The following is a 60948-nucleotide window of genomic DNA, read 5'->3' as shown; positions in this document are numbered from 1 at the left end:
GCTGGATTGTCTGGTCCAGATCCGATTATTTACAGACCGCTGCCATATAGCTGGAAAATTGCTGAGTGCAGCGTCAAACAACAAACAAACGTCAAGGGCATCTGTAATTGCTTTCAAACATATCGGTACGATTCATTTTTGGGGCTTTGGAACAAACCATGCCGTTATCAGTAAACCATTGACCGACATTTTGGACGAATCTATTTTAAAAAGGCAGGATACACTGTTGGTTAATATGGCTGTTCCTAACGTTTAGAAAATAATATTTCTCGGATCCGGAATAGCTCTCACTAAAACACATCATTAATATCGAATTTACCTACAAATAATACTACCGCGTGCATCACAGCTTAATACATTCCAGGCTTCATACGCTGAAACTTAGCCCTATCGTCTATTTATAAGCATGCTGTTTGTAAGTGAGATCTGTTTTTTCTAAACATGTCTTTCCGATATGAGGAAGCCTCCTCTTTCAACCAACACTGATAAGGCACCTTAAAATGTTCATCTTACCTTATGCAAGAGCGCTCGACATTGCGTGCGCTTCTCCAGGAATGACGAGGGGTAATCTAAACATCATGCCTGCCAAATTTATTGAAATACGTACTACATTGTATAATCCTTCTCTTTCTGAGGTCATTTCAAGTATGTCGGACATTATTGTGAAAATATAACTTAATAGGTCGATCTATATCGATGTCATTTGCGGATTTTGTTACTTCGTTTGAAAGAATTATTTCGACTGGTAGCTGACCCATCCTTCTAGAGCCTCATTTTGCATTAGCACATCTCGGTTCTCTCGTTCTGGTAGGAAGGAGAGCAACGAGATGCGATAGTTTAAGCCAGGTTCAGATACTCGTGCGGTCACTGGGTGTGTCAGTCGAGAGTCGCAAGCAGACGACAACGAGCAGACGACACAAGGTACACAGGGCGGGAAGGACAGTCGTGCGTGATGACAGTCACTCTGATGTGTCGTCAGCTAAATTTAGCACGAGACCGAAGGAAGGGGGATTTCCTCGCGCACCGTGACGACAGCCAGGCTTGTATATTAAATAAGTCTCTCGCTAGGAGCGACATTGTTTAGGAGTGCTGGCTAGCTAGCCTATGACAGACGACAAAACAAGGTGCTCGGAGCACGATTAAAATGGTGCTAGAAGCAAGGAACGAGAAAAGGATTAAATGTGTTGTTGTTGGAGATGATTCCATTGGAAAGACGAGTATGTTATTGGGATATGCGACAAACCGCTACCCCACGCAACACGTTCCGTCCGTCTTCGACAACCACGCGGGTAAGTCGCACGTGCTAATGTTTTCATATATCCTTTGTTCCTCTCTTCATGTTTGTTATTGTTATGGACGGTGGTGTTTTAATGTCATTTTTGAGAAATGCTTGCGTCATATCACATCTTCTTCCCAGTTTAGGATCATGAATATATCATTGCTCTAAATAATCTGAGGCAACACAGGGAAGGCATTCATCAATGAAAACGTTTTATTTTCAAATTCAGCATTTTTGGTGTATTCATAACCAGGCTTGTCTCGTGACGACATTTAATCGGAATTTTGAATATGGTCCAAAATTATGCGTTTTATCGGAATTGACATGTCTGGGATTTCATATAAGATATTGTTTTCTCAATATATGGTTACATTAAATGTCTTATAACATGACAATATATCATATTGAAAACATAATTATGATGTGTATAAGTAAACTAAATATAAAAACGAACATAACGATTGTTATGATCACTGCCATTATTCATGATGGTTACTCGTCATAATTATCATCATCATCATCATCAACAACCTTTAGCGAAGACGTGCGATGATTCAACTGACTTAAATTTGAATACCAGAGGTCACTCCTCAAACGAAACAGGTTAACGCTCCTAGCTTAAAAATTCTTTAAATTTTAAACTTGACACTTCTTTTAACTCCTTTAACTGTTTCAATCCCTATATACACCCGTAATGTGTAAACTTGCTCCACTTCTAGTCTTGGTTAAGGTAAGCATAAACTATGGGAAACAAAACACATTGTTATATTGTTTTCTTAAACATTCGCTTATCATCATTACGTCCTCAAGACGGTTTTGAATTCGTGATTCAATGGACTACTACGTTTGGAGTGGTGGGTCTCGGCGTGACGTCACTAACCCGGTTATTTTTGACTACCCTGATATACTGGTACACGATCTACCCGTTTGAACATTTGAACTGCGTCGAAACCCGGAGGAACATACATCCTCTTTCGTGATATTAGAACACGATTCATATTTCACAGCTGATTAATGTTTTCTGAGATTCATTAGGCAAAACTGTTTCAGACGTTTATATCATGACGTCATGGTGTAAACACTTACCTTAATCGTGAAAATACAAACATTTTCTACACCTTCGCTGGGACTACACACCTGTAATAATTACCACAAACGTATAAATGCTTATCATCATCGACACACCCACCAAAGCATCGGTTAGCGGAATGTCTGACATACTTAAAGGACTACGGTGTCTATGCACCGTGAATAACTAACACTCGAACAGTGGGTCGTGATACTCATGGCTATCTCAACTATCAGTTGGTGATGCTACCGTAACATTGACCCAGCAATAGACCAACATTTCTTGTGCTGCCCGTATCAGTTAATGCCCCTGTGCAACTGTGTAGCTCCGAAAACCACAATCCACAGCAAGATATGGCTGTTACCTGAGATAGAGTGTGAGTGAGTTAAGTTTTACGCCGCACTCAGCAATATTCCAGCTATATATGGCGGCGGTCTGTAAATAATCGAGTCTGGACTAGACAGTCCAGTGATCAACATCATGAGCATCGATCTGCGCAATTGGGAACCGATGACATATGATATGTCAACCAAGCCTGACCACCCGATCCCGTTAGTCGCATCTTACAAGCATGGGTTACTGAAGGTCCATTCTAACCCGGACCTTCACGGGTCCCCTGAGATAGAACGTGGCTTAATACACTCAACAATCTCAACTTCTCTCAGTAGAGTTTTTCAGTTAAGGAATCTGTTAAAGCCCTTCTCGGCGTCCGGGGTAGAGCTTGTTCCTAGGACACTTTACAGGTTGTAAGAGGTGATTGAATGAATGAGGCTTTTCAGGTTCGGTCAACCCGTGGAGATCTGGTTTAGAAATGATCTTCAGCAACCCATGCTTGTCGTAATAAGCGACTTACGGGATCGGGTGGTCAGGCTCGCTGACTTGTTGACATGTCATCGTATCCCAATTACGTAGATCGATTCTCATTGTGTTGATCACTGGATTGTCTGGTCCGGACTCGATTATTCACTTACCGCCGCCATATAGCTGGAATATTGCCGATATAAACCAACAAACAATAGGCTCGGTCACTGTTTTAATGCTTGTACATCGACTGTGTGAATCTTTGCTCTTAATATCAACCACAGGATGGTCTGGTCGCTGTTAAGATATTGGTGAGTTCCGTTTTGAAATCAAACAAACAAAATACGTCGAAATGCTTTAGTTGAACCTGGATGCATGGTTGTGGATATATCTGTGAAGTCGTGGTCTTCCTTTGAAACCTTCCCCTTGGTTATTACCAAAAATATCGTTGTTTTTAAGATGTATTATTTACCTGACAATGCTCGGGAACCAGGGAATTAGTTATTTAAAAACGCATGACCTTGACAATCTCCCGTGAGCAAGTTTTCAGTCTCCTCTCATAGAGATCACGTTGGTACACGCTCAGGTGTCTAACATATTGCTCGCCTTTGATGGATATAATGCTCAAGCTCGTGGCATCAAGGTCTCCTCGCACACTTCCACATTCCTCAGCTCATGCGATTGTAAATTAGATTAAGACGAATGTAAGTCTACAAGTTGCAACTGGGTCACGTCTCCCGTTTCCCTCGCTGCAGCGTACAGTATGACATACGCAGGGAGCGCAGTGGTTAACACCAGGAAACCAGTCTAGCACACATTGGTTTATAGTGCCATTTTCCGGCTCTGACTGTAATTCAGGGGATAGTCTGTTATCAAGTTAGTGAGGTCACGACACGATACGGATCTACTTCTATACAAAAGCACATATCTAGAGAGCGAGGCTGAGATCAATCCCATTAAATCATTTTACACCGATACGTGTTGAGATTTAAGGACAAATGTCCAGAGGCCATGTCAGCTGAGGTTTCTAATCGCTGCTTGTAAAGTCTCGGTACGAGTGAACGGAGCATTCAAACTGGTGTTTGATTGCTGTATTTTGAGAAAAAGTACAGGCGGTTGTTTGATTTCTGTATTTTCAAAAAGTATCACTGGATTAAAAAAATACAGAACTGCAAAAATTTATATCTGTGCCATCATACTGTGGATATTTCATATAGCCTGTCGTTTCTGAGCGCCATCTTTTTAGACCCACAAGGAAGCACTATCGAATGATGGACAGTATGTGTAGCTTTACATTTGGCTTAATATGCCCATATGGAGGTAAAACCATGAAGCCGCTTCGTTTTAGGCAGCTAAAAGCTGATTGGCTCAAAAACGCACGGGGCCTTATTTTGGGTGCGGTCAATGCTCGCTCAGAGTACATCTGATGCAATATTTTTTGGAGGTGCCCTCAGATCATAGCCCTGCGAGAACCGCACCGGAGTACATCATCTGGGCCCCGTTGCGTAAAGTAATCATAGCGCTACGGCTAGACTAACATCTAGTCTCTGAAATGAACATATTTTACAGAAAAAAAATGTTCATAGCAAATAATTATAAAACATAATGATAAGGAACCCAGAGACTTTCTTCCATTTCAGAAATCTAGATTTGCCACATATTCTACACTTGCATGGGCTTTCTTGGATATATTTGTTTCAGGGTCTGTATGAGGTGAGGTGAGGTGAGGTGAGGTGAAATTGGGTTTAACGTCGTGCTTGAGAATATTTCGCTCATATGACGACGTGCATGCGTGTGTGTATGTGTATGTGCGGCTGCTTGTACTAGCCCAGACTTAAACTGATTTTATAGTGCTAGCCCACTGAGATACCACGCCGCAGAGAAGCATGAATATCCCACTCAGACACATTATACTGACTCCGAGCCGACCAGTCCTTGTTGTACCCATTAATGTCGAATGCTCTCCGGGCGGACGCTCTAACCACTACACCACGGAGGCGGTTCAGGGTCTGTATGAGAGACTATGCTGCGGATATAGAAGTCTGTGATAAGGTGTACGGGTTACGGTTACCTTAGCACTAAGATAGCTTTGTGCTGCTGCAACCGGGCCACAACTTGAGTGAAGATGGGCTGTAATAAGATACATGATATGATATGTATCATGTTCTTAAGCATTAGCATTAAAGATGTAAGACCTCGATATGATGAATAACCAGATAAGTATCTGAACATTTTGACCGCGATAAACTAGATGATAATTTCGTATGCGCTTGGTAATGGAGTGACATTAAACACTGAATTTCTCTCTAAATATATATGACGGGGAATCTTTTATTTCATTTGAGGCCATTAATCTAAAAATCGAAGTAATTTCAGTTGAAGTATTAATCTTCACAACTTTTGGTGGGGCGGTGGGGTAGCCTAGTGGTTAAAGCGTTCGCTCGTCACGCCTAAGACCCGGGTCCGATGTCCCAGGCACAATGTGTGAAGCCCATGTCTGGTGTCCCCCGCCGTGATATTGCTGAAATATTGCTAAAAGCGACATAAAAAAACTAAACTCAATCACTCGCTGTTATTTTGGTACATATCTCATTTTGTATCAATAGATATAATCTCAGAACATAAGGTCGAAGAACTATCTATCCCAATGCATCTTTCTTGTGGGAATCACCCGTTAAGTTCCCTGTCAGAATGGGTCTTGTCGTAAGAGGCGACTGACATTAATTTATGAATCAATGTACTTTGCTTTAAAGGAAACTATCACGTTTAAATGTGGTGTAGCATTAATATTCGTTTGCAACATTGACAGATTGCCTATCGGGCGGTTTCCAACTGAAGAGTATGTTCTTCAAGTATTTGTGTTGACTTCAAGGATTTATCTTTTACTGACAAATCCTTTACGTGGAACCATGAAACGTGGAGGGTGTGGGTGGCCTTCATCAACCCATGCTTGTCGTGAGAGGCGACTAACGGGATCGGGTGGTCAGGCTCAATGATTTGGTTGAGGCATGTCATCGTATCCTAATTGCGTAGATCGATGCTCATGGTGTTGATCACTGGATTGTCTGGTCCAGATTAAATTATTTACAGGCTGTGGCCATATAGCTGGAATATTGCCGAGTGCAACAAATCTTATGGGAATCATGCTTTTGTAGACTGGATCATTGTGTTTCCATGTCTTGGTTTGATCATCTCAGAGACCACAGCGTAAAGCAACTTCCTCTAACTTACCAAAGTCCTATCAATAAACAATAAACGGCGGTTTTAACGAATCCAAGATGGACCACTTACCTCAGGTCGTTTTAACCGTAGCTAGTTATATGCGTATGCATTTCGACTATAAATATACAGCCAGTGGGCTGGACCAAAGGAATAGTTCGTTACATCCGTCACTTCGTTACATCCGTCACTTCGTTACATCCGTCACTTCGTTATATCCGTCACTTCGTTATAAGCGTGTACTTAACTGTACTCTTCTTCCTTGAAGAGGTGAATATTATTTTACTTCGCAATCAGGAATATTCCAAGTATGTCGCGATGGCTAATAAACAATGCGGGAGACTAGATCAGGCACACCGTGTGTGTGTGTGCGCGCACGTGCGTGCGTGTATATGTGTGCCGTGGAGCTATAAGCTAACTCGGAATCTCTGGATAGCATTGAAAAAGAACATCCCTTATTCCCGACTAAAAACATGGCCAGACACGTCGGCCCGGATTCGGCACAATATCCCCACTGTGTACGTATCTATGTTATATACACGTATACATAGAAATGGAAGTAATAGCATGCTTGATACAACATAATTTACTTCCGACACAAATGTCCTACATCCACCTACTCAAGCATATGCACAGAAAGGAAACCTATAATTTTGAAGTGTTCTTATGTAATTTGTCTCGAAATACGATCTGAGATCAGATTGTGTTATAGACTCTAAAACCAGCATTTGACGTACCACCGACAGTTCCCACCTGACCCCACAATGAATAATGATACGTTAGTACGCTTAGCGTATATCTCTGCGCCCCGCGTCCATTGCGCACATGAGAACATCTTCAATGATAAACATCCTCCAACTCCACATTCTCCCATCTGCGATATTTATGCCACTGTCTGATCGCATTGTCTTGACGAAAACATGTTATTGTAAGAGTGCACAGATCTGATCCATGCCGCGATACACCTTTGACATATCCGCACGTGTACACTGGAGGCGAGAAACGTATCACGGAAGTCTTCTGGCCTTGGAGATCTAACAGACGGAATCAGAGGATCCATGGGCTTGGAATCGTACCTCCACTTCAGTAAACAAATATTACATGACTGTCTTTTTTAAGTACACATATATATACCTCGTACTTTCAAATTATGCCTATCAGGGACCCGCCTGTGTTTGTCAGAAGAGCAACCAGTCGTTGTAACGATGAGTTTATATTACTGGTTTATTTTCCGTAATTGGGTCGGTGGGTAAGCCTTGTGGTTATTGCGTTCGCGTGTCACGCCGAAGACCCGGGTTCGATTCCCCACATGGGTACAGTATGTGCTCCCCGCCGTGATGTTGCTAAACGCGGCGTAAAACTAAACCTACTCTCTCGTTCCGTTCTGAATCGTAACCCATATGTTCAGGGTCAACCAATGGTTTGTCTGGTCCAGATGCTCTTTGCAAACGTTCGTGAAATTGATGAAGTGCAGTATTCGGGGCGGTGGGGTAGCCTAGTGGTTAAAGCGTTCGCGCCTCATGCCGAAGAGCCGGTTTCGATTCCCTGAAGCGTGTGAAGCCTATTTCTGGTGTCCCCCGCCGTGATATTGTTGGAATATTGCAAAAAAGCGGCATAAAACCAAACTCACTCACTCACACTAGTACAATATTCACTCTGTCAGTACAGGTTTTCAGTCACCAGTTTTCAACCAAGATAACCCTAAAGTCATAGCTTTCTGCCGTGGGATCCGTGCCAAATTACAATTGTCAGAAGGGGACATAAAGTACGCGATCTGGACTATATGTTGTCAGACTGGGATTTATGGTGGCTGAGTGGGTTAGATGGCTGACTTTGTGTGCTGGCGATTAGGTGCCTGAGTCTGAGAGTGTGGGTTTGAATTAACTGGGAAAGTGTAATCCCAATTGTAACACATGTTATAACAGATAACCGAGATAACCTTATTACCTCGGACCCGTGAAGATCCAGGTTAGAATTGGTTTTCATTAACCCATGTCGGGTGGGATATTCATGGTCGCAGTCACGTGATTGTCTGGAGACCAAGCCCTGGTGTAGCGAACCTGGTGGTCGGGTAGACCGAGGTCATTTCTTGTCGTCGTAGGCGATGGCGTTGATCTTTGCTCACAGTATCGGTCACTGGTTTCACGAATTTAATAATAATAATAATATGTCCATTTATATAGCGCCAAACTCCACACTGGGTATGCTCATAGCGCTAACAATCAAGGCACAGCACATTATTACCCCGGATAACCCATGATATCCCGATAAGCATATTCAGTAAACCTCGTTCATGACGAACAGCTTTTAAAGAATTGTCTTTTCTGTCACGAACATTCGTATATTCTGGTAAAATGTGTATAACGAACTACGGTTATAACGAACTGAAACTCATGGTCCCTTTGAGTTCGGTATAGCAGTAGTTTACTGTATCGTACATGAGGAATCTGAGGTATTGTCTTTTGATGTCGTGTGTCGACATGGAAGAGCAATGTTAGACGCTTCGTATGTTGTCTACAGTTTAGGGTCAAGGTCACACGGGGAGTGGAGCTTGGGTTAATTAGTATGCTATATTGTGATTCATCATTTAGATTGAAGACTTTTGATTGAAGAATGTAAACATGCAGATATGGTCTGTATTCATTATGCAATATGGCAAAGTGTCAGGCATCGTGGCATTGATTTCCCATCGATGTGTGGGAGTCATTAGGACTAACTGGCTCGTCATCTTAAAACATTTCCATCAGCTTAAGGTGAAGGTCATGTGATGGAGGTCACTTCCACTTTCGTGACCTTTCTTTCATCAAGTGTAACGTTACGCCTTGGGTGTCTCGTCGTTTTGATGGTGGCATGTATATGGGGTATTTCGGTGAGTTGCTCTAATTGTGTTCGTAGATTGAGGGGTATTTCGAGAGTGAGATCCGTCATTTTCATTGTGTTCATGTATTGGGTGCAATATAGGCTACCCGTGAAGCTCCGGGTTAAAATTGGTCTTCATCCTTTTCCTGTCGAAGAAGGTGATTAACGGGATCGGATGCTCAGGCCCGCTGACTTATTTGATGCATGTGAGTGAGTGAGTTTAGTTTTACGCCGCACTCAGCAATATTCCAGCTATATGGTGGCGGTCTTTAAATAATCGAGTCTGGACCAGACAATCCAGTGATCAACAGCATGAGCATCGATCTACGAAATTGGGAACCGATGACATGTGTCAACCAGGCAAACGAGCCTGACCACCCGATCCTGTTACTCGCCTCTTACGACAAGCATGGCTTACTGAAGATCAATATTCAAACCCGGACCTTCACGGGTCATTTGATGCATGTCATCGTATTTCGAGTTCGTAGATCGATACTCATGGCATAGGCAGATCCAGGAACCTTAAAAAGGGGTGGGGAAGAGAAAGGAGGGTTTGAACACTCTTACCTACATCAGTAGTCAGAGAACTAGGCCAAATCGGATACATTTAGTTACGGAAGTCGTTTAGAAATCGTAATTAAACTTAAAATTCTCTCTTAGCTGCAGTCTGAAATAACATTACCATCATCCTCTCAACGTTCCCGCTAGGTGGAGCCGCCCGGCACACATGTATCTATCTGTTAAATGAGTTGCTTAAATTCCTCAAACTTTGTTTTCTACTTGGCTGCTCGCGTTACGGCGAAGAACAACTTTGCTTGGCGCTATTTTAAGTGTAAGTTCACGCCGTCTCAACATCCACCAGCTCGAAGGAGCTGTCTTGTGTGTTATTCAAGTTTAGACTGCCGGATTGGTTCTCTTTAAGTGTGCACGCTGGGATATGCACATTTCCCGCCACTGGGTCGGGCTGGTCCCGTGTTCACTAATGACTCTCGTGTTGCTTACTGCTGTTTTGTACTTTGTTGCATATGCTTAAAGCAATGAGAAACTGGGAAATAAATTTGCAACTTTTCCCGACGATGATGATTGACTTAGTTGACTTGTTTCTCAGAAGAGACCAAATGACTCTTTAATAACGCTCATCAATTAACTATGCCGTTTCCCTTACGCTCTGTATAGGAACCATTTCTTGGTCTTCAGTAATCCATGCTTGCCGTAAGGGTAGATGACTGGAACGGGTGGTCAGGTTCGCAGATGCATGTCATCGTATCCCAGTTGCGTAGATCGTGTTAATGATGTTGATCAGTGGATTGTCTGGTCCAGGGTTGATTTATGCAGAGAGATTTCATATAGCTGGAATACTGGTGAGCCAACAAATACACTGTGTGTGTGTATAGCACAAGATAAAAATGCCTGGCAGACAGGCAGTGAGTTTAGTTTTACGCCGCACTCAACTATATTCTAGCTGTATGGCGGTCTGTAAATAATCGAGTCCAGTGATCAACAGCATGAGCATCGATCTACGTAATTGGGATACGATGACATGTGTCAACCAAGTCAGTGAGCCTGACCACCCGATCCCGTTAGTCGCATCTTACGACAAGCATGGGTTACTGAAGATCAATTCTAACCCGGATCTTCACGGGTTCACGTTGTTTAAGGGCAGTAATCTTGAACGTCACACACACACACACCCGTCATCACCGGACATGTGTTAATCCGACTGTTACGCAGTACTCAGGTCGCTCCAGTATGCAGAGGTTCACAGTAGGGTGAACGCATTGTCTGTTTGATGTGTTTGAAAAGTGCAGTGACCGTGGAGTTGAGTGACGTGGAGGAAGACGGTGTTTGGTATCTGTTTGTATGGCCTTGTCAACATGCCCGGACACTGAACCTGTCACCACCTGAGGCTGAGGATCATGGCGGCAACACCTGTCTGGTCAAGAATGTACATTAGCCAAGGTGTGGTGTGATTATATGCTGTTCTAAAAAGTTGAGCATAGTCGGAAATAATTTTTAAAAAAATCCAAAATGGTAAGACTAATAGTAGATCATTTGTATGGTAATAGTGGCATCGTTGGTAAGATAATAAAAATAACTCACTACAATAGTGAAGTATGACAGTAAGTATTATAACCGCTATCTTGTCTTGAACGATTATAGGACGATGGGTATACACAAGGATGATGTTTTGTAATCGTTAGTGTGTAATTGCACAAGTGCCCCATACCCAGAATAATATTCTGCTGATCAGGAATATTCATGGGTGTTACCAACTTTTCATGAAGTTGTCGAATCGTTAGACTTGGCTGCTTTGTTGCTTTTGGAATTGATGGATAACAAAGTTTGTTGACCCCTTTCGCCCTCTCAACAAGCTCAGACTTCTTACCAGTTTCATATTGGCCATGGTCGCGGAGACACTCTCTTAGCTCTGTAACTTTCATGACCTCTATCTCCCGGTCACCAAGCAACGTATCAGCAAACGCCATTGTTGCCAAGTACGTCCCGGAAGTTGAAGGTTTTTCGCGCCGGAGTAAATGGGAAAGAAGATAACTCACGTTTGACTCCATGATTTGTCATTCATTCATTCACTCGACGAAACATATCTCCTGATGGCGATTTAAGGTAGCCAATCTCACTCCTCTTGCAGGGCCTACGCAAGTTCAAGCTGGCGACATATTACTTTGACTCTTGGGTCTCCCTATCATGTACCATACATGTTCACGGGGACATGGTCAGGGCTCATTGCTGGCCGTGGGACAGCTGATGGGGCGCATCGACGATTCGTGCACGGTGGCGTTGTCGCCCTTAAATATAAATCGTTAACTGACACGCGTCGCGAAAGGAACGTCTATCGATACAACGCAAAGTAAATCGGGAATCAGCTGAAAACAGGACACCTGACCAGCTCTGGTTATCCCAGTTCGGGCGCTTGTTTCAACATGACGATTTTAAGGATCGGCACAACACGTGGCCCTCATGAGCGGCTTGGAGATGAGCTGCATCTAGATGGTTCCTTAATGTCTGACCCGTAACACATACTTCAGTAGGTTGATGAGAGTTCGCAGCAGTTTGATTCTCCGTTTAAACTCGATTCCGTCGGGCCTGTTGTTGGATCAATCGATCCTGATTTTGGATGCCCTGAACGGGGTCAGTCGTCAAAATGTTGAAATTATTGGTCCCAGTTCCGTAGTCTGGTTATCACAGACAGGGAAACATTGAAAGTATTGGTCACTGTAGGCTTCTGTCAGTGTCCAGCTTGGCAATAGCCAGTAGACACTCTACACGTTGCGGACGCAGCTTCATACACAAACAATGAATGATATCAAGTTAATCACAAGTATATGATAAGCAGAAACCATATTAAGATTGGCAGACATAATGGTACACATTGAATAATCGACCTTCTTTCATAGTGTCAAGATCACGAGTGCCACCCAATGCGCGTTTGTGGCGCTACTGTGTGCGGCACGTGTATTACTGTCGGATGTTTTGGTGGTCCTGGACATAAACGTTCTTGCATAGGAGTGTGTGGTCAACGCTTATCTTTTTTTATTATACTTGGTATTTAGATTTCATTTCATTACCTTTTAAAGAGTATTTTAGTTTACGAACAGCCCATATTGGACAGAGTTCAATTTAGAAATAGCCCTGTTTGGTCAGGGTTCGCATTTGTAAGAATCCTGGCTGATTAGAACAACCTGACTACGACGAATAGTTCGGTTTGGGCAGTGTTCGTATTAAGAAGAACCCGGCTTGCCCTGATTTTGTGTTCGTAAGGATCTGGTTTTCACAGAGTTTGCACTTGGAATAGCCCAGTTTAAACATGGCTTGCACTCAAAATAGTCCGGTTTAGACAGGATTTTGTTATTATGAACAATCCTTTATATAAAAGGTTCTTAGTGTGGGCAATCCGATTTAGGGTGCTCATAAGATGTTAACATGTTAAGGGTTTAGAAAAGGGTTACCCGGTATCAACAGAAGTCTGGTAAAGACAGAGTTTTAATCACGTATTATCCGCATATTGCTCGGAATCTCATCTGCCGGCCTGTATATACAGGGTTCCCATTAATCAGCAATACTGGACAACCGTATGTAGTCAGTGTTTTAGTCGAATATTTCGGGTGCCATGTCGAGTTTTAATTGATGGCAATTTGTTATAGAATCGTTATGTTGAGGTAAGATGCCAGGTAACCCTGGTAAGCCGATATTAATTAAAGGTAATACTTGAACTAAATCTAGAAGGTGGTCATCTATCGTAATTACAGGTGTTGCCTGTAACCCACCCACGTACCTTTGGTGACACGACCATGTTTCTAGGCCACGTGAAATTAAGCAACACTGGATCCAGTGACCTAGAGAACGGTTGGTGTTTCGCAAGTCTCCGCCCACACCCACGAGTCGTGGCCTGGTTATAGAGGCTTACAAATAGAACAGAACAGTCGCCTACCTGTACACTGCGAGCTAAGCCCAGTCATTACTCCCACCCATGTCCACAATCAGTCAGTTCTAGCACAAGGCTACGTCCTGGAGACGGAACTAGGAATGTTGAAATTTGCGGTTTCTTTACAACGTTGGAAGCACAGTTACTTCAAGGCCGAATCAAATAAATCAAAGGAGTAGAGGGCATGATGATGGGTTATGGGAGCAAAATCAGAAAGCTAATATGTTTCATGAATTGTACATCGACAAGTGGCTTGGGTTTGACGAGCTAAGATATCGTACCCTTTGTAATCAAGGCATGTCTGTGGTTTGGATGGAGGTTGTTGCGAAATCTTGATCTAATTCAGTAACTGATGAAACAAGTGTTGATTTACAACCTGGTCAGCTAATTTCCAGAACAAATCGCAGCGTCTTGTCAATGAACTAGTCAGAGCCACGCAGTCAGTTTTTACGACTGGCAATTCTGGAGAAATAACGAGGTCAATTATATATCGTCCGGAAATTGACACATTCTGACCAACCGATCTCCATTTAGTCGCATCTTGTGACAAACGTAGCTTACTGTGGCTTTGGTCTGCCATGGAATGTTTTATCGATTCACATAAATATCGTCCGCAAAGATGATACATTTTGACTAACCAATCTGCATTGTAGTTGCATTTAGAGACAAGTATGGCTTGCTGAGGTCCTAGTCTGTTATGGGATGTGTACCGATAAAACAGGCATCTATTAACTTTTCTTATGGAGAGAGTTCAGACATGTTGACCAACCGATCCTCATTTTAGTCGCATATTGTGACAAACGTGGCTCATTTTGGATCTGATCCGTCATGGAATGCTATCAAATCAGACGTGATGTAAATATTTGTATGGAGAGTTCATCCATTTTGACCAATCGATCCACATGTTTGTCGAATCTTGTGGCTTACTGGGGATCTGATCTATCATGGAATGACGTACCGAGAAATTCGTCTGGAGGGTTCACCTATCTAGACCATCCAGTACACATTTTGAGAGCCAAGCATAGGGTGCTGTGGCCATGATCTGGCGTGCAATCCTCGTGGGGGATATGTACTTTAAATGTTACTCTAGAGAGTTCACCTATTTGGGCCATCCGATACTCATTCTGAGAGCCAATCCTAGGGTGCTGTGGCCTTGGTCTGACGTGCAATTCTCGTGTGGATGATGTACTGTAACTATGCCTGTAAGGATGGCAGATCCCAGTGAAGAGGGTAGAAGTGTTGAAATCACTTTTGCTGCTTCATCAACGTCCCTGGCGTTTGTCGGTAACGGCAGGGTTCGATGGGCTGTGTTATTGATTTCACTCCCCGCTGCAGAAGTTGAGTCCGCTGTTGCTAAACAGTTATGACAGACCATCAGGAATACATCAACTTGAATTACCAGCTGTGACACAACGAATAACTTTTACCAGTAAGTGTAAATGTGTTTACACGAGGTTTATTTACGCTTGTTAGACAGCAACCTTCATGTTGCATTCTTTGTTGAAGAAGCTAGACAGGCTTAGACTCCCCCTAGCACCCCCAACGAAAATATGTGTGTCTCCTTTTTCTGCCTTTCCAAAAATAGGAAGGTCATGTTGTTCTGTTTGATGGTTTTGATGTTTTTTTCAAACTGAAACGTGCAGTATGTCAATGCCTGCTTTCAAATGCAAATTAGAATAGCGATAGGTTTATCAATAGTAAAACCCATCAAAATTCCGCTAGTAGCTTAACATACGGGGCGGTGGGGTAGCCTAGTAGTTAAAGCGTTTGCTAGTCACGACAAAGACACGGGTTCGATTCCTCACATGGGTTCAATGTGTGGAGCCAATTTCTGTTGTCCCCCGTCGTGATATTGCTGGAATATTGCTAAAGAGGCATAAAACAAAACTCACTCACTCATAAAATACAGACAATATCAACGTAGTGATAAAAGCTAAGGACAGTATAGGGTCGGGAGCTCTAGGTAGAGGCTGCTTGGGAAACGGGGCGGTGGGGTAGCCTAATGGTTAAAGCGTCCGCTCGACATGCTGAAGACCCGGGTTCGATTCCCCACATGGGTGCAATGTGTGAAGCCCATTCCTGGTGTCCCCCGCCGTGATATTGCTGGAATATTGCTAAAAGCGGCGTAAAACCATACTCACTCACTGCTTGGGAAACCAGAAACTCACCGTTTGTAACGGTTTGGGGTCTTCCATAATTCGTGTATGGTAATGTTTGACGATGGGTTAACACTGCTTCTACAGTCAGCTTGGTATGGGATGAAAGCCGGAAGTAATGTTGGTTTCAGAGTTTCCACGTGGGTGAAACCAAATAACATTGGTCTGCTGCTGACAGACCTGGCAAGGTAATCGGGCCTCGAACCCAGCACGTGCGTCAAGTCAATCCATTATTGCTCCTTAGTTTTTCACTTTCCACAAGATGTGGCTGATAACCGAAGCCTCTGACCAGGATTTAAGACACACCAGCAGCAGATTCTGGCACGATGAGGGGACGTAACTCTTGTGGCATATTGTGAAGAGCAATAAATGCATATATTTAGTGCTTTGTCCTGCCATCTTTGTCCTTGGGTGACTGCACACACAACAGCGGTGTGGAAGATTTACTGTACCGTCTTCAGAGACTGCTGCGATGGGTATAAAGTGTTGAGTAGTGTTTACCCAATGTCTCTTTCTCTCAATGTCCAATGTCTTACAATCTCATCGGCAGTCTTTCTTTCTTATTTTGGGGTTTTTTTGGTTGGTGTCGCCGTACAAATTTCCAGCTATACGACGTAGAGCGGTTGTCTGTAATAATGGATCAGACAATCCGGTGACTGATATCATGAACATCTATCTACGCATTTGGGATACGAAGACATCAACCAAGTCAGCGACCCTGACCACCCATACTAGTCGCCTTTTACAAGCATGGGTTCCTGAAGACCAATTCTTACCCGAATCCTTGCGGGTTTCTAACCGCCATTCACTCAGATTATCATATTTCGTGTAACCCCTTAGATAATCTAACCCTTTGAAAGCGTTATATGTAGCCTTGTCACGCACTCTGAACAGTATGTCATTATCTCTTTGGGTCCATAAACAAGCTTTTCAATAGCTGCCTGTCAACCGCGTTTACAAACGCTAACCATCCCTGAGAGAAATGACCGACCTTGAATACGAGATTCAACAGTTACGTCCCTTGTAAACCCAGTTTGCACGTGCATGGGTCGCACAACACCACAACCCACATGCCAAGTTTTCCTGGTTTAAACACGGTATATTTTTACTAGTGTTGTATTTCACTTTCTTCTACATCAACGTGACTCATATTACTAGGGGAGAGCTCATCCTCTCATTTGATCTGTGAGACGGCAGAGCGACTTTCTTGAGACACAATGCAGCCATGTTTTAAAAGCGAAATCCCAACCAAAGTACAGCGTGTGCCACGGTTGTTTGCAGAAACGCGGATTTTGTTACAGAAGATTGTCAGTTAGAAAATCAATACGGGTGCCATATTCAGAGCGAGGTGTCGTATTCAGGGCAAGGGTGTCTTATTCAGGGCAAGGGTGTCTTATTCAGGGCAAGGTGTCGTATCCAAGGCAATATAACAAGACATAACCATGCCTGGCACTATTGGAATTTGTAATGCGAAACAGACCTAAATATTGAGATAATGTGTCTACGGTTATTAGCGAAAGTTAGAAATATGGCAGTTATAAATGGGTTCCGATCTGACGGTCAGCCATTGTATTTTATTTGATGTTTCAGTATAAATCGTTTTCTTTGCATCGGTGGGATTTTATCTGCATGTTCGTTTTCATTAATATGTATTAGGGTTTTGGTAAATGATGACCATTTCTGGCGCAATCCAACTCACTTATATTGAGCTGGGAAAAGTGCACAAGACAATGTACTTTATACAACGAATGCTTGGTAGATGTGTGGTCAGATCAAGTTTTGCCCTTTAAGATATAACTGAAAAATGATAAAAGTGGGAACACGATACACGGACTTGGTAAAAATATAACAGGCTATCATAAGTTATGAAGCGGTGTAGCAATGAAACCTACTTTCTAGTTGAAATTTCAAACGTATGGGTCCGCCTCCGTGGTGTAGTGGTTAGAGCGTCCGCCCGGAGTGCGGAAGGTCGCGGGTTCGATCCCCGACCGCGTCATACCTAAAGACGTTAAAATATGGTATTTGTTGGTCCCTGCCTGGCGCTCGGCATTAATGGGTACAACAAGGACTGGTCGGCTCGGAGTCAGTATAATGTGTCTGAGTGGGGTATTCATGCTTCACTGCGGCGTGGTATCTCAGCACTATAAAACCAGCTTCAGTCTGGGCTAGTACAAGCAGCCGCACATACACATACACACGCATGCACGTCGTCATATGAGCGAAATATTCTCAAGCACGACGTTAAACCCAATTCCAACACCACCATCAAAAGTATGAACAAGGCCATTGGTCCTTGAACTATATTATTTACCCTTTCCGTCCAGCCTTTGCTTCATTTATTGCGGTAGTTTTTTGAAAGAAGAAAGTTTAGATTTTCCACTGGCCCATCGTCTCTTTTCGTTGGACCTCCTAATTTATGATACCGTCTGTAGAAATAGGTTCAGCGTCCTTAATTAGTGAGGCAATAGGATGAAATATGGTTTGGTATGAGTTAGTGAGTGAAGAAAATATGGATATACCTTTTTGAGTATTTTCCGTTATTATTTGCCTGGCATTTTAATGTGGTAAGACCAACATGTACGCTGACCATAGACTCATTAGCACGGGCATGACAAGGCTCATGATCAGGCAAGGTTCATGATCAGGTACGAATCTTGGATTCGAACCCATAATCAGCGGATCCCTAATAGTAAGGGGTGCAATTTTACTGCTAAGCGCGAACATTACTCAGCCGTTCGAAAAGACTCCGGTTGCCACAAAGATGAAGCAATGTCTTCTTGACACCTACATAACTTCTCTCCTCTACATGTACCCAGGAAGATAGGTTAGAACTGATCTTCAGTAACCCATGCCAGTCGTAAGAGTGACTAACGGGCTCGGGTGGTCAGGCTCGCTGACTTGGTTGACGCATGTCATCGTATCCCAATTGCGTAGATCGATGCTCATGCTGTTGATCACTGGATTGTCTGGTCCAGACCCGATTATTTACAGACCGCCGCCATATAGCTTGAATATTGCTGACTGCGGCATTAAACAACAAACCAACCAACCAATCCTTTATTTAACAAAGCAAGCTCTCATGATGAACCCCAACTCATATATTCCCTCCCGTGGGGACGCGTGGTTACAGGGCGATGACGGGGTGGTCATTGGATGGTCACTTGGCATATATATTTGTCATTGTACTTAATGGTGTGGGATGGTACTAATCACTGGATTGTTTGGTCCAGACTCTTCTGTTATTAAAACAGGTCTTCAGCAACCAATGCTTGTGGTAAAAGACGACCGGGTGGTCAGGCTCGCTGATTTGGTTGAACACATCGTACCCAGCTTGCGTAGATCGATGCTGATCACGGGATCGTTTGGTCCAGACACGATTATTTACAGACTGTCGTCAGAGCTGGAATATTGCTGAGTATGACGTTAAACAGACACAAACAAACAAACAAACAGAGAAACAAACAAACAGAGAACCAGCACAGACCGCCGTCATATAGCCTGTGTAATGCCGCTAGCGGTGTTAAGCAACTAACAAAGAAATCATATATTCTCAGTTGGCTGACCTTTCAACTTCTGTCTGCTCGTTCGTTGGCATGTCAAGGCCCAGCTATAGCCTTTGTTTGACACAGGTTTCTTTTTACTGCACAGTGTTTTATGATGCCCCCAAGAATAGCTTATGTTAAGAAAAATATAATTGACGTCCAAGCTGATGTTTATTTTCTGTGTACAACATACCTCTGAGTGCAGATAAACACTGTATCTTTCTTGACACACAGGAATGCAGTCTTGACACAGGCAAGTTCTATTTCAAACCAGCTATTAAAATTGGACTCTTTTTCTTGTACATTCCAGCATTCTCTTCGATTTGGGTGAAACCTTTTCCTGAGAATGGATCAGAAGTTCCCCCTTTAAGACCAAGAGTTATTTCTTTACCTGATAATATCAGCAATATACATGTATAATAATCGAGCCTGGGCCAGACATACCTGTGATTGATGCCGTCAGGTCACGCTGTCACAAAAAAGCACAAATCTCTAGATCCAATCTCCTTTAATGAAAACAATACTTTGTGGGTATATCTTCTAACACTTATCTTGGTGGTATGTGGGATCTTGTGGGGCGGGATGCCTTTAGAAGAGACGCCTCCGTGGTGCAGTGGATCGGGTGTCTGCCTTCAGCCCTTAAACTCTGCCGTTCGAATCCCAACAACGTCCACCGAAATACGTTAAAAGTTAGGTCTTGTACTTACCCTGCCTGGCGCTTGGTATTACGTGGAAATTTCTGGTCTGATCGGAGTCAGTTTAACATGTCTTGGTGACGTGCCCTTGTTAAACAGCGACATGGTATCTCTTAGGCCAGCACTATACCAGCGGCATTAGCACGGATTAAGGAACTATAGTTGCATGTTGCTATGCATGCTGCTATGTGAGGTGAGGTGAAATTGGGTTTAACGTCGTGCTTGAGAATATTTCGCTCATATGACAACGTGCATGCGTGTGTATGTGTATGTGCGGCTGCTTGTACTAGCCCAGACTGAAGCTGGTTTTATAGTGCTAGCCCACTGAGATACCATGCCGCAGCGAAGCATGAATACCCCACTCAGACACATTATACTGTCTCCGAGCCGACCAGTCTCCCCATTAATGCCGAGCGCCAGGCAGGGACCAACAAGTAGCATATTTTAACGTCTTTTGGTATGACGCGGTCGGGGATCGAACCCGCGACCTTCCGCTCTCCGGCTGACGCTCTAACCACTACACCACGGAGGCGATCTCATGCTGCTATGTAAACATACCAATTTTGATCGCATGCTCGCAGCCTAGACTCCATTACACCTTGCCACACCTTCACAACAGATCGGGACAGTCAACTCTAAACTGCAGCTCTTAAATCCAAGCACTCCTGGACAAATAGTAACTCCCCTTTTTGTATTTTCAGGAAGTCTAAAGTTGGCAGGTCGACGGATCAAGCTGGAGCTGATAGACACAGTGGAAGAGGTAAAACAGTTTGATTCAGACCAGTCAATCTTTTATTCAGACCTGAGTGAGTGAGTATAGTTTTACGCCGCTTTCAGCAATATTCCACCAATATCACGGCGGGGGACACCAGAAATGGGCTTCACATATTGTACAAATATGGGGAATCGAACCCGGGTCTTCGGCGTGACGAGCGAAAGCTTTAACCACTAGGCTACCCCATCGCCCCTTATTCAGATCTGAAGACCACAGGCCCATAGTACAAGTATATACAATGTTCAGGTATGTTTGAATGAGTGAGTTTATTTTTACGCCGCATTCACCAATATTGTAGCTATATGATGGCGGTCTGTAAATAATCGAGTCTGAACCAGACAATCCAGTGATCAACAGCATGATCATCGATCTACGCAATTGGGAACCGATGACATGTGTCAACCAAGTCAGCGAGCCTGACCACGCGATCCCGTTAGTCGCCTCTTACTACAAGCATGGGGAATTGAAGATCAGTTCTAACCCGGATCTTCACGGGTAAGATGTGTTTGAGGACCTCATGTTAAGGCTTTGAAGGGTTGCGGTTTACCACGATAGAAGTAACAGTCTGGTAGGTACTGCATGGATAGCAAAGATAAATTAGCTTTCGTGAACCCAGTATACACCAGTGACGTTGTTAGTGTATCGTAAATTCTGCAAAACGTAAATTATTGTTTTTATCAAACATGCTCATAGAACAGAGATCTGATTTCCTATCGTAGACCAAGAAACGATATTAACGTGGCTTTTAATCAACAGAGAACAACTGATTTATGAAGTTCTCGGTATTTTGAAAAAGGATTCTGTACTTGAGCTTAGTCAACATTAAATAACTCTCGTTCTATTTTATTGATTTTATATATAATTCTTTCACTGTTTGATATTTATATATTTGTGTAGTACTGAGTGAATGAGTGAATGAGAATGGTTTTACGCCGCTGTTAGCAATATTCCAGCAATATCACGGCGGGGGACACCAGGAATTAGGCTTCATACATTGTACCCATGTGGGAATCGAACCCGGGTCCTCGGCGTGACGAACGAACGCTTTAATCACTAAGCTGCCCCACCGTCCCTGTAGTAATTGAGCTATGTTAGACAAATCAAACATGGCGACCTTGGTAGCCATTTTGGGTACACACTGTCCCTTTGCCTGAATACTTTCTAATTGATGGTAGCCGATGCACCTTTCACTTAAAATGATTAATAATAAATGTAAATGAACAATATCCAGGTGAGCTATAGGTAATGTACGAATTTGTCGTATTTATTGTCTCATATTGTCAGTTAATTAAAACAAGTCAAGCAGAGATGAAAGCTGTGACCATATCAGTGGTAACAGATGCTACCACTGCACAACACGGTTTGTGAAACGTATTGATTTTTAGTTGATTTCAGTTTGTTATGAGATGATGTGATACATATTTTAACACTGCTTCCTTCAGCGTTTCCGGCTTTATGTTACAGTTCTGTCTTCATTCAACCTTAGGCTGTGAAACTATTTTCCTTTTATCGGTACACATAGCTAAAGGCGGTATGAAATACCTACATTAATGTCTAATGAGCGATCATATAGCGATACATTTCAGCACAGATATCAATCATAGTAGACTTGAAAAAAATGTAAGGTCAAGGCCAGGGTCAGCACGTGACCGACCTACGCAGTATCACGTACGCCGTGTAGATAACGCTGACCGCTAGGTACTCCGAGATTGCTATCTGACTACACCTAGTCATGTGCCTTGTCACAAGTCAGAGTCCAAGTGCAGCCTTGTTTAGTCTGCTGATGTTGTTATACGTAATACAAACATTTTTATCACGTGTTATCGTAAGGTACGATGATACGTCAGCATCCGCGGTGAAGATGTAGGTCGGATAGATTACGTCGTACGTGCCTTGTATTTGTAAGGACCGGCCGTTTACATTAGAGGGGAGGTGGGGGTCGTGATGTAATGGACGTTTTATGATTAAATATAAAGGACTAAAGGATCATAAAGACTAAACAGGTTATGTGCCATAAAAAATAGGACAAACGTTAATGGATGGTTTTTCTATTTCGAAAACCTCGGACGCACCCTCCCCCACCCATCCACCTAAAGATTGAAAGATCCCTTCCTCAATATTGAGTCAGTGAGTTTGGTTTAAATTTTACGCCGCTTTTAGCAATATTCCAGCGATATCACTGCGTGGGACGCCAGAAATATGGGCTTCTCACAATGTACCAATGTGGAGAATCGAACCCGGGTCTTCGGCGTGACGAGCGAACGTTTTAACCACTAGGCTACCTCACCTCCCCCTTCCTTAGAAAGAGAACTGACAGACGACCCTCGTCTGAATGTAATAGTAATGATGATAGTTGATGTTGGTGATGACACTCATGATGAGACAAATCGCAACGATATTCAGCAAGAATCGCCTATTTATAGGCCTTTCAGCAAGAATCGCCTATTTATAGGCCCTTCAGCAAAAAACGCCTATTTATAGGCCCTTCAGCAAGAAATGCCTATTTATAGGCCCTTCAGCAAGAAACGCCTATTTATAGGCCCTTCAACAAAAACGCCATTTTATAGGCCCTTCAACTAAAAACGCCAATGTATAGGCCCTTCAACAAAAAACGCCAATTTATTTATAGGCCCCCAAAATGTTTTAAAACTGCGGCATGAAACACCATTGGATTACCCATCCTGACAAAGCGCGAACAAATGACATACTGCCATTGTTTCTGCATTAATTCGATACTGGCTGGGATCAGCTGTTTTCAGCTTCGATGTCGCTGTAATAGCTATAATGTCACGACGCTCTCCACTGTTCCATGCAAACGCACCGACATTGGGCTCTCGCCCGATATTCAACCCCAGACACGTGGCAAGGTTTTGAATATCCATCAGTTTGAAGGTCAACGTGCCAAAGCACTGTTACAAAGGGAATCAGTAGTGCATCTATTCGTCTTACCCCGGCTTCCCATACGCAACCAGAACATTTGTAAGCTATAAAAATATCAAGTCACTTAACCTCGATTCAACTATGCATGACAAGCGCTAAGAACACGTTCCGAGTTCTGTTTCATGCGACATCCGCTAGCGTCCAATCGCCTGACTTTCTGGTTTGAAATGGTGCCAAAAGCCTTCATATTGGTCCAATGTTGTCAGTTCCTGGATTCCAGCGCTCCGATGCAGATGCACACAGGCGGTGCTCAGATATCATTGTTTCCCCATCCATTGGACAAACAATCCGGATCTGTTTTAACCATTAAGAGATAACATACGGCGAATTTTTATCGCTACAAATATCATCCTGGCCGTGTGGTCCGATGAGTTATCGTATCGCGTTGTCATAGTCTTTCATGTCTGTGTGAAAAAACCTGGAGCGTTGGGGGGCCCGTGTTCCCCCTCAATCGTGTGCAGCTTTTGAACAGGTGTAGCAAATCTAACGGGAGAGTCGGAGGCTAATAGAACCGTTCAAACTCTTACAGGTATTATTTTGTCAGGCTCTACAGCGTGTTTTTTCACGGGCTATGATTAGTGGAACGCATATTCAGTATGTACGCGGTTGTTTTACACACATGCGTCAGTTTCATAACCCCTGTTAACTACAACGATGCTGTTTCCTTGATCTATAATGCAAATCTGGCAATAAACGTTGCTTCTCGTACAGATGTTCGATCTGATACCATCATGCGATATGCCAGTTCTATTTAACTGCATGTGAGACCCTGTATTCCAGTGGAACGGGCGGTGTAGGAATCAGGGCAGGTCAACATGGTCCTTGACATGGGAAAGATTTCTTGAAGGACGTTTTATTCTAAATATTTTCTAATTCGTCTTCTAAGGCAAAGCAATTTGCTAATCAGAGTTGCGTCCCTTAGGCATGATCGTTTGTTCGAGTTCCGTTTTTAAACAGTATACCCGTGCTCACTGAAGTGGTAAACGTCCTAGGCATATATCACTCGGTCTTTCCTCCTATATCAAGCCTAAAAAAGTGGAATACTTATGAGTGAGTGAGTTTAGTTTTACGCCGCACTCAGCAATATTCCAGTTAATATGACGGCGGTCTGTAAATAATCGAGTCTGGACCAGACAATCTAGTTATCAACTGGAATACTTATGAAGATGGTGTAAAACCTCTCACTCTAGATCTGCTTATGGTGTTTTTTCAAGCTTTTGTTTGTTGCTTGCCGCACTCAGCAATATTCAAGCAATATGGCGGTGGTCTGTAAATAATCGTCGAGTCTGCACCAGACAATCCAGTGATCAACATCATGAGCATCGATCTACACAATTGGGATCCGATGACATGTCAGGCAAGTCAGTGAGTCTGACCACCCGATCCTGTTAGTCGCCTCTTACGACAAGCATTATATTTCGAGTTTTAGTTTGGTCTGACGGCAATCTGTGAATAATCGAGTCTGGATCCAGTAGTCAACAGCATGAGCATCGTTGTACGCAATTGATTATTTCGAGTATCAAGTGATTGACCTTATGGCAAGGTAGCCAAACAACACAATAACATTCAACGCATGTATATAATTCTATGAAAAGTTTTGAAATATAAATATTATCGATATCAAAAATAAGGTTAACAGTTTTGTTCGTCGAGTGTAAATCCTTTTTGGTGTTCGTTCTAACATCAAGAAGGTAATGATCCTCATTAACAGAGACCGATATGCCTTTTCTTTTTAAAAAATCACCAATTCTCAAGACAGAACCAAATGTGGTCAGGCGACCATGTCTTTATTTTGGAAACAAAAACAAGCGCTTCCGTCTACATAGTGCATATATGCAGATAACGTCATGCATTGGTATGCTAGACTTGCACAAGTCTCTAAAGTAATAATTATTAGTTTAAATTATCATTTCTATAAAATATTAATGAAATTAACATATTGTCCCTCTAAAAGACTGGTGTCCGCTTATCTAAACTTGCCTCTTTAAAGGATTGAATTACTATACATCGATGGGCTCAGCATTCAGTATAGTCTGTCTCTCAGTCCCTGAACCACATTATTTTCCCTACTGCCAAGCCCTCTCTGCAGTGCTAAAGCCCTGGATGAAGCAAGTCTAGATTTCCTCAGGTTCAGGTTCTGCATCTCTGGTCTCACTGGGGATCCTTTTCAATTTAAATGGGCTTGTTTGTTACTATCAAAATTATATATATTCAGAGACTAAACATTAGTCTACATTCAGTGCAGCCTTGGAGCAAGGCTATGGCAAGGCCTATGTCTAATGAAGGCGGCTTCCGAGGCCGTTCTAGTTTGGCGTAATTACTTCCATGGCTAGAACTAGTAGAACCCATCAATGGGCAGCTACTACAAAGTGGTGTCGATCAAGCATTGTTCCAACAGACCACCCCCCTAGGCCATGTGGTAATCGTTTGGCGGACTTCGATAATCCCGGCCATTAAGGAATCCTTTTGTGGACCCTCTTATGGAAACAGCTCGAGGAAACATGCGTGCATGTATATCTGGCCGCTCTCTGCATATGCTGTGACTACAGCTTAGCGGAGAGCTGCGCACCTGAGATCGTTTCCTTACAGCGTCATCACAACGTTAACGGCAGCGCTTTTACATTTTCCACAATAAGCCTCTTTCGGATTGTACTCTAAAAATGATCTCCCCCTAACGAGGATTCCGGTAACATTGCGTATACACTCACACCGATCCCATCACATGGACCATCAGCCCCGAACGAGCGTTCAGCGAGCGATGTTACATATTCATAATCGGGGTCTTGATTCATGTATCAAATGCCCTGATCGAGGCTACATATTGGTATCCTGTCGACGTACTTGATACATGGTTTCATTCTTTTAGTATAATGTACTAGAAAAGCTATCTCAGCGGTGTTGCTATGGAAACGAAACAGCTGATTTAATGTTGAAGAGACAGCAGTCGGAGGAGCTTGGTCTCCGCCCCGGCGGCTTTGGACAGTTAGTCATTCGATCCCCCGTTTGTGTGTCAGTTGTCTCATAAGGCGGAACTATAGAAACGAACATTGTGATATTTTTCTGTAGAAGATGGAATTAGATTTCTCATATTTATGTATGTGATGTTGTAGACGAGCAGTGAATGACGATGCTGTGAGAAACTGGAGTACAGGTATCTTATAACAGAATATGTTAGATGACGAGTTCCTGGATTCTGTGCAATGTCCACATATCTGTCTGCTTTCTATGCAATATAGAGCGAGCAGGTAGCCTAATGGTTAAAGCGTTCGCTCGTCAGAAGACCGTGTTCGATTCCCCACATGGGTACAATGTGTAAAGCCGATTTTGGTGGCTCCTGATATTGCTGGTATATTGCTAAAAGCGCCGGAAAAACGTACTCACTCGTTTTATGCACTTCAAGGCGAACAATAGAGGTTCCATGTAATTAGGCTATTGCCAGCTAGTTGAAGTGGTACTTGTCCATACGGAAATCTTCAGAGAGATCACATACAACACAGTAACTAGCTGTGAGCTTTGTTCCGGGCCTGCGTCCAATCGTGCAGAGAAACACAGAGGCAGGACGGAAGAACAATGCCTCTATGTACGACCTTAAGGTCATATTGGGCTAGCACAGTGGTTAAAGCTGTCGCTGGTCACGCCGAAGGCCCATGTTCGTAGATGTGCGAATCACATTTCTGGTGTCCCCCTCCATGAGTATTGTTAAAAGCTGTGTAAAACTATATTCGCTCACCCTCGAATATTGAACCTCCTATGTTAATGGGGATTTAGGTTAGCTTAGTGGTGGTCGAGCCCGGGGCGCGATGGGCGAGCTGTCTAAGGCGCCAGGCTAGTAGTCCAGCGAGCTTGGAGGTGCCGGGATCGAGCCCACCTGTGACCGGGTGTAAAAACCTTGGAGTCAACTTTGTGTGCAGACTCTTTCATTGTTGTCACAACCCCTAGTGTACAGTACACAACCCTGTGCACTTAAAAGAACCCACGAATCCGTTGGTAGATGAACAGAATACGTGCAAACACCTAGTTGCGGGTACAGCAACGTGCAGTGAAGTTGGACAAAGTATGTGTCCCAGTCCACCCAGCTGTGAATGGGTACCTCGTAAGGATGGGAAAGCCACATTAACTCGGTGCGCCTAGTAGGCAGCAAGAGTTGTATGCTCCCCAGGGAGTTGAGATTGAAAATACGATGTGTCGTTGTGATGGACATCCAATGATCGAGGAAAAACAAAGTGCCTTTGAGCAGTTGTACTGGATATCGGCGCTATAGAAATATTTGTATGTATGTATGTATGTATATATGTATGTATGTATGTATGTATGTATGTATGTATGTATGTATGTATGTATGTATGTATGTATGTATGTATGTTAAAGCGTTCGATTGTCACGCTGAAGACGGGTTTGATTATCCACATGAGTCCAGTGGATGAAGCCCATTACTGGTGTCGCCCCACGTGATATTGCTGGCATATAGGGGGTCATGTGGACCAGCGGCGCATTTTAATTCATTTCAGTTGGCTATGTTGGGGTAATCTGCTGGTAGGTTTGAATCCTAGAACCTTGTTTGCTTACGATGGTCGTTGAGCTCCACAAAATGTTTCAGAGCGTTATTCCCACAGGTGTACAGCTGGGGACAAGAGATACTGGCTTTACACCTTGTACACATGTGGGGAGTGTGAGTGAATAAGTTTGGTTTTACGCCGCACTCAGCAGTATTTCGGCTATATGGCGGCGGTCTGTAAATAATCGAGTCTGGAACAGACAATCCAGTGATCAACAGCATGAGCTTCGATCAGATGACCTACGATGACATGTGTCAACCAAGTCAGCGAGTCTGTCCACCCGATCCCGTTAGTCGCCTGTCACGACAAGCATGGGTCACTGAAGCTCAAGTTTTAACCGGGTCTGAAACGGACCCCATAAGTGTGTGTTAGCACTAGGCGACCCAGCCGCATCAGCTGATACGTAGTTTTCAAAGCAGCGTTTTCTAAAAGCGGCGTAAAATTATACGCACTCAATTAATCACTCTCGTATCAACTGAAGTTAAAGACCACAGTGGTCTCTCAGATGTGAAGTCACCAACAGTTATGTCATCGCTGTCCAATGTCAACATGGCATACTGATTTGATTACGCTGGTTAACTTCTCTTGTTGACTAGGGCTAAAACCCATTCACTCACTCGTATACAATTACATATTGCTGCTTTAAGTACGCAAGCTCATCACACCCGACACTGCCATTAAAATATTTGTTTTTCCCCAATACCGAGTCAAATAAATAGCCCTCTTCCCCAGTTGGGCGGTGGACCGTAGTTATTGATTATTTTAAGTAAACCTGGTGTTGGTTTTATCCTGCACCATATTGCGATTCCGTACAAAAACCAGTCACGCTTCCAGGAACCTTGATACTCTCAAAATCGATCGCGATAAACTAATGATAACCTTCCTTGCTTAGACCGTTGCTAATTTGACTTTAGGGTGTTCGATGGCTGAGCTTGTTCAGCATTTAGTGAAGGAGTTCTGAGGCTAATTTGGCGTTCAATGAGCGAGTGGAGTAATGGAGTTTTTCTGTTTCAGGATGAGAGGCCGATAAGGAAGGAGATATACGAAGGAACGGACATTTTCGTGGTGTGTTTCTCGGTAGTACAACCGGACTCTCTCCAACACGTGCAGGACGTATGGCTACCGGAAATACGTCAGATCGCACCGGAAACGCCATATATACTAGTCGGAACCCAGGCCGATCTTCGTGAGGTGACAACGATTCTCAGACTTCTCCGCTCGAACGGACAGAAACCCATCTCAGCGGCCGAGGGGAACACCCTCGCGAGGAAGTTAGGGGCCACGTGTTATGTGGAAGCCTCGCCGGAAGTGGAGAAAAAAGTGAGGAGGACTATCAACAATGCTCTTGCTTCTGTGCTTAAAGTTCAAGACGGTTCACGTGATGTACAAGCAAATGTGTGTACAATATTGTAAATGCAGCACGTCTTCTCGCGAGAGATGAGACTCAAGAAGGCGAGACAACGGGAACTCATTTCTGAGGGATATAAATACACTTAGGAGTATAGTGTGTTTTCTGTGTGCCTTCGAATGAACTGCTACCTTGTTTTACGTGCAATGCTCAAGCGATTTTTCGTGAATGTACACCTTCCTTTCCCAAGGTCAATTATTCTCGTCAGGTGACCAGCCTTAGTCAGTCTCAGATAGTTTATCGTCTGCCACGAGAAGAGAACGACGGATGTGAAGGGTCACATAGTGTGTCTGACCCATATATTTTTCTAGTCCACGTATATATTTCGCCCGTCTTGTGGAGCCAAGTCGCAAGAAGTCAAACTTCACGTCAACTGACCAATGTCTTTCTGGCTGTCGTCTGCTCGTTGTCGCAGAAGTGAACAGATCTGAACGGAAATTAACTGAGAAACCCCAATGCATATAGGACCTGTATATGCAGACTATGTCAGACTAGTATATAGATCATCGGTGTAGTTGAGCGATCCCTCAGAATAACAAATAACACAAGCTGAACTAAGCCTTGCTTTCCACTCGGCACAGCAGTCAATATGATTACAATTAACACAGTGTTGTTCAAAGTTCAGCCACAGCAAAAGCCTTTTGTAGCATGACAGATTGCCATTCGATATTTGCAACTAAAATAATTCTTTATAATTCCGTATAATCTGACCGTCATGATATAACACGGAAGTAATATAAAATATTTCGGTGTTTTTAACTTTTTTTGATCTTATGATCCAGATGGAAGTACTGCTGATGCGAGTTGTCTTGCATGGGCACTCCATACAAAGTTTTATAAGTCCTTTAAGCAAATAATTACGTCGTTTTCTGTATATGAAGGTACCCCAACAAAACATGTTCGGTTTCGCCCAAAACTGACTTTAACAATTGACATAACATGACATGACATGACATGACAGCAATGTTCAATCATCTGTTCTATGTTATTTACTGAAGAGGTCAGGGATTTATCTGAACCTACTAACAAGCCGATATTTGATCCAAGGGCTACAGGCGATGTAAAGTAACACTTCATGTTAACAGATTTATGAAAAGTATGACCAAACTGTTCACTGACAGCGGGGCCATTTAAACTGAAAAGGTTTTAAGTACTTAATTTCTATGATTTTGAATGAATACAGACTTAATAACCAATGAACTTTCAAGAAAACCTAATTTTGAAACTTGTTAATCATCTCGCCAAAGTATTTTAGTTTGGAATCCGATATAAATCCTCGTTATGGAAATACGGACAATCGTTACTTCTTTAAAGGGGCGCTGGGGTAGCCTTGTGCTATAGCGTTCACTCGTCACGCCAATCGGGGTCGACTCGCCACATTGGTACAATTTAAGAAGCCCGTTTTTCACCGCCTTGATATTGCTGGAATATTGTTAAAAGCAGCGAGAAACCCACTCACTCAATTCTTTGGACGATTTTCTGACAAAGTACGAATTTCAAAGTATTTATACTGCAGCCTTTAGCACTCCATCCCAAATTGTAACTTAGATGAACGCTAACAGCATGACTAGTATTCATAACAAATAGCGATGGCAGTAATTACCTATGTTATACGTTTCATTCACACTGGAGCCATCTCACACACGTCTTAAGGAGTCGTTATGATGATTTAACCATATGTCTTTGATAGGCAACGGAATATTCGCAAGTAGTTTATATTCTTTATCTTGTCATTTCCCTCCGAAGATACCCTTTATTATCTTGTTTACTCCCACCAGTACAATCAACTTCACTATGAGGCAATACATAATGGTAGTATTTCTATTTTGAGCATACGTAAAGCACTGGTTGTTCAGAACTGTCACGTAAGATATTTCCCTTTAAGCATCAAGATGCTTGCGAACTCTTAACCAAGCTTAACGGTAATTAAATGACACGACATATGACGTTAATTAATCGTATTTTGAGTGAAGTATTTCGCCTGAGGGAAATATCCATGAACACTGTCATGTAACCTACATGAACCACATTTTATTATACAAGGACAACTGACCTAGTTTGGGTGTTGATGTGCTTTTCATAGGGTTATGTTTTGATTGTCAACCTTGACCAGTTTATGGAAGTATATCTGAACTTCGGTCCATGTTTTCGCTCCTACGTACAATGTCCGATCTGAACAAAACAAAGCCGAGCATTAAGATTTGTTGATATTGGATTTGTATTTATTTATTAACGTACATATTTTGATATACATATGTTATTTTAAGAGTTGTAAAATAAAATACCACGTTTTGTTACAGCTTTAGAAGATGTTTTCACTTTGATTATGTCACGTTTCTGTGTTAAATGTTACACCTTATAAGTGTAAGGATCGTGGAATGACATTTAGTAAATTTGTAATGCACGTTTGACAATTGCTGCATATATGTAAATATAACTTTAAATTATGCTGTGAAATAAATTTTGAATACATTTCTCGTTTTTGTTTTCACTGTTATTTACGCTCTTCCCCGAAAAGAAATGCAAAGAAGTTAATGAGACACTTCAATTTGTTTATTCCAGAAACATTAAATACAAATGCAATATTTTTGATTGGGAGATGTTTGTCACATGCTCTCTAACTGGTGAACACAACAGTTTTACATGTTGGCAGCTTAAAGCAGCAAGTTTTGTAAGACTGCACGAAAATGTCGAGGAAAGGAAATTTAAAGCGGAATGCACGTGCAAGTTATGACAAGCATGCGCAGTGACGATAAAGTCAAATGTCACACAACATTTTGCCAAAGGTCTGTGGACATATTTGAAGTGGGAAAATGCCAAGACTATTCTGCCAGTCGCAACATCGCCATGGGACATCTTGAGGTTGGAGCGACCCAGTCTGCGGCTGCACGCCATTTGAACTTCAGGGCACCATATATCGTTTAAAGGATCAGCATACTCGGCTCAGTTCAACAACTGAGATTTTAAACCAGAGTCATCAGCCCTACACAAGATGGCTACATCTGGTTCATCAACAGGCTACTGGCACCGATACTACGAGTGATTGAGTATGATTTCACGCCGCTTTTACCAATATTACAGCAATATCTCGGCGGGGGACACCAGAAATAGGCTTCACACATTGTACCCATGTGGGAAATCGAACCAGGTCTTTGGCGTGACGAGCCAACGCTTTAACCACGAAGCTACCCCACCGCACCTATAGTCTACGACACGTGCTTTGTTTGAGGCGGGTATCGGACCAAACAATCAGGAATCGTCTGCGAAAGGCAGGACTTAGACCCAGAAGAACAGATATTTGTATTGGGACGTTTGCATCGACTACAACGTATGCGATGGAGCAGCGCCGAGCTGTTACTATGGAATTCTTCTTCTTCTCCAACGTGGAAATGGAAGACAGCCTATCTACCAACAACGAAATGAACGTTTCGATCCAAAATGCATTCGACAGGTCGACAGTTTGGGTAGCCATATCCCACACATGGATATCTGACTTGGTGGTAGTTGTTCAGAGGACTGACAGCAAATCGGTACATCGACCTAACCTTTCAACGTCACCTTCTGAGAGAGTTGTTTCAACATGAGAAAGTTACACCGCACGCGTGTGACTGCGGATTTCATAATTCAAACATCAATATATTGGCATCGCCCTCCGAATCTGCGGCCTCCGATAGAGGAACTCAATGGACGTCAACGTCAATTTTCGTCTCCTACACTTTTTTTCTATTTTTTATAGTTTTTGATTTTGTTGCATTTTTCAACATTTTATACAAACAAATAACAATGATATTCCAGTATACATGATGAACAATATAATAGTTTTAGCAGAATAAATCATGACATGACGACCAGAACGTGTAGAAAGCATTGATATTACAACTACTTATTGACGAACACTTTGTTAACATATAATATTCAATCAGTTTATGTTGAAAAACTTGAAAAGATGGCATAATGTTGTTAAACTTATTTCGAAAAATTAGTTCCTTGAAGAGAATTAAGATGATATTTATTGGATCATTGTTTTTATTTGGGTAACCAAGCATTACATGTTTCTTTTCAATTTTGAGTTTTATTTGTGCTTTAGCATGTAGCTAGTTCTCAAGTTTTTTCCATATATGGTTTACCTTGCTGCAAGACCAGAATGGGTGGATAGTTGTTTCTATATCTTCGGAGCAAAAAATGCAATTATTAGTGTCTTTATATCCTATCTTTTCTAAAAAAATGTTTGGTGGCAAGATATGGTCTAAAAGTCTGTATTGGAACCATTGTAATCTAGTATCTTTCGTACATCTAAAGGGAATAGTATTGTAAAGTGGCCAATCATTAGATATAATGTCGTCGTATAAAATGTTTAGTTCCCATTTCGATGCATGTTGGTTTTTTAAACCTAGACCTGAAATTAGAGTTTTGTACAAGTATTGCGTCCCTTTTACATTCTTACAGAGAGTCTCATACACTTGAAGTAAGAATGGAGTGAGTGAGTGAGTTGAGTTTTACGCCGCACTCAGCAATATTCCAGCTATATGGCGGCGGTCTGTAAATAATCGAGTCTGAACCAGACAATCCAGTGATCAACAGCATGAGCATCGATATGCGCAATGGGGAACCCATGACATGTGTCAACCAAGTCAGCGAGCCTGACCACCCGATCCCGTTAGTCGCCTTTTACGACAAGCATAGTCGCCTTTTATAGCAAGCATGGGTTGCTGAAGGGCTATTCTAATAGACCCGGACCTTCACGGGTCAAGTAAGAATGGAAGAAATACTACAGGACAGAATCCGTGGACTCATTTAGTCAGTGCCAAGGAAGTGCAGAGCGGCGAATGCGTGAGTTTGATTTTACTCCGCTTTTAAATATTCTAGCAAATCACGGAAACCAGAAATTTAGCTTAAAACAGTGTACCCATGTGGGGAATCGAACCCGGGTCTTCGGCGTGACGAGCGAACGCTTTAACCACTAGGCTACCCACCGCCCATTCATGTACTAACTGGAACGTACGCGTCTTATTACAGGGCAATCAGGGCACTGCTATTATTTCTTTAGAACGTGACTATTGTCATGTTTATGTTAGTTTTTTTTATCCTTGTATCAATCAAATTAACTGAAATATGCACATTTAATTAAATATTTTAGTTAGTTATTTTTTTAGAGAGCGATTCCTCTCCAAGACACAGGCCTGTGCATAACGTTCTCCCACGCGTCTATAGGCACGTTGACGTCCATCACTATGGGAAATGTTAAACCTGGACTCATCTGTAAACACATTTCTCCACCAAGACAAGGGTCTGCGGACATGATTTCAGCACCACATTCGGCGAGCTTGTCGATGACGTTGTGCCAGGATAGGCCTTATGGCGGGACGTCGTGGTCTGATCCCGTGATGACGTAAACGTTGTCGAACTGTGTTGGGGTGGATACGGCGAAGTCCTGGGATGGTTCGGGCAGTCATCACTGCAGTCTGAAACCTGTGGCGAAGATGGGTCACCCTTATCCATCTGTCCTGTCTTGGCGTTGTTACACGTGGACGTCCAGTACGTGGCCGATCGATGACGTCATTTGTGTTAGCGTCTCACCAGTGTAGAAATGGTGTTCCGGTGGCAGTGGAAATGTGCAGCCACCTGTCGTTGAGACATTCCCCCACGGACCATCCCAATGGCCTCATGACGTTGTGCAGACGTGAGCCTTGGCATGCTATGCGTTTCAATAGCCGTTTAATTTTTTGAACGATCGCAAGGGCAGGGGTAAAGCTTTCCAAAGTGATAGTATTGTGTGGCATTCATTTGCTATGTTTCTCTTTCTCGGAATGCACGTGCAACAACGTATTGCACGTCTCACGGACGAACCCACTGACGTCACGGAACGTGGCACGTGCATGTATATTGGATACATGTCACTAATCTCTGAGTTTAAATCCTTGTGTCTCCACAGGTTTGATAAATTTAGATTTTAAATTTTGTATGCACAGTTTCTTTATGTGCCTAGTATGTATGGCGGCGGTCTGTAAATAATCGAGTCTGGAACAGACAATTCAGTGATCAACAGCATGAGCATCGATCTACGCAATTGGGATACGGTGACATGTGTCAACCAAATCAGCGAGCTGACTACCCTATCACGTTAGTGGCATCTTACGAGAAGCATGGATAACTGAAGATCACTTCTAATCCGGATCTTCACGGGTCAGACAGGTCAGGAATCGATTGCTGAAGGTGACGTCATCAGCAACAAACGCCTTGGGGTAGATGGTCAGTTGACAGACAGCGGCCAGGCGTCTCAAAGATCAAGGAAGCATGGCTTACAGACCTTACAAGGACAGTTATTGACAGCAGACGGTCGTCTTCACTGATGAAAGCCAATTTTGTCGGTTCAGAGCTGAAGGAAGACAGGGTGTCTTGCAGCAGGGTTGGTCACACACGATACTATAATGTGACGTGGCACTGAACTTAAGCGATGTTTCACTTCTGTGTCCGTTGTCCATTACGTTGAAAACGTGTTTATTTTATTGCTGCCCCACCTCAGTTCGGGTAACTATCATGCCAACATAGGTCGCTGTGTGACTGTCACTGTGTAGTTGTGACTTTATAATTGGTTTACTTAAGATTTTGTTCTTTCAATATAGTATACTCCACGCATCTGTCTTAGATAGACTGAATCGTCTATATTGGCTAGGAACGTTACTATGTACGATATCTGTTGTGTTTTTGGCAATACGCACACAATGTTTGTGACTTGTAAGTCACAATCAGAACACTTTTTCGAAATATTTACGTCGTTTGAAAATACTCCCGAAACACCGGGCGTGTACTTTCCTTTGTTCGTCAGGTTAGATTGAATTAGATCTATGGTAGAGTTTCTTTTGATCACCAGTATATATCATTCATAATCCTCCGTTTAAACAGGGAAAACCTAAATATTTACTCTATCAACGTATTTGACAAATCAGTGAGAAACAAACTTATATTTTAAATGAGTTGAGTTGAGTTGGGCTTTACGTCACATCAGCATTATTCCAGCCATATAGTTACGAGATCAACTTTCCATTCATTACCATTTTAAGAACATGGTTCAAAAGGGTTATATTTCAATATATACTGAACATCATTGAAAACGCACCAGTCTAAATTGTCCATATTTCCATCAAGATGGATTTCAGCATGACAATGATCAATGAATATAACTAACATGAAGTCGAAGGGCATGTCCAGTTGAAAAAATGCTTTAGAAACAAATCCCTGTCCACAGTATGACTCTTAATTCCAAAATGCATCAACATGCAGCCACGCCATGAAAAAAGCGCGAATTTCATTCTGAAATCATACTGACTGTGACATTAAAAGCAGGTGTATGAGAACCGATTCTCATTGCTTCACTAACGATTGTGAAACGAGGACAGAGATGCCGAGGTTAACACCTCACGAAAGAGAACGTGCACTAGGCATGATTCAGGTTGGCACCAGCAGCAGGGATATTGCTCGACAACTTGGACTTGGCCACTCCACAATCGTTAGGCTTCATAGACGACATCAGCAGACAGGCAGCACCCGTGGCCTTCAATGACCTTGGCAACAACGTGTTACGACGCTCCATCAGGATCGCCATATTGACCATGTCCATATCAGTGATTGAACACTGCCGACTGCAAGCACTGCTGCACTAGTTCAGCGCTGACTCCATGCGACGCCGTGTACACGCTACAGGGCTCCATGTTCGACGGCCATACGTTGGACCAATTCTGACTGACAGACACCGTAATGAGCGCTTACAATGGGCTAGCAGGCATTTTCAGTAAAGGTTACAACAATGGCATGGTGTGGTAGTCACTGACGAGTCACGTCTTGATATACGTAATGCTGACGGCCGATTACGTGTTTGGCGTAGACGTGGTGAACGTTATGCTGATGAGTGTGTGGTTCAGACAGACCTTTGGGTGGTGGGAGTGTCATGGTCTGGGGTGGAATAAATTACAATCACAGGACTGCCTTCATGTCTGTCAAGGGAGAGTCAATGCCCTTTATTACCGTGAGCAGATTCTTCAGAATCACATCGTATCTGTCTTCAATCACCACCAAGATGTCCATACTTTTCAACAGGACAACGCACGGGCACACACAACAAGACTTTCCATGCAGTATCTGGCCCAGCAACAGAGTCAAGGTTACCCTCGTACGTTATCTATGAATGGCCAAGGTCAAGGTTAACCGTGTGCGTAAATTTATTACTTTTCACTCTACATGGTGTATGCTATGCAACCTGTGGGTGTGGGTCCCATAGCCTTTATGGCCCGGCTTCTAAGTATTGGATCTCAGATCAGCTATGTATTTGCCTTGCTGGGACAGGGAATAGGATTGGCTGTTCCCAGATTTTATTACCTCTTTCGAGTATTCCAACATAGACCCCTGAAGATCCGGGTCTTCAGCAACACGTGCTTGTTGTAAGAAGTGACTAACGAGATCGGGTGGCCAGACTCGCTGACTTGGTTGATAAATGTCATATTATATCCCAACAGCGTAGATTGATGCTTATGGTGTTCATCACTGGATTGTCTGGTCCAGACTCGATCATTAACAGACCGCCGCCATATAGCTGGAATATTGCTGAGTGCGGCGTTACACAACAAACAAACACTGTTTCAAAGTCGTTATGAATGAAGTTTTCAATTTCAAGCAACTAACAAAAAATTACAGTAATAACCAATTCTCCGAATTGTATATGTCATAGTTTACAGTCAACGTTATCGGACGATCACCGCGATCCCGGATGTCCAAGGTCAGTCTGACCCTAATGATGTCATTTGCAAGTTGTTTAATCCTTCCGCCACAGTCAGTGGGTTTTATCTTCCGATATTTCCACGCGTCATTCAGTACAGATCCTGTTATACTCTCTGTTTTCAGCACGATATTGGTCTCGTGATGCCCTCAATCATATTTTGTCAGCTGTAGGATGAATTGCCTCGTCTTCGTTCTTTCGAGGTCACGTGACTGCTGGAATGCGTTCTCGTGGATCCAGTTCCGGTTTCAGACAAGATGCATATTTATAGAGATTGAGATTGTCTTTTAGTTTAGACACCGGATCCTTACGCCACGACTGTGTGGGCAATGCCGAGTTACTGATATTTGCATTTAGGTTATCGAATTTCGAGACCTCATGAAAGTTGTCGTACAGGTGCGTCGATATTTAATATATTTTTATTGCATTTTTTTGCTTATGTGATTCCGATGTATTTCGCTAGTGTTGAATTTCGGTAATAAAATCCTGGGGATATAGTTCCATTTCATTTCAGAGTCATTTGTTTTCTCACTTCTGTCATTTGTTGCAACATTCATTAAGGTTTAGTCATTTAAATGTTCAATTGGCAAGGTAGAATTATGAGGATTCGCAATCTTAATTTCATTTTATTCGATTGACATTCTTGTTTAAAGTGCAATACATCGGTACGTTTTCACTGCAAACAGAATATAGGCCTTCTATATATTCTGAGTCTATATATTCTACCATGGATGGACCTCTGAGTCAAAACCACAAGTAAAGATGCTAATAAAAGTAGCCATCGCAGGGCATCCACTGGCAAAGTGTTGGGCAGTATCGGTAAGTTCATTATTATTATTATTGTCATTATTATTATTATTATCATCATCATTGTTGACTAACAGAAATGATGTCAACAAAGGTAGATCAAGACACATACACGACACAAGTCGTTAGATACTTAGACTGGACGGCTTTCACTCTGCACGCCAGTCAGTAGTTCTACAGTCATCCATCACCTCCCATCATGTCTTTCCCGGGATACAGAGATGGATTACAGTAACCTTGGTAACACGGGAATGGACCGCGCCCTCTTGACGTCTCCTTAATTGAGATGTCTGGTGAATTTCAATAACTCATCAATACAGAACACACGTGACTTTTAACTATATTCTTTATACTCAACGTATCGAGGCTATCTATTACCGTACCGACGTTAGTTGGTTGGTGACCCGTGAAGATCCGGGGTAGAATAGGTCTTCAGCAACCCATTCTTGTCATAAAAAGGCGACTGTGCTTGTCGCACGAGGCGACTAACGAGATCGGGTGGTCAGGCTCGCTGACTTGTTTGACACATGTCATCGGTTCCCAATTGCGCAGATCGATGCTCATGCTGTTGATCACTGGATTATCTGGACCAGACTCGATTATTTACAGACCGCCGCCATATAGCTGGAATATTGCTGAGTGCGGCGTAAAACTAAACTCACTCACTAGCTGGTTGGTTGTTTTTTTACGCCTCACTCAGCAATATTCCAGCTGTATGACGGCGGTCTGTAAATAATCCAGTCTGGTCCAGACAACCCAGTGGTCGACAGCATGAGCATCGATCGAGTCTGACCACCCGATCCCGTTAGACCGACCTTAGTCGTTAAGTTAGTTCATACACGAGTCCTCTTTAATTTTTTTAAACTATTCTTCATATTCACACTGAAGGCCAGTATACCGAGTTTGTTGTTTATGTAACCGAAATTTGAAATTGATAATGTCTGTATTTATTATATAACGGTCACTCATTACTGCAACGGTTCGTAATAAGTATCTGTGGCTCGATAATTTTGCGGAAAAATATATTAAGATGAACATTGTCGCAAGAAATGAATTTGCACAACGACCCATCTCGTTGTGGAAATGATAATTGGTTCCGAAAAACACGCACATTGATTTGGCGTATGTAATATGTCTAATAGACTCATTAGCAATTGTGCGTTATGCAGTGTTGTATTTTTGTTATAGTTTTTATCAAATTATGTTCATGTAGAAGTATTTATTGAATGCATATTTTGGATATGATATCGCCAACTTATGATAAATTTAAAATAAAAGAGATCAAATAAACGGAAAGGCATAGGTCATCATAATCATTATCAGTTTAGATGTTACAGGTTTTGCGTCACTGTGCCAGTCAGTAGTCATTCATGTTGAACCGGAAACGCCCGACCTGCCATATACATTGTCAATGCTTCAAAGTCATTCAGATAGATAATATACAGTCATGATATCCAAATAATCATTTTCTGGTCATCTGAAATGGATACACTTCTGCTACAGACGAATCAGTTTCTTATATGATATACATTTTTCCCGATAACTCAGTTATCCATTATTTCACTCTGCACTCAGTAAAATTCAAGCCATATGATCACGATCAGTAAAGAATTATATACAGTATCCAATATATATGCGAGTGAGGGAGTTTAGTTTTACGCCGCTCTTAGCAATATTCCAACGATATCACGGCTGGGGACTCCAGAAGCGATCTTCACATAGTGTGACCATTTGGGGAATCAACGAGCGCTTCGGAACGTTTTACCACTGGACTACCATTGTCATTTTGTAACAGGACTGCAAAATAATAGTTCATACTAAATACAATCATTAAACTTAATGTTGCAACAAGTGAGGGATTGTAGGCAGTAAATTACAGAACATATATGACATGGAATTTAAGTTTAGAAATTCGACGCTGAGAATACACCGAGGTCAGATTCAATGTCATGTTTATACAATATCAAAGAAGGTGAGGTGAAATTGGGTTTAACGTCGTGCTTGAGAATATTTCGCTCATATGACGACGTGCATGCGTGTGTATGTGTATGTGCGGCTGCTTGTACTAGCCAAGACTGAAGCTGGTTTTATAGTGCTAGCCCACTGAGATACCATGCCGCACTGAAGCATGAATACCCCACTCAGACACATTATACTGACTCCGAGCCGACCAGTCCTTGTTGTACCCATTAATGCCGAGCGCAAGGCCGGGACCAACAAGTAGCATATTTTAACGTCTTTTGGTATGACGCGGTCGGGGATCGAACCCGCGACCTTCCGCTCTCCGGGCGGACGCTCTAACCACTACACCACGGAGGCGGTCACAATATCAAAGAAAGGATAACATTGAGAAGGTCTCCGAAACATCACTCGCTCTTCATTGTCTGAGGCTTGGTCACGTTAGGGTCTGGTACCCCTCCCTGTCTGATATATCGCTACCCTTTCAGAACCGACCTGCAAAAAAAACCTTGAACTTTGTAGGTGTACAAACTCCGCAGAAACCGGAACTAGATCCATGAAACAAATTCATTCCGGAAGTCACGTGACCCGGAAAGAATGCCGAGGAAGCTACTTCGTATACAGCTGGCCTCAGACCACAGTTACCCCCCTTAACTTTTACCATGACCCGGAAGTAAAATATGAGAATATAGTGCCTTGTTTAAATGGGCTGTTCTGCTTGTGCTAATTTTTTTCAGGGTGACTTGTGATAGCTTAAATGAAAGGTAAGACATTGTACTTTATTGCAAAATTCTTTTGGTCCACAATCTACTCATGGTATTGACACCAGCCTTCCTTGATTTGACCCCAAGTTCAAGGCTGTCTAGTGTGTTTCGGCTTGTAACTTCCGGTGACCATTGTTTACAGTGGATACAGCAAAATTGACATGGTCGATCCAGGCTCATATTTTGCCGATTAAGTGACAAGTGGCAGGTTGGTCAGCATGCAACAGGAGAACAGCCTATGACCGATATTAATTATGGTGCACTGGCATGTCACTGTAGATAGCAAAGAAGGAAAATAATTGTGGTCTGAGGCCTGATATGTCTAAATGGGAACGAGGTCATCCCAGAGCCAAATCTTGGTGAAAACAGGGAATAAAAAAGGGAATGTTCTCAAACGACACCTGTAAATATCGAACAATAAACCAAATGACTGGCGGCATGATTGAACATATTGAATAGGACAGCGTTTCGATCGGTTTGGTTTCGGTTGTTGTTTGAGATACATTCAGCATTGTAACATAAGTTATATTTGGGATTACACTTCCGTAGCAAAGTACAAATTCTGGTACTGTTTGGGTCGAGTCCCATCCGGGATTCGAACCCACACCCTCAGAGTCCGGCACCAAATCGCCAGCACACAAAGTCAGCCATCTAACCCACTCAGCCAGCGATACTGGCTGAGCGGGTTAGGCGGCTGACTTTGCGTGCTGGCGATTTGGTGCCTGACTGAGCGGGTTAGGCGACTGACTTTGTGTGCTGGGCATTTGGTGCCTGACTCTGAGGGTGTGGGTTCGAATCTCGGATGGGATTCAACCCAAAAAGTACTAGAATTTGTACTTTACTAAGGAAGTGTAATACCAAATATAACATATGTTACATTTGACCACTAACTAAATGGTATTGTGTGATCACATTCAGAATTATTCCGTTTTAACGGCGGTCTATTAACATTAATCGAGTCTGGACCAGACAATCCAGTGACTGACATCATCAAATCTATCGACATGACAATATATGTATTTCGTCATAAAATATCGAGGAAATGTTGTTTTGTTGTTGTTTAAAGGTACACTACAACGGGGCGTGGTCTCCAGACAATCGAATGTATGTCTTCATAATCATCAGTCGAATAATAATAATTAATAATGCACTTGTATAACACCTAATTTCCAACCGGTGGCTGCTCAGTGGTGCTTCACAAGGTTAAAAACAGAATAAAATAAACAGAGTTATCGGTTGAAGAGATAGGTTTTCAAGTCACGGCGGAATGACTGGACAGAGTCCGCAGATTTAATATATGTTGGTAGGCTGTTCCACAAAGTTGGAGCCACAATAGAAAAAGCCTGGCTAGCTAACTTTGTCCTCGTAAAGGGTACACAGAGCTGGAGTTGACCAGATGAGCGGAGTCTGCGAGCAGTGAGATAGGGAGTGAGGAGGACCTTAAGATAGACAGGAGCAGTGTCACAGTGGAGGGCAGAAAAGCAGATAGTCAGGATCTTGAAGGATATACGCTGTTTGATGGGTAGCCAGTGCAGTTATCTGAGAATTGGAGTGATGCGTTCATGTAGTCACGGTGACATGTATCAACTAAGTCAGTGAGCTTGATCACGAGTCCCGACAGTCTCCTCTTACGAAATGGATGGGATGCTGAAGACCAATTCTAACCTGGATCTTCCCGAGGCTTGTACTTACGTGTGTCAGAACAAGGGAGTCTCAGTGGGCTACCACTGTTAAAACTAGTATTACCAGTCATATCTCATATCGGGGCGTCTCCGTTTATTGTGGGATTAAGTCCCGGTACATTTCTCCGTTTGTTGTAACACTCCAGAACACCTTGATAGATCAAGGATCCAATGAAATCTGATCTTCCAACCATCAGTCATAGGGTCCTGGCATAGGTAAGGGAGGCTACTCTGCACAGCAAACCACAATGTCCAAGACCACTCGGTGCCACATACGTGTAACTGGTGTACTGACCTTCTAATACTGCGATGCTATAGATAGCTATTTGTTTAGTAAGGCGAATAATTATGGAGACCTATATCTTTTTAATGCAGCATCGCTACCTTAATATACTACGGAGTCGGAATATAGAGTACGGAAGGAGGGTACGTGCGTCAACTAACGTATTGGTATGGAGACGGCTGCATCGGAGTTCCAAACCAGCCAAACCTCGCGACAAAAACACAAAGTTCCACTGACAATTAGCACTGTCAGAAAGCGTTATCGGAAACTGGAACCACTCCTTATGCTGGCTGCAGACCAAGACCCGTCAAGATAAGTATCCAAACATCAACTACAGGGAATAGATGCCGAGCACCGTCTGTAAAGGAACCGGGACCGCCCGGACCCCGCTAGCCTTGCCACAAGGCTGTACTGAAGGTTAAGCCCATGGATGTATAGTAATTTTATCCTTTAAAGAGGCAAGTCTAGAAAAGCGTCTAAGGACGCCAGTCTGTTAGAGGGATGTTTATACTTTTAGTAATTATCATTTAAACTATGAATTATCCCCTTGTAGACTTGTGCAAGTCTAGGTATCCTGCCTCATGCATTGGGCTTCACATAGTAAATCTTAAAATGTATTCACACAGAACTGATCAATCGGAATCCCTTTGGGTGGAACAACAACTAATCTCATGGGAAGAAACAACTTTAATCTCACTTGCTTTATCAACCATAATCGCCTCGAATGAGTGAGTTTAGTTTTACGCCGCACTCAGCAATATTCCAGCTATATGGCGGCGGTCTGTAAATAATCGAGTCTGGACCACACAATCCAGTGATCAACAGCATGAGCATCGATCTACGCAATTGGGAACCGATGACATGTGTCAACCAAGTCAGCGAGCCTGACTACCCGATCCCGTTAGTCGCCTTTTACGACAAGCATAGTCGCCTTTTATGACAAGAATGGGTTGCTGAAGACCTATTCTACCCCGGATCTTCACGGGTCCGCCTGGAATGAATCAACCGCAATCTCTCTGGAAGAGTCAGCCGGTTGATTCTAATACGAATCATAAACTGCAATCTCACAGGATTAATCAACTGGTTGATTCTGACAGGAGTATCAACTGTCATCTCCCTGGATGAATCAACTGGTTGATTCTTATTAGAATCATCAACCGCAATCTCGAAGGATTAAATAATCGGTTGATTCTGACAGGAATCATCAACTGCAATCACAGGATTAATCAACTAAACTCAAGATAGATAATAAAAATAATAATAATAAAGTAATGATAATCAGGTTAACTTACTGAACTCACTCATCATGCACCCAAGCATAAACTCTTTGTTCAACATCCGCATTAGACTAACGCTTAGTGCCTGAATATATATCATTTTGATAGTAACAAATAAACCCATTTAAATTGAAAAGGACCCCTAGTGAGTTGGGCGATTGAGGAGGAAATCTAGACTTGCTTCATTCAGGGCTTTAGCATTGCAGAGAGGGCTAGGCAGTAGGGAAAATAATGTGGTTCAGGGACTGTATTTCAAATATATATTTTCTCTCTCCGTTTAAAAAACCCGTTAGTTATAACACTCATGCACGGTGTTCAGGCCGTTGAAATCCTGGTTGTGTGACCCAATTTTCCCTGTTGTCGAAATGTATTGCTATGGATAAATGAGTAAAAACGTTCCTGTCACCCTGACCGCTGATCGCCTCTCCCGAATTGTAAGACGATACCAGCAAGGTTATGAGAGTTTTTCTGTAATTGTTTACGTGACAGACAGAAATCTTGCTTTACATAACAAAGCAAGCGGCGGCAGTGTAGAAACTAGTGCGATTTCCTCATTCAAGTACACCCCATGAAGGACATTGTACGCGCTGAGCGCTGGGTTGTTTCCTCATGCACCCGTGCGGATGTACCTGTAAAGTCGTTCAAGCGACATCCGCTTGAAGTGACTTGATCCTGGCGGCGTCCAAGGTGAAACTTCGACCTGATAATAATTAGTTTCTAAATACCATAAACTTCTCCACACCCCTGAAGACACACGTGCACCAAAACGCGTGCTATACTAGGCACATAAAGAAACTGTGCATACAAAAATTTAAAATCTAAATTTATCAAACCTGTGTAGACACATAAGGATTGAAACTCAGAGATTAGTGACATGTATCCAACATGCATGCACGTGCCACGTTCCGTGACGTCAGTGGGTTCGTCCTTGAGACGTGCAATACGTTGTTGCACGTGCATTCCGGGAAAGAGAAACATAGCAAATGAATGCCATACAATACTGTCACTTTGGAAAGCTCAACCCCTGCCCTTGCGATCGTTCAAAAATTAAACGGCTATTGAAACGCATAGCATGCCAAGGCTCACGTCTGCACAACGTCATGAGGCCATTGGGATGGTCCGTGGGGGAATGTCTCAACGACAAGTGGCTGCACATTTCCACTGCCACCGGAACACCATTTCTGCACTGGTAAGACGCTACCAGAACACAAATGACGTCATCGATCGGCCACGTTCTGGACGTCCACGTGTAACAACGCCAAGACAGGACATATGGATAAGGGTGACCCATCTTCGCCACAGGTTTCAGACTGCAGTGATGACTGCCCGAACCATCCCAGGACTTCGCCGTATCCACCCCAACACAGTTCGACAACGTTTACGTCATCACGGGATCAGACCACGACGTCCCGCCATACGGCCTATCTTGACACAACGTCATCGACAAGCTCACCGAATGTGGTGCCGAAATCATGTCCGTAGACCCTTTTTTTGGTGGAGAAATGTTGTTGATACAGATGAGTCCAGGTTTAACATTTCCCATAGTGATGGACGTCAACGTGCCTATAGACGCGTGGGAGAACGTTATGCACAGGCCTGTGTCTTGGAGAGGAACCGCTTTGGTGGTGGTTCCGTGATGATTTCAAAATGTTACCAGCCCAAAACGGATTTAACCAGACCAAATATTGTGAATTTACTCAGATGTATGGAACATCTAAACATTTTACCAGACCATCGGGATGGCTAGCTGTAAATTTAGACCGTCCGTCAGAAATCTAGACGGTCGGACGAGCCTCATTTCATACACTGATTATATGATAACACGATACTCGTGTTACATACCCCGCACGTTCGCCATACCTGTGCATTAAATTACATTTGTGACGTCATTCCATTGTCTGTTCGCTCCATTACTTTTCAGGAATGGAGCGATGTGTACCAGTTTCAAAATAAAACCTTAATTTTGTCATTTTCAAATTTAATTTTGATAACAGAAATATTCCCAATACTTCGAATGTATTTATAAGAGTGGATATCCCGTACTCCCATTCCTTAAAAATAATACCTCGGCTCCATTATTTTTAATAATGATGCACCACATCCGTGTGGATGCCCCGCACGTTCATTATACCCGTTTAATAATGATATACACAAAGAACTTAGTTAAGCACCCCCTGACATATCTTACGATTGAATGAGCCCCGATCTTAACCCTTTTGGGCAAATCTGGGACATGATTGGTCCTCGTGTGCAACAAAGGGATCCTCCAGTACAGAACCTGGCCCAGTTGGAAGCTGCTTTACACGAGGAATGGGGTAGACTGCCCCTTCAGAGGATCAGGAGGCTGACGGGGGTATGAGGAGGAGAGTGCTGGCTGTCATACAGTCACACGGAGGTTACACGGAGGTAAGACACGCAAAATGACATTTTGAATGTCCACATTCACCAATAAATTCAACATTACACATTCCAGGGTCATACTTGTACAGACATGGTTTTGTATGAAAATCAGTGTTTTTTTAAACTGATCAATCATCATCATAAATCAACATGGATTCCAATCATTTTTTATGAGTCAAACGATCATACGGGTCAGAAAAACACACGGTTTTCATTCGTGGTCACCACGAGAAGTTTTATGTACATGTTGAAAACCTATCATTGCAAAAATACAGGGGTGCTCAATTAAGTTTTTGTGTATATATTAAAATGCACCCGTGTTTCGTACCATGCACGACCCATAAAGATCCGGGTTAGAATTGGTCTTCAGTAACCCATGCTTGTCGTATTAGACTATAAGAGGCGGCTAACGGGATCGAGATGTCAGGCTCTCTGACTTGGTTGAGACATGTCATAGTTTCCCAATTGCGTAGATTACTAACGATGCTCATGATCTTGATCACTGGATTGTCTGGTACACACTCGATTATTTACAGACCGCCGCCATATGACCGGAATATTGCTGAGTGCGGCGTTAAACAACATCTAGGCCAAACCAAACATACCCTGCACACAGTCAATTACCGTGCAGTAATAATTACATCATATCCTTGTTCCGTATCCACACACCCGCATTATTCCCGATATCCGTATACACGAGGGTCGGTCAAAAAGTAGTCGGCCTAACTATATTCTCGATGTCCAATGTTTGAAAAGCTTCCATTTTAGTTTGTAGGAATCATTAGCAAAGCCGTATAAAAAAATTCACATATGTTGGTAATGTGATTAACGAGATATTAGTCATCACAACACATTGGGGTATAATATTTCTAGAAAATATGCAGAAAATGAAAAACGATCCGTCATTTAGTACCTCTTGGATAATGGTATGCCCTCAGATAATGTCATATAAAATATGTTAGTATAGTATTGGATGACTTCCCGTCATAATCAACATTCAAAGCTTTGGATTGCTTAATTCATATTTAGTCGGGGGCTGTTTCTTTTAAGGACGCCCCCATTTTAGTCCTTCAAAAACATTGTGTCAAGATATTCAAGCTGGCCCTGTTTACAATATACTGAGAGTTGACACTTGTGTGACCATTCAGTATTTACATTGAACCTTTAGCATCATGTGTGAAAAAGTGAAAACATTAGAATAAGTTATGTCCTTATGATTTCGTCGTCTGAAAGGGGGTGGGTAGTGTCTCCAAAACAAGCTGTTTCAGTAAACATGAAGGGGGAATCACTTTAACAAGCGATTGTACTTTCAAATTGCTTTTTTATGCACTTTAATATCTAAGTTTGATTCTAGCGGACGTCTACCTATCTCAAACACACAAACTGTTTCTTGCATATTTTGTTACCTGAAGTCTGTGGTGCATTTATTGCGGATTTTGCGCTTTTGGGGGGTACCAAGATAACATTTCAAACAAAATGAGGATCGTAAGGCTGGAACGTAGCAAAACCAATTTGCTTGAGGTTGACAGAAAATATGTAGAAAAATATAACATAAAAACAGCGGCATTTGTATCATTTACTAGGTCAGGCCGACTACTTTTTGACTGTCCCTCGTACCCGTACCGCATGCTATGGCCTGTGTCAGACTCTCCTTTCCTGACACACTAGGTGAACACACTGTAACATACTGAAGCTGTACATGTGTCCCTGTCATCCTAACCAGGGATGAAAGTAAAGTCCCCTTCCCCCGATTAAGACATTTACCGTTAGATACAGAAATTGCATATGAAGTGTGATGCGGAATTTCATCTGGAATCCGTTAGTGAGTGAATGTGTTTTTTTGCCCCAATATTCCAGCAATATCACGGCGGGGGACACCAGAAATGGGCTTCACAAATTGTACCCATGTCGGAATCGAACCCGGGTCATCGGCGTGACGAGCCAACGCTTTAACCACTAGGCTACCCCACAGCTCGACAGCTGTTGACGCAGCGTCATGAGTAGTCTCTAGTACAGACCCAGAAGCAAATATATCCAAGAAAGCCCACACAAGTCTAGAAAATGTGGCAAGTCTAGATTTCCTCAGCTTCAGGAAATGAAGAAAGTCTCAGGGCTCCTTTTCATTATATATTTTTTTTTTTTACTATGAACTTTTTTTAGTAAAATATGTTCATTGCAGAGACTAGTTGTTAGTCTACGTCATGAGCTTCAACCATAGACACAGCAGCTTGCTTTCCGCTCATCATTGGTCCTTTCAAAGATTTCGATAGCTTTGGCCACAAATTGACAAGATTGTATCATAGACATTTGCACTGGTTGAATAAAGCACGCGTACTTCCTTTATTTGCCTCGCGCTAAAATGTAAATTTATAGATCTGTGATATCGCACATGGTATACATTTTCTATTTCACTAATTCCTGTCTCTGTATTTACAGTAACATATGGACCATTAACTTCAAATACTGTGTATATGAGTGTTGAAAACAGGAAATGTATATTAGCGTTTGGGTGTTTTGAATTGTCAAACGATAAGTACTCTAACATCTGTCAAATCTGTCCTCTTGTAAAATCCACGACAGCGATACATTGTACATTGCTTATTTCTGCATTGGTGCATACGAACCCGGTGTCTATGGCGATTCCGGGTGAGAGTGAGTGAGTGAGTTTAGTTTTACGCCGCACTCAGCAATATTCCAGCTATATGGCGGCGGTCTGTAAATAATCGAGTCTGGACCAGACAATCCAGTGATCAACAGCATGAGCATCGATCTGTTCAATTGGTAACCGATGACATGTGTCAATCAAGTCAGCGAGCCTAAGAATGTGTCCCAGTATGCTGGTTGTCAGGGGCGACGGAATGGATCGGATGTCCCGCGACTTGTCTGATGGCATGGCATCGTACGTACCCCGATGGCGCGATTATGTGCTCACAATATCAACCACTGGACTGTCTGGTCCAGACCCAGTTATTTTCAGACTGTCGTCATAGAGCTGTAACACTGAAGAGTGGGGCGCTAAACAATAATAATCATCCCGTGAAGATCCGGGTTAGAATTGATCTTCAGCAACCCATTCATTTCTTAAGAGGCGACTAACGGGATCGGGTGGTCAGGTGCGCTGACTTGGTTGACACATGTCATTGCATCCCAACTGCGATGCTCGTGCTACTGATCACTGGATTGTCTGGTCCAAACTCGATTATTTACAGACCGCCTCCGTATAGCTTGACAATTGCTGAGTTCGGTAAACAACACACAAACAAAAGCAATAAGCACACGCGCACGCAAAAACAAACAATATGATTTGAAACAACTGTGGAAAAAAACCCATATAAGATAGTACATGTATATTGCTGTTTGTCGCTCTGACATTAAGCATCATCTACCCCCGTCCTGTAGCATAGGTCCGAGGTAGTGCATTAATAACGTTGTGTTTGTTCTTAGCATCGTGATACTAAAATAAGTTTAGTAATTAGAGGATACTTTCTTACAACAAATCCTTTAATAGATTGACATTAGTTAGACAGTCTACGAGTTATTCCTGGACATCTTAGATAAGTAACTCCCACGCATGACTTAGTGAGTGAACGTGTTGGTTATCACGGACTGTCAGCTTAATGTGAAATGAAGACCACAACACTGCCATGCTGTTAACAAGTGAAAAATCATCATCAGGTCGAATCTGATATTGGGAGTGAGAACATTTTGGTGACATTAAACAAAAAATATTCCAGCCATCTCCCGATGGCAGGCACAAACCAGGATCTGACGTGACAAGAGAACACTTGAACCACTGTGCTACCCCATCCTCGATAGTGGAGTGATAGTAACGTATACCCTGGAGATTATCGAGGATGGTGCTCCCCCGGCATTTCAAAAGACGGAGGGGACAATCCAAGGTGATGTCGTAAAACAGGTTTACAACTTGTAACACGCATAACCAGTGAACACTCGGGTTAGAATTGGTCTTCGGCAACCCATGCTTGTCGTCAGAGGCGACTAACGGGATCGTGGGGTCAGGCTCGGTGTCTCAGTTCAGGCGTGTCATCGTATCGCAATTTCATTGCTCATGATGTCAATCACTGGATTGTGTAATCCAAATTCGGGGCGTTTTTATACATACCGCTTTCATTGGGCTTGATTATTGTCGAGGCGGTGGGGTAGTCTAGTGGTTAAAGCGTCCGCTCGTCACGCCGAAGACCCGGGTTCGATTCCCCACATGGGTACGATGTGTGAAGCCCATTTCTGGTGTCCCCCGCCGTGACATTACTGGAGTATTGCTAAAAGCGGCGTTAAACCACACTCGCTCCAAAAGACCATAAAATGGATGGTAGGTATAATAAACTTACGTTTGGAATAGGTTTGTTTTGTTTGATGTTCTGATAGATACTCACATACATGTCGTAGAACTTTATGGCAATGAAGAAAGTGAGTACGTGAAGAATACATTGTTGCCATGTAGTTGTTGTGAGCTCATAAATGTTTCTTTCCGCCATAGTGAGTGAGTGAGTTGGGTTTAGCAATATTCCAGCGATATCACGGCGGGGGACACTAGAAATGGGCTTCACACAATATACCCATGTGGGGAATCGAACCCGGGTTAAAATCCACCGAAGATAAATGGTGAAAATAGCGTAGTGGGGCATTTAGAATGATGATTAACATATTGGGAGTTATAGTTGATTGTTATCACTCCATGAATAAAGTTCCTTAACAATCCACCCTACCACTCCCACCCTTCATACTCGACCCCAAAACAAAGCTTAACCGGCACTATAGAGGTCACTGTTACAAGGTGTTCAGGCCGCTGTAGTTGGTTTGTCTCACTGACTCAACGATTAAAGAACGATTAAAATTCAACTAAAATCAAGACGGATTAGCAAGTCTAGGCTGCTCAGCTCCCCTTAAATTAGACATAGTTTTGGACTTGTTTTTTCTGGATTACATTTTTATATATTTACGTAGATATTGTGTATTGTTTGGACAAAATGCTAGGCTACAGTGTATCTTTCTAATAATGGTCTATAACAAGCAATCAACAAGTCACGACCTCTCACTGAGTAAGTCTTCCAAGTATAGCATATGTTACATTTGACCACTTTCTAAAATGACATAGAATAATGCTTAGTCTCTGAAAATATATATAATTTTAATAGAAACAAATAATTTCTTTTAATTTGAAAAGGAGCCTCAGTGAGGTGGGAGATTCTGGGGAAATCTAGGCTTATTCATTTAGGGCTTTAGCATTGCAGAAAGGGCTAGTGAGTGAGTGAGTTTAGTTTTACGCCGCACTCAGCAATATTCCAGCTATATGGCGGCGGTCTGTAAATAATCGAGTCTGGACCACACAACCCAGTGATCAACAGCATGAGCATCGATCTGCGCAATTGGGAACCGATGACATGTGTCAACCAAGTCAGCGAGCCTGACCACCCGATCCCGTTAGTCTCCTCTTACGACAAGCATAGTCGCCTTTTGTGGCAAGCATGGGTTGCTGAAGACCTATTCTACCCCGGATCTTCACGGGTCAGAAAGGGCCAGACAGAAGGGGAAAGTATACGGTTCAGGGACTGTGACAGACTTAAAATGGCACTGCCTATTCACGACCTTCATTCCATTATATCGGGCGTATGTTACACACTAGAAAACCGAGAATGGGCAAGTTTATACCTGTTTAATTTACTGAAAGAATTCCAAATGTCCACTCCCAGAATAGATCAAATACCGGACTTGCTCGGACACCTAGGTGGGCGATTGAATGTCAACAGTGCAAGATTATCTCCTTGTCTGTACCCTAGCGCTGTATACTCACAACTATCTGCCCCGTCATCAGAATACACGCTTTACCTGATCGTGTGTGATGAGATATAGCTGTCAGCGCTATCAGATCAAACAAGATTAACACCCCAACCTGCACATAGCATTACTGCGTCGACTGGTGAGGGGTCCAAGTCCGCTGACCTCAAGTTCGCTGACCTCAAGTTCGCGTGCCTTTATAGAGACGAGACGTAGGCAACCGGTGGTGTGGGTGTTTGTGGCAATGTAAGGTCACTTGAGGTTCGGGGACGGTCTGAGGTCAGAAACTGACAAGACTAAACTTTGACTGATTGAAATAGGTAACGATTTGGAATGACCAGACCCCCCACAGATCACCCCAACACACACCGTCAGACTCTCTACATGTCCGCCCACATAGATAACGATAAAGTATGAAATATCGCCGCAGTGCAGAATTTGGAATGAATAAAGGGAACACTAAAGCGAGAAATATACTTATAATTCGATTAATGTTACCAGCGATAGCTATAGCGAAGAAGTTTGAAATATCGATAATATTCGATAATGTTTTTTGACAAATCAGAAGATGAGGTGAGGTGATGAAATTGGGTTTAACGTCGTGCTTGAGAATATTTCGCTCATATGACGACGTGCATGCGTGTGTATGTGTATGTGCGGCTGCTTGTACTAGCCCAGACTTATGCTGATTTTATAGTGCTAGCCCACTGAGATACCATGCCGCAGTGAAGCATGAATACCCCACTCAGACACATTATACTGACTCCGAGCCGACCAGTCCTTGTTGTACCCATTAATGCCGAGCGCCAGGCAGGGACCAACAAGTACCATATTTTAACGTCTTTTGCATGACGCGGCCGGGGATCGAACCCGCGACCTTCCGCTCTCCGGGCGGACGCTCTAACCACTACACCACGGAGGCGGTTAAATCAGAAGAGCTCTCTCAACTCAAGACTTGGGATATGTAAATATCTGACATCATTTCTAGAATAAATGAACGGCTGATTGTAACATAGAATTTTCTTCTCCTGTTAATACTTTCCCATCTGATCAGTATAAACCAAACATTCATTCACTCATTGAGCGATGGACTTTTGTATCCGTGTTACATTACAGGCGAAATCTCATGTACCAAATGCTAAAAAGCCTGTTGCACGCGCAAATACCAAAACACAGTTCATGAGAGGTTCCCCAAAGCACGTTTTAATTTTCTTATCATAATTTGCTCTACCAAATCAGGTGAAAATGCCCCGTTTGAGCATCTGGCAATCGAAATGTTGATATTGGTTGCATTATTTATAAAGCTTTGGGAACAGTTGCCCGTCATATAAACGTACATAGGAACATTAATCTCACACTTTGTCGTTACACACAGTTCCATGCACTTGAAGATCGTTCGGAGCGGTAGACCTAGGATTACCACACCGGCTCAGGATCGTTTATTCGACTCAGCCACCTACGTAATCGGCATGCCACACCCACCATCACTGCAGACAGGTGCCAGGTTTGAGGAAGTATCGGCCCAAACCATCAGGAACCGTTTACATGAGGCAAATTTACGCAAGAAGACCAGTTGTTGGGCCCGTCTTGAAACGCCAACATCGACGCCAACGTCTTCAGGTGGGTGCTGGGTAAGATGGACCCTATGGCTTCCCTTCTGCCCCCGTGTGGACTTCTTCAACGGTGACGGTAGACAACGTCCATAGACACCCGCATTGCTGAACTGTAAGAGGTCGACAGATTTGGCAACCCGTTTTGCATCATGGGTTGGGAGTCACTTACAACCAACGGCAGAAGAAGGAGTCATTCGTGGCAATTTGACGGCATGACGGAACATTGATGACATCTACAGCCACATGTTCAATAATCGACCAACAGACCACTTGTTTCAACGCCTGACAATGCCTAGACGGGTGGTCGGTGAATAGGCATTCCTACATAACCAATCAACGTGATGCCGTGGCCCTCCAGATCGCCAGACATCAACTTCTATCGAACATCTGTGAGCTGGAATGTTTATACAAAATTTGGTATTACATAACACTGGCCATGTTCAAAATGTTAACTCATATTCTGCCAAAACAAATTAGCCTTGCAGACCCATGCACAGAAGACGGTGGCTCATGGGCCAATCTGGTGATGCTGACCTCCGATTTCTGTACGTCTCCAATTGATTGTCATGGGCCGAACCATCCTGATCTGGTAGACAGCTACAGCATTTCATGTCAAATTCGCTGGAGTATAACACCCCCTTTATCCCCGGTCTTTGCAGCTTGAGATCCGCTGCAATATAAGATCTTGTGGACTTTTCTCGACTGCAAGGGATTCACATTATGATGAGAGAAATCTAAAAGATCTATTTTCCCGCGTGAGCGGACATCTCATTGTTAATTACCTGAGGGAAGTTGACCTGTATCATAAATTGTAACTTTGTAAAGACTGACTGACTGACTGAGTTTAGTTTTACGCCGCTTTTAGCAATATTCCAGCAATATCACGGCGGGGACACCAGAAATGGGCTTAACACATTGTGCCCATGTGGGAATCGAACCTGGCCTTCGGCGTGACGAGCCAACGCTTTTAACCACTAGGCTACCCCACCGCCCCACTTTGTAAAGAGAATAATGAATTGCTTGCTTTTGTATTTAGTGCTATGACATATTCTGTTTTTAAATAAAAAATGTAATGTGCATACATATATATTACTGAACATCATTGAAAAACGCACCACTTATAAAAGTTCAGATTAGTAAAAGCACGTGTAAGGAATTGATATTTTTTGAGTGGATAATAACAGATGGATGACTGACAAAAACAACAACACAGAAAAGACGCCCATTCATTGAAATGTTCCACAGTCACAAAGGATCAAACACACGTGGGGTCAAATCGAAAAGTCAATATCGCGTGTGACCGCCATTTGCATTGACACATGCAGTTCAACGTCACCTCATTGAGTCAATAAGCGTCCGAATAGAGTTCTTGAGGATAGCATTCCACTTCTGCAGTAGTGCAGCCTCAAGTTCCCGGATGTTTCGCGTCTGTTGTCGCCGCGAAAGACTTTGACCAATTTCGTCCCACAAGTGCTCCATGGGGGATACATCTGGCGATAGTCTGTCTCACAGTCCCTGAACCACATTATTCTCCCTACTGCCAAGCCCCCTCTGCAGTGCTGAAGCCCTAAATGAAGCAAGTCTAGATTTCCTCAGGTTCTGAATCTCTGGTCTCACTGGGGCTTCTTTTTAATTTAAATCGGTTTATTTGCTACTATCAAATTTATATGTATTCAGGGACTAAACATTAGTCTAATCTGGCGACTGTGCTGGCCAATGAATAACCTGGATGATTATTTCCAAATGACCTTATGGTCATGTTGTTTCTAAAAATAGATCAGTGTAAAATCCAAGATGGCGACTACAAACACGATTGGCGTTAATCAAGGCGGACATTATTGTCATACTGGATTCTGTATATTGGTTACACTAAGGGACCTTCATATATTTACTTTTCTTAACTTTTTGTGAGAAATTCGTGTCTTAAGAATGAGAAGTTCGTGTCAGTGGATGAGAATAAAATATTCATTTGTTTCTTGCATGACCTTTATGTCATTTGAAATGGTCAATGGCGTTACTTTTTCATTGTGCATCCTCCAATATTTAGAGTGAGTGAGTTAAGTTTTACGCCGCACTCAGCAATATCCCAGCTTTATGGCGGCGGTCTGTAAATAATCGAGTCTGGACCAGACAATCCAGTGATCAACAGCATGAGCATCGATCTGCGCAACTGGGAACCGATGACATGTGTCAACCAAGCCAGCGAGCCTGACCACCCGATCCCACAGTTAGTCGCCTCTTACGACAAGCATGGGTTACTGAAGGTACATTCTAACCCGGACCTTCACGGGTCTCGAATATTTAGAGAAGGTCATGCAACTATTTTCACCACGATCGACATCTGTATCAGCATCCCCATCAACATCACGTCATCGTCAATGCCACACCAAATGGTAGCCTAGTGGTTAAAGCGTTCGCTCGTCACGCCGAAGGCCCGGGTTCGATTCCCCACATGGGTACAACTTGTGAAGCCCATTTCTGGTGTCCCCTGCCGTGATATTGCTGGAATATTGCTAAAAACGGCGTAAAACCATACTCAGCCAGCCATCTGCATGGGCCCATACCTTTGAAAAAAGATGAGTAATTTTGACCTTAGCAAACGTTGAGTGTAATATGTATGACACGTACCAAGAAAGATAACTTCGTGAGGCATGACTAGTGGATGTGTACTGTATCCACGACCCTGTTAGGGTTAAACTGGTTTATCTGTTAGTCAACAACCGCGTTTGGCTATCTCGTGTAGGAAGTGATCCCCTGAACCACAATCGACCTACTTTCCTGATTAAAGCGGGACTGGTTTGCGCAGTGCAAATGCATTTGTGGAACTTCAAGCTTGGACGATCGCATGTCATCGTACCCCGACGGTGTGTACCATTTCTCACGAAATCAATTACTGGGTTGCTTTGTCCAGACTGAATTGGGAAGCTGGGTAGCCTAATGGTTAAAGCGTCCGCTCGTCATGCTGAAGACCCGGGTTCGATTCCCCACGTGGGTAAAATGTGAAGCCAATTCCTGTGTCCCCCGCCGTGATATTGCTGGAATATTTCAAAGAGCGGCGTATTCACTCACTCACCAGACTAAATTATCTGCAGGCCGCCGTCACAAGTGAAGATCCGGGTTAGAACTGGTCTTCAGCAACCTATGCTTGTCGTAAGAGGCGACTAACGGGGTCGGATGGTCAGATTCCTGACTTGGTTGACACATGTCATCGTATCCCAATAGCGCAGCGTGATGCTCATGATGCTAATCACTGGATTGTCCGGTCCAGGCTCGACGATTTACAGGCCGCCGCCATAGAGCTGTAAAATGGAGTGCGGCTTTAAACAACAAACGAACAATAATATTGTGAGACAACACGCACGCACGCACGTGTGATTGTTTTATCTGCATAGATACCATGCCACAGTGCAACATAGAAATCCCTATCAAACAGAGAACAGCTGACTCTGAGCCGATAGCGCTTGTTTTTTCTCCTTAATGCTAAACGTCAGTTAGGAATATAAGGATCATTTTAAACGTCATTCAGTATGACGCGGTCTGGGGCTCGAACAACGACCAACGAGCGATGCTGAAATAATCTTGGTGACAGCATTTTAACCATCTAATCAACATTGTTGAGCCATCTTATACCCCAATTCGTTGTACATTACTCAGTTGTAACTTATCCTTTCATATAGGGGCGACGGGTGGACTAGTGGTGAGAGCGTTCTCTCGTCACGATCAAGACCGGGTTCGATTCTCCACATGGGTACAATGTGTGAACCCATTTCTGATGTCAACCGCCGTGACATTGCTGGAATGTTGCTGAAAACGGCGTAAAACAAAACTCACTCACTTTCGTACAGAGCGGAAGTGACGACTATCCAACGTTGAAGCATTTCGTCACGTCGCTGACATCGATTCAACAAATAAGCATTCACTCAAGACGCAGATTCAGGGTTTTTTAAGTAGGGGTCAAATTTTGGAATATTAATTTTAACACAAAATCCACCCTTGCACTTGATGAATATCTGTTTATTTAGCAAACCAAGGTGAACAAAGTTAATCGTCTTAAACACAATAAAACCTAGCTTAACAATTCGATCCATCCTAAATACGTCTCCTGCGAACATTATTTGTTCTGTATTTTTTAATAAAGATCAACATCCCTCGACATTGGCCTCCCGCCTTTGTAGCCAGCGGCATGACTTGCACTGAAGTGATTACCCAGCGATGGAACAATTGGGTTGAGATAATAAAAGAAAAAAAAAAGTACGTGTTTGCTGAAGGAACTATGTTGAGCATGCCGAGGGTCTCCACGGGGTCCCCTGTTACGTGTCATAACGCGCGTCTCTCACCTTTGAGGCATGTTGATATTAAAAACCGATGTCAGTTTCACAGGTGCAGTCGCTTCAACGTGCACATTTCACGTGATAAACGTGCGTCCCGTGACTAAACCACTTGGCATGTGTCACAGATGTCTCAGCATGCATATTTCATGGAATCTATCAGGAATGATATTTCAGGGGCTTGCTATTAAAGATTCATCGTAAGCAGCCGCTACTCTTATAGATATCCGATCGCCAGTTGTGTGCTGTTCTATGTAGGCATACAAGGTACAGAGTAATAGGGTTGAGGTGTTAGTTGTGTGTTTTGTGTGCACTGGGGTAGCCTAGTGGTTAAAGCGTTCACTCGACACCTGGGTTCGATTCCCCACATGGGTGCAATGTGTGAAGCCCATTTCTGGTGCCCCCCCAACGTGATATTGCAGGAATATTTCTAAAAGCGGCATAAAACCCAACTTACTCACTCACTCACTATTAGTTGTGTCTTTCTTATACTACTAGGTGCATTTGGGTAGCTTTGTGGTTAAAGTGTTCGCTCGTCACGCCGAAGATCCGAACTCAATTCCATTTCACTTGTGACCCGTGAAGATCCGGGGTAGAATAGGTCTTCAGCAACCCATGCTTGCCACAAAAGGCGACTATGCTTGTCGTAAGAGGCGACTAACGGGATCGGGTGGTCAGGTTGACACATGTCATCGGTTCCCAGCTGCGCAGATCGATAGATCGATGTTCATGCTGTTGAGCACTGGATTGTCTGGTCCAGACTCGATTATTTGCAGACCGCCGCCATATAGCTGGAATATTGCTAAGTGCGGCGTAAAACTAAACTCACTCACTCACTCCTTCAACTACTGTGTGTCACATATGTATAGCATTATTAATGTTGCCACTCACTTAGATATAAATGTTTATTTGTAAACATATTAATTTCAACATGGGCCCGTGACCGTATAACAAATAAACAGCTTTCATAAAATACACGTGGGACCCATAAATAACCAACTGTCTGTGACAAAGGTGACAGATGTTTTCAGCATGAACACTTTTATGAGTGAGATAAAACTGAAACAATATTTAGTGACTAAACGTGGGTCCGGTGAATAAACATGAATATTTCAGCTAACCTACAGCTGCTTATGTAACATTAAAGTACCTCTTGTTTATTTGAAGGAAATAAACATATTTAAACGATCCTTCTTAATAGGTGGCTATATAAGGGGCGGTGAGGTAGCTTAATGGTTAAAGTGTTCGCTCGTCACACCGAAGACCCGGGTTCGATTTTCACTTGGGTACAATATGTGAAGCCCATTTCTGGTGTTCCTCGCCGTGATTTTGCTGGAATATTGCAAAAAGCAGCGTAAAACTAAACTCACTCACTAAATCGCCGTGACATTGCTGGAATATTTGCTGAAAGCGGCGTAAAACCTACTCAATAAAACAATTTTAAATTCTACAGTAACGCAACTGTCTACTTTCTTTTTTCACCCACAAGGGCTGGGGCACATAGCGCGAATTATTTAAGAACAAAACAT

At 42.9% G+C, this 60948-nt stretch overlaps 1 protein-coding gene across 1 annotated transcript; it reads left to right on the top strand.

The window, feature by feature from the left end:
* The first annotated feature begins 799 nt into the window (after positions 1–799).
* LOC124289897 (cdc42 homolog) lies at positions 800–32212 on the top strand. The gene is made up of 3 exons (XM_046726570.1): positions 800–1289; positions 20763–20821; positions 29347–32212. The coding sequence occupies exons 1-3, from the start codon at positions 1145–1147 to the stop codon at positions 29743–29745; spliced, it is 603 nt and encodes a 200-aa protein (XP_046582526.1). The 5' UTR covers positions 800–1144; the 3' UTR covers positions 29746–32212.
* Positions 32213–60948: the final 28736 nt, after the last annotated feature.

The sequence above is a fragment of the Haliotis rubra genome, unplaced genomic scaffold (genome assembly GCF_003918875.1).
Source record: "Haliotis rubra isolate DU_JTF1 unplaced genomic scaffold, ASM391887v1 Scf450, whole genome shotgun sequence".
In the NCBI taxonomy this organism is placed as follows: Eukaryota; Metazoa; Mollusca; class Gastropoda; order Lepetellida; family Haliotidae; genus Haliotis; species Haliotis rubra.
The sequence above is the reverse complement of the archived record's forward strand: the minus strand, read 5'-3'. Positions and strand labels throughout refer to the sequence as shown.

Coding starts and splice junctions, on each gene's coding strand:
- LOC124289897 (XM_046726570.1), top strand. CDS start 1,145: ATGGTGCTAGAAGCAAGGAACGAGAAAAGGATTAAATGTGTTGTTGTT. Junction 1,290..20,762: donor CGTCTTCGACAACCACGCGG/GTAAGTCGCACG, acceptor TTGTATTTTCAG/GAAGTCTAAAGTTGGCAGGT. Junction 20,822..29,346: donor TGATAGACACAGTGGAAGAG/GTAAAACAGTTT, acceptor TTTCTGTTTCAG/GATGAGAGGCCGATAAGGAA.